Raw genomic sequence first — 72089 nt, 5'->3', positions numbered from 1 at the left:
CTGCAGAAAGGTTGCTAGAGTTTTTATTTTGGTTTCTGGGCATCTAGTGGCTGATCTGAAAAATGCATCTAGAGGATTTTAAGGGAACTCAAATGAGCATTTCAACCCAGAGGAAATTTCTCAAATATGTTGTGAAAAGAGAGCCAATAAAGCACAATTCCTCTTATTAAAAAGAGAGGGGAAGGGGTGGCACTGTGGTGTAGTGGGTAAAGCTGCTGCCTGCAGTGCCAGCACCCCATATGGCCACTGGTTTGAGTCTCAGCTGCTCCACTTCCGATCTCGCTCTCTGCTATGGCCTGGGAAAGCAGTAGAAGATGGCCCAAGTCCTTGGGCCTCTGCACCTGCAACCAATTGGGGAGTGAACCAGCAGATAGAAGACTCTCTCTCTCTCTCTCTCTCTCTCTCTCTGCCTCTCTGTAACTCTGCCCTTCAAAAAAAAATTTTTTTTAAGAGAGGTGAACTGGGACACACTATCAGTGTGACCAGGTTTAGATTTGCACTTGTGACATGTGAGGTAATGTGCTGGGCTTCTCTGTACCCTGTGAGGCACAGCAAACATACAAGTCTGTCACCTCGGCTCCCAAACAGAACAGATGTCACAAATGGAAAAACCTTTACTCTCCATTCCAGCTACATTGGTGAACTTGACCACCCTTCAATATTGGATACTCTAATTCTTGGGTTATTGGGTCTTCCATTTGTTTGGTTATCGCAAACCAACTCTGTCACATACATTCTGGGTGACCTCATGCAAGTTCCCTATCGTTTGTGATTTTTGATTTCTTGACCAGTGAAATGAGAATGCTGCCTGCCATGCTTTGCTCATAAACATTTTGTGTGTTTGTGTGAAGGGAAATGGTATAATGTCTGTGCTCACACTTTTTCATTTGTAAAATTCAATTAAAAATAATGATACCATATGAGCGAATTAGAAGCTTGGATCAGACATGAGAAGCTGTTGCACTGGATCCAAATGTTGACCTGCTTGGAATCTCTGTTAAGATTTCTGAGTGAGAGGTGGTGCAGCAGATTGCTGGGAGAGCAAGACTGAATCTGGAGATCTCATTCTTAGTTGTGCATCTACCACTGATATAGCTCTGTGACTCAATGAGGCACTTAGAGTCTCTGGGCTTAGACTTGCTCATTTACAAAATGTGGCTACACTAGGGGGTCCTCCGTGTGTCATCTGGTGTTTAAGTTCTGTGATTCAGCCACCTTTAATTCAGAGGGAAACACTTGATATCTCAGATTGGACATACAATACCGAGTTTTGTCACGGTGGAGAGATGGTTAAATATAAAATCCTTGACAGCGAAGTCAAATAACACTCAGTAATGAAACTCAATGATTTAATTTTCCTCCCCTGAGCCCTCGGAAATGCTGGCTCTCCTGAGCACAATGCAGACCTGTATCGTCACTCCTTGCCTCGCTGCCTCTTGGAAGTGATGTCCAGACAAGTTGGCCTCTAGACAGCAAGCCCTCCCATGTGCCAGAGTTTGGGGCCACCTGCGGCATGTCTGCCTACCTCTTCTCTCCATTGCACTCACTGGAGCAGAGAAGATTAACTTCCTGAAAATGAAAAGGACAGAGAGAAGACGAGCTGCTTATCAAATATGCACATTTCAGATGGAACTTCACACTCAGTAGAAAGATGTTAGATTGCTGTTAGCTCTCTGGAGCGCGCCTGACAATGTGTTATCGGGTCATGTTTGCATGACAGAGGCAGCCCAGGCAGGAACCATTAAGTCATATGACTTCTAAGACGGAATCAATCAAGTGAGCAGTACAGCTCCTGAAAACTAATTTCACCTTCATAAGGTCTGGTTATCTGTGCGGCAGACATGAGGTTTGTCAGCCCCATTTCAGTCTGACCAGGTTCAGAGCTGCATCAGGAATTTTAATGAACCGACACCGTAATGTGTATGAAAGATGACACTGAGATGAATTCATGAAAAGCCAAGTCCCCGTGAAATGCGAACAATTACTTGTGGGCTCCTTCGCCTACTTAGCTGATTTGAAATGTCCATTTCAAAGGCCTTTGTCTCTTTGTGATTCATTTGCAAGTTTGTGCACAGATTTTCATCATATTTAACTAGTTTAAAAACCAAAGAAGCTACTGGCAATCAAACAGTTCAGTGAGCTCTGGTTTGATGGGGGCAGAGGCAAGGCCAGCCAGAGTTTAAATCTTCATCTGGCTACAGACACACAGATTTCCCTGGGTGGGAGGGAAGGAGATGAAAAGACTGGGTGCTTATGCTGACTAGGTCCTTAACGTTCCATGTGGCTCTTAGGAAAGTTACTCATTTTTTTGTCCTAATGACAGCATCCTCTCTCTAGTGGTACTAACATTTCTTAATTTTACGTTCAGAACAGCATTATCAGTGCTAGCTTTCTTTTGAAAACTTTTACAGTTTGTCAGTTAGATACATGTTGAAATCACAGGCGTCTTTTCTGAAGCGTCTTGGCTGTTTTGTGTCTATGGCAACCCCATCGGCTCTCCAGATGCTGTTCTTTTGTTTTACGAGCATCATTCATAGTATGGATATCACTTTTAGATACAGATTGAGACAGCTTAGGATGTTCCATGAACCATTGCCTACAATTCTTGTTCTTCTCGCCCTGCTTTCACTTCAAGCCCTGTCACTCAGCACATAGTGCCTCCCTGTTTAGGAGATACTGCCCCCACCTGCCTCATCAGCAAGAAAAATCTCTTTCTTGGATTTTTTTTTCCCATGTATTTGAATATTTCAAACATACAGAAAACATAGAGAATGAAGAACATTCATGTACTTACTACTCAGTGGACTTCAACAAATGTTAGTATTTTGACTTACTTGATTTAAATCTTTTATTTAAAGAAGCAAAATTGTCCATGATGTGTGTAGTAGTAGAGATTTAGGTTCACTCCCTTACCTCTTGACTCCCCTGACAAAAGCAATTACTATCCCGAACCTGGCAAATTAAAACCCCCATGCTTATTTTAGTCCAGATAAAATGCATGTATGTTTTCTCAAACAATATGCAGTACTATTTTCATGTTATATAAGTCATATCATGCTGGTTACATCTTTTTGTAAGTTAGTTTTTTTCTTATATCTATACCCATAGTAATCTATGCTATGTAAAGTATTATTTCATTCATTTTTATTGTTGCATATGTGTGAAACACATTCATAATGTGGATGTACTATAATTATTTCATCACTTTATTGGGTGGAGAAAATTAAGGATTTTTACTTCAAATCTCCCATTAGACACAATATTGCAGTGTTCTCCCACATAGGTGGAAAGTTCTTCTGGGGTGTGTAACAGAAGAGGAGGAGCAGGCCTGAGGGGCATGTGTACCTTCCAACAGGATTGGATCACTTTCTAATGTATTTGCATGTCTTAGACCACTTAGAGTAAGTGAGAGATAGTTTTCCCAGTGTTTAGCAGTATGAAGTATTTATTCATTATATGAATGTTTATTGAGTTATTACCATGAGTCACCCACTGCTCAAGGTACTGAAGATACTGCAAGGAAAAATCAAAGATTCATGCTTTCATGGAGTGGTTTTTATTGTATTTCAATTTTTTTTGACATTGTTATGAGTGAAGTGGTAACTTATTTTTCTTCCTTTGTCACACTGGTTAATTTTAAGTTTTTAATTTTTAAGTAATATTTGAAGATTTTAAAGAAGCTTAGATTTTATGCATCATTAATATCACATTCTCCCAAAGGGTAAAGTGATACTTGCACACTCCTATATTTTACTTTTCTCTTTTAGTTACTAATTTTACTCACATAAAGTAAATGGTAGTATAGAATAGTATAACATTTCAAAAGTCTGTGTGATATGTCTAAGGATGAAAATTCAGAATTATTCGTTTTATACCAGATGTGTAATGCTATTAATTCAGTGGGTCTCCTGTTACTAGTGGGATTTTACTTTACCGTATTTTTATTTTTAATTGGTACATTTAACTGTCCACATTTCTGGGACATAGGAGAGTGTGGGAAAGGAAAGGATGGAGAGAGAATGATGAATGGGTACAGTGATACAGTTAGACAGGAAGAAAAATTTCTAATGTTCTATTGCATGACTGGGTAGTTATGGGTGAGGACAATTAATTGAATATTTAAAAATAACTGTTGGGTTTTTGAATGTTCCAATCACAAAGAAATGATAATTATCTAAGGTGATATGCCAATGTAGCTCTTGATTGTTCTACTTGTCTCAGATAAAATATCTTTTCCTATTTTCTTTCATACTGTGAATTGCTCATTTGGAATTTACCCATTTTCAAGCATTGTGAGGATTTTCTTATTCATATGTAAGTTTTCTTTATTCTGTATTCTAAACCTTCATCAGATTATTTATATGCTATGAAAATACTTGCTCCTAGTCAATAATTAATATTAAATTTTGTTTATGGTACAATTATTTAATAAGATATCTTATTATTTATTTAATTGACCATTCCCCACCTTCTGTTCACAAGAGGAGATCTACCACAACCAACATGGTTGCTACCCTGGATACTCTCCCCACCCTGGAGCACTGATGAGAGCTTCCTAGTGTGGACCCACTACACATCCCTTGGTATTCACTGAAAGTGCAGACATTCAACTAAGCCATAGAGGCATAACAGCCAACAGAGGAAAAAAACAGTAATCAAGTCAACAAATGCCTAAAATTAAATGCAGAAATCAAGAAACAAAAAAAGGAATAAACGGTGACCCCCCCCTACCCTGCCAAAGGAAGACAATAGCATTTCAATATTAGAATATGAGTATGAAGAGGTTGAATAAATGCCAGAAATATATTTAAAAAATTAATCATAGGATTACTCAAAAGCAATCAGAAGCAAATCCACAACTAAAGAAAATAATACATAACATGAGTGAAAAAATTTCCCATGTAATTGAGATTTTAAAAAGAAATCAAAATGACATATTAGAAATGAATAATTCAATAGATAAAATAAAAAATGTGATGGAAAGCCTTAACAGCAGACTTGGTGAGGCAGAAGAAAGAATATCTGAGCTGGAATACAAATCTTTGAAAACCTTACATTCAGACCAAAAAAAGCAAGAAGAAATTAGAAAACTTAAAAACAGTGTTGGAGGGCCGGCACCGTGGCTCAACAGGCTAATCCTCCGCCTTGCGGTGCCGGCACACTGGGTTCTAGTCCCGGTCGGGGCACTAGATTCTGTCTCGGTTGCCCCTCTTCCAGCCCAGCTCTCTGCTATGGCTCGGGAGTGCAGTGGAGGACGGCCCAAGTGCTTGGGCCCTGCACCCGCATGGGAGACCAGGAGAAGCACCTGGCTCCTGCCTTTGGATCAGCGCAGTGCGCAGGCCGCAGCGGCCATTGGAGGGTGAACCAACGGCAAAGGAAGACCTTTCTCTCTCTCTCTCTCTCTCTCTCTCTCTCTCTGTCCACTCTGCCTGTCAAACAAACAAACAAAACAACAGTGTTGGAGACTTATGAGATACTATCAAGTGACCCAACATACAGTTCTTAGAAGTTCTTGAAGGTTTAGAAAGAGAGAATGGATTAGAAGACCTATTTAGTGAAATAATTACAGAGAACTTTTCCAATTTAGAGACAGAAAGGGACGCGCAATATCTCACTAATTTTCCCCAATGTTCTCTAGTAATTTGATGGTATTGCATCATAGATGAAGGCATTTTATCCACGTTGAGTGGATTTTTGTGTAAGGTGTAAAGTAGGGGTCTAGTTTCATACTTCTGAATATGGAAACCCAGTTTCTCCAGCACAATTTGTTAAAGAGACTGTCTTTGCTCTAGAGATTGATTTTAGCTCCTTTGTCAAAGATAAGTTGGTGTAGATGTGTGGATTGATTTCTGGAGTTTCTATTCTGTTCCATTGTTCTACATGTCTGTTTTTAGCCAGTACCAGGCTGTTTTGATTATAACTGCACTGTAGTATGTCTTGAAATTAAGCATTGTGATGTCTTTGGCTTTGTTTTTGTTGTATACTTGCTTTAGCTATTCAGGGTCTCTTGTATTTCCATATGAATTTAGCATCATTTGTTTTTCTAGTTCTGTGAAGAATATCATTGGCATCACACTGACTCTGTAAATTGCTTAAATCATCTTATGATTGATTACCTTTTTTTCTATGACATATTCTTTGTAATTTGTTAAAACGTCTTTTATTATCTCACATATGCTAATTTCCAATGCTTTATGTTCAAATGAACATATTTTTATTTGCATTCATTCTTTATAATTCTTGGTATATCTCAAAATCTCATTATTGTGTCCTCCTTCATGAATAAAAGTACGCTTGGTATCTAAGGGGTCATAAATTTTCCTTTGCATTCAGATGCACTTGTTCTTTTGATTTCAGAGATATATTGTGACTGTTAGGTTACTGTTAGTTTGTTAATCCTTCATTGGAAATGAAATTTCATCATAGCATTGAAGATTTTCTCTTTATCCTTAAACTTTATGATACAGTATAAATAGGTGAAAAATTATATTTATCATTTTTTCTTGATTCTCAGGTAGCATTATTGATTTGAAAACACTTTTTGCTCCAAACTGGATATTCCTAAGTTTTTTAATTTTTCAATATGCTTTCTTGGTCATTTTCATTATGTTCTTTTCTAGCAGTTCTATTAGTTATATGCTTGAATCTCTCTATTTCTTCTTCACTGAACTTTTTATATATGTAAAATTTTTGAGTTTCTTTTTTTAACTTCATTATTATTTTTATCTTTTTTATTTTTCTTTTTTTCTCTATTATTTTGGATATGTTAATCATATGCACTAAAAATCTTGTTGGCAACTTGGATTATTTTTGGTTGTTATCAGTAGTTTGTTTATCTCTTGTTATACTTCTGCTTTTATCTCTTGGTAATTAGTCATATGGTCATGTTTTTTTGTATGTCTAGGAATATTTTTATTACATTCTAGATATTATGTATAAAGGAAGCATAATACATATTTTTTGCTTTGCCCGAGAGGACCTGCCTGTCCTCTACAGGTAAATACAGTTCATGCTGGTCACCTCAGTTCAGTCAGGGGTTCATTTTGGTAAGGCTCAGTCTACTACATCTCTTTTTTTTTTAATATATTTTAAGATTTTATTAATATACCAAGCTGTACATCTCCTCCCTCTCTTATTCCCACTCTTATATTTAACAGGAATCACTTTTCAGTTAAATTTAAACACCTAAGAATAATTGTGTGTTAATTAAAGAGTTCAACCAATAGTATTAAGTAGAATAAAAAAAAATTACTAAGATGGATAAAGTACTAAGTTGTTCCTCGACAGTCAGGACAAGGGCTGATCAAGTCATTGTTTCTCATAGTGTACAGTTAGGCACATGCTCAATCAGACTTGCCCCTAATGGTACAGCTAGAAACATGCCAGGGGATTCCAATTCAATCTCATCAAAGTGACATGTACCAATGCCATCTCACTAGTCAAAGTGATCAGTTTCAGTTCATAATTGATCATAATGATAGGATTAAGAGACAAAGGGATCACAAGAATAGTGTCTAATAATACTAACTGATAGAATTAAAAAGGAGAGAATGATCCAACATGGGAAGTGGGATACACAGCAGACTCATAGAAGGGCAGATGTCCTAAACAGCACTCTGGCCTCAGAATCAGCCCTTAAGGCATTTGGATCTGGCTAAAGAGCCCATGAGAGTATTTCAGGCATGGAAAGCCAAGATACTCTGGCAAAAAAACAAAAAGCAAACAAACAAAAAAAAACACACACAAAAACAAAACCTAAATGAAAGATCTCTGTGAGTGAGATCCCAGTAGAAAGAACGAGCCGAAGGCCAGCGCCGCGGCTCACTAGGCTAATCCTCCGCCTTGCGGCGCCGGCACACCGGGTTCCAGTCCCGGTGGGGGCACCGATCCTGTCCCAGTTGCCCCTCTTCCAGGCCAGCTCTCTGCTGTGGCCCGGGAGTGCAGTGGAGGATGGCCCAAGTGCTTGGGCCCTGCACCCCATGGGAGACCAGGATAAGCACCTGGCTCCTGCCATCGGATCAGTGCGGTGCGCTGGCTGCAGTGCGCTACCGCGGCGACCATTGGAGAGTGAACCAACGGCAAAAGGAAGACCTTTCTCTCTGTCTCTCTCACTGTCCACTCTGCCTGTCAAAAAAAATAATAATAATAAAAATAAATAAATAAATAAATAAATAAAAAGAAAGAACGGGCCGTCAAAGAAGGAGGTACCCTTCTCTGAAGAGAGGAGAGAACTTTCACTTTGACTATGACCTTGTCTAAATAAGATCGGAGCCAGCGAACTCAAAAGGCTTCCATAGCCTTGGCAACTCATGACAAGAGCCTAGGGTGATTACTGATGCCATAAACTAAGATTGTCAATTGTTAAATCAACAACAGGAGTCACTGTGCACCTACTCTCCATGTAGGATCTCTGTCCTTAATGTGTTGTACTATGTCAATTAATGGTATAACTAGTACTCAAACAGTACTTTACACTTTGTGTTTCTGTGTGGGTGCAAACTGTTGAAATCTTTACTTAATATATACTAAATTGATCTTCTGTATATAAAGATAATTGAAAATGAATCTTGATGTGAATGGGATGGGAGAGGGAGCGGGAGATGGGGTGGTTGCAGGTGGAGGGAGGTTATGTGGGGAATAAGCCACTGTAATCCAAAAGCTGTACTTTGGAAATTTATATTTATTAAATAAAAGTTAAAAAAAGAATTGCATAACAGAGCTAGTACATGCTATTTTTAATAGTTTTATTTACCAGCCAAAAAATTTTATTAATATAAAGAGAATTGATTTCCTGTATTTAACAGGTATAGTTCTAATAAATTAACAGTACTTCCATCCTTCCCCCCTTTCCCTCCCCTAAACCCCCTGTTGTCCTCTTTCCCTTAATTCCTTCAAAGACTTAATTTCAATTTACTCTTTAATCACAGGCTTGGGGAAAAAATATGAAGATTCAGATCTTCTCTCCAAAAGGTTTCCATTTAGTGCTTTAGTCTCCTACTCCACAGTACTTTTGAGTCAGAAACCCACCCTATGTGAAGACCTTCAAGTTTCTTTTGTCACTCTAGCCCTGCATCCCTCCATTTGCTGTTTTTTTTAATCTCTCAATAGCAGTCTTCTGGTAGGGAGTCACATGTGAATTCTGTTAACTCCCTTAATCCTTCTGAAATGCCTTTCCCCCACATTCGATCAAAACTAATTTTCATCTTTATCAAATAATTATTGATACTTTTAAAGAGCTTAATAGATGTTTTTTCTCATGCTAAACTCTATTTAATTACTTAATCTCCGTTTACTCCTTACAACTGTTTTGGGAATTAAGCAGTATTATTCCCACTTTATACTTGAGGAAAAATGAGTTAAATTACCTTCCTAAATCTCAGCTAGTAAGTCATCCAGCGAGAATTTGAAGAGAAGAATGTCTGATTCTCAAGCATTTGCTTTTACTTGCTATATTGTGTTGTTTTGGTATATCCAGTGCTTATTTTTAAAATAAATACTAGTACAGCTTTGCATCTTATCCTATATTTTTATTGTTTTATTTCAAGCATTTCTTCATAGATTTGCATTTACTATTTGGAATTGATTAGTGCTTCTCTCCTCATGACATGACTTCCATCACTGTCACTCTCAGGAAATGGTCTCAAAAAGGAAGGTTCACCCTTGACCTTTTTGTTGATTTGTACTGTAATTTTATAAAATGATCACCACAGTCAAGATAATGAATGAATTCAACAACAGCGGAAATATTCTAATGGGCTTTTCCAATTCTTTCTTTCCACCCTGCTCTGCCCCATCCCCACATAACTGCTGATGTGATTTCTATCAGTATACTTTGCTTATTTTAAAAAATTGTATAGGGGCCAGCATTGTGGTTTAGTGAGCTAAGCCACTTCCTGTGGTGCTGGCATCCCATATTGGTGCTGGTTTGAGTTCCAGCTGCTCCTCTTCTGATCCAGCTCTCTGCTAATGGCCTGGGAAAGCACCGGAAGATGGCCCAAGTGCTTGGACCCGGCATCTACTTGGAGCATGTAGAAGAAGCTCCTGGCTCCTGGCTGGCCTGGCCTAGCCCCAGCTGCTGTGGACATCTGGGAAATGAATCAGCAGATGGAATCTCTCTCTCTTTCTCTCTCTCTTGCTCTGTTTGTCTCTCCCTCCTTCTGTATAACTCTGACTTTCAAATAAATAAATATATTCCTTTTTATTTCTGGATAATATTCCATTTTATGCATATACCAAGATTTATTTATCCATTCACCTGCTAATGGGCATTTGAGTTATTTCCAGTTTTGTTGGTTATTACAAATACTACTACTATAAACGTTTGTGCACAAGCCTTTGGGAAGTCGCTGAATTTATTTCTCTGGGGGAAATATCTAGGGGAAGAATAGCTAAGTCATATTGTAGGTATGTAGCTAACTGTTTAAGAAAGTGCCAGCATATTTACAATGCTTGAATGATCAATCTTTTTAATTTTAAACATTCTAATAGGTGTACATACTTTGTTCTTATCCAGTTTCTACAGCTGATGGATGGTTGGATTTTAGGAGCATCATTTTATGTGTCAAAACAATAGTGCTTCTGAAAATAATATGTGAGCATTTCTCCATGCCTTCAAGATTTAGAAAATTTCTTAAGTAGAGTACACGATTCACTAAGTATAAAGAAAAATATTGATACATTGGACTACGTTAATAGTAAGAAATTCTGTTCCTGAGAAGAAATTCTATTTATCACAAATTAGCTACATTAAAACTAAGAAATGCTGTTTGTTAAATAATGTCCTTACATAAAGAATTTTTGGGGAGGAATGGAACTGTTCTCTACCCTGACTGTGGGAGTTACAGGGGTATGCAATAGTCAAAATCCATGGAAATGGAACTTCTAGATCCAGATTTTTAAATGAAGATTATCTCTCAATAAAATTAAAGATAAAAATCAATAATGGTACCATTAAGATAATGAAAAGACTATTCAATTGCTTTATTTATCAGTCTTTTCTTCATTTTCATTTTTCTTGCAATCATTGTTTCAACATAGTGTTCACCACTTTTTTTTTCCTTGAGGTTATTTTGGTATGTGTGATGACACTCTGTGATCTCTAAAATATTTCTTATATTTTTCAATTGATCATTTATTTCCAAATACAACTTAGCCCTTGCAAGCTTTTTGGCAATGCACCAGGTGCCGGGGGTAGAAGAAATGAGGGCTTTGGTGTATGAGCTAATTCACAGGTTCTTGACACTGATATGTATTGCCCAAAGTTTGGGGAAGACTATTTTCCTTTTCACTCCCACTCTCCCCAAAAGCCCTGTGGACTTTGAACTCAGATAAACACAGGGATAAAATCTGCCTCTATGATGTATTAGATATGTGATGCTAGATGTTGTTGGCTAACCTATCCAGGACTGAGTTACCTCATCTACAAACTAGAAACAATAATAATGCCTTCCTTAGTGGACTCTTGTGACTGGAAATGTTCATATAGACTGTTTAGTCCTGTGCCCTGCAAAATATACTAAAAAGCTTTAATTGTCCTCTCTTCCTTCTCTTTTCATCCATTCCTTCCCCCTTCATACACTTTTTAAACATTTTTATAGAAGTTACAAAACTTCCGTGTATTTCATATGTACAGATTTAAGAACATGGTGATACTACCCCCCTACACACACCCAACCTCAAACTCTTCCTCCTTCTGCCTCTCACATTCGCACTCTTAATTTTTACAAAGATCTATTTTCAGTTTAGTTGATGATTGTGTAGTTAACCCTACACTGAGTAAAAGAGTTCAACAAATAGTATGAAGGAAAAAAACAAAAAACAAAAAAACTGTTCCTCAACAAAAAAGACAAGGGCTGCAAAAAGTCATTGAATCTCAATATGTGCCTTTCACTCCTGAACATTACATTATATTACTATTTGTTACCTCAGGTCATGGAAACAAATGATATTTGCCTTTTGGGGACTGGCTTATTTCACTAAATATACCAGTTTCCAGTTGTAACCATCTTGTTGCAAAAGACAGGATTTCTTTCTTCCTTTTTTTTTTTTTTTTTTTTTACATTTGATTAGTACTCCTCAATGTATATATACTATGATTTATTTATCCAGTGAACAGTTGATGGACATCTGGGGTGATTCCATATCTTAGCTATTGTGAATTGTGTTGTGATGAACAAAGGGACACAGATAACTTTCAGATACTGATTTCTTTTGGTTTTGGTAAACTCTCAGGAGTAGGATGGCTGGATCATTAGGTGGGTCTATATTCAGATTTCTGAAGTATCTCCATACTGTCTTCCACAGTGGCTTCACCAGTTTACATTACCACCAACAGTGGATTAAGGTACCTTTTTCCCCACATCCTTGCTAGCATGTGTTTTTTGTTGATTTCTGTATAACAGCCATTCTGACTGGAGTGAGGTGAAGCCTCATCATGGTTTTGATTTGTGTTTCCCTGATGGCTAGTGATATTGAGCATTTTTTCAAGTGACTTAGCCATTTGGATTGCCTCTCTTGAAAAATACCTGTTCAAGTCTTTGACCATTTTTTAACTAGATTGTGTGTTGTTGTTGTTGAATTTCTTGAGCTCGTTATACATTCTGGATGTTAACCCTTTATCAGTTGTGTAGCTTGCAAATATTTTCTACCATTCTGTCAGTTGCCTCTTCACTTTTTCTAACTTTCTTTTGCAGTGCAGAGGCTTCTCAGCCTCACATAATCCCATTTGTCAATTTTGGCTTTGTCAGTTCTTCTGGGGTCTTTTCCAAGAAGTCTTTGCCTATGCCAATGTCTTGCAGATTTTCCCCAATGTTCTCTAGTAATTTTATGGTATTGGGTCATAGATTTAGTTTTTTTTTTTTCTTTTTAAAGATTTATTTGTTATTTGAAAGGTAAAATTACAGAGAGGCAGAAGGGGAGGGAGAGAGAGAGAGAGAGAGAAAGATCTTCCATCTGCTGGTTCACTCCCCAAATGGCCACCACAGCCAGAGCTGGGCCAGTCCAAAAGCAGGAGCCAGGAGCTTCTTCCAGGTCTCCAACACCGCTGCAGGGGCCCAAGGACTTGGGCCATCTTCTGTTTTCTCAGGCCATAGCTGAGAGCTGGATCAGAAGTGGAACAGTCGGGACTCAAACTGGTGCCCAAATGGGATGCTGACACTGCAGGCAGCGGTTTTACCTGCTACGCCACAACACTGGCCCCTAGATTTAGGTTTTTGAGTCATTTTGAGTGGATTTTTGTGTAAGGTATGAGGTATGCATCTACTTTCATACTTCTGCATATGGAGATCCAGTTTCTTCAGCACCATTTGTTGAAGAGACTGTCCTTTCTCCAGAGATTGATTTTAACTTCTTTGTCAAAGAAAAGTTGGTGTAGATATGTGGATTGATTTCTAGACTTTCTATTATGTTCCATTGTTCTACATGTCTGTCTTTAGCCATTACCAGGATATTTTGGTTATAATTGCCCTGCAATATGTGTTGGAATCAGGTATTGTGATACCTCTGGCTTTGTTTTTAGTTATATAATATTGCTTTAGCTATTCACGATCTCTTGTGTTTTCATATGAATTCATATGAATTCATTTTTTCTAGATCTGAGAAGAATGTTGTTGATATATTCATTTGGATCGTATTGAATCTGTAAATTACTTTTGGTTGTATGGACATTTTGATGATTTTGATTCTTCCAATCCATAAACATGAAAGATTTTTCCAATTTTTAATGTTGTCATCTATTTCTTTCTTTAGTGTTTTGTATTTTTGTCTTAGAGATCTTTGACATCATGGTTAAATTTATTCCAAGATATTTAATTCTTTTTGGAACTATTGTGATGGACCCCTCAGACACTTTTACTTATCTTTTTCTTTTTTTTCATTTATTAAACTTTTATTTAATGAATATAAATTTCCAAAGTACAGCTTATGGGTTACAATGGCTTCCCCCCTCCCATAACTTCCCTCCCGCCCGCAACCCTCCCCTTTCCCGCTCCCTCTCCCCTTCCATTCACATCAAGATTCATTTTCAATTCTCTTTATATACAGAAGATCAGTTTAGTATATATTAGGTAAAGATTTCAACAGTTTGCCCCATATAGCAACACAAAGTGAAAAAACTACCGTTGGAGTACTAGTTATAGCATTAAATAACAGTGTACAGCACATTAAAGACAGAGATCCTACATAATATTTTTTTAAAATTAATTAATTTTCTATGCCATTTCCAATTTAACACCAGGCTGTTTTTTTTTTTCATTTCCAATTATCTTTTTCTTTTATTGTCCTCTTCTCATTTTTCCAACTTCTACTTATTATCTTTCCTCCTAACTTCTTCCTGTTCATATCAGATTAAATCAGTGTAGATATCAGTTTACATAAGGTCACATGAGTGTGTCTAGAGTTGTGGCAGAGTGAGTTAAACCACTCTTTATGACAATAGAATCCCATATCAGAGTACTGGTTCAAGTCCTGGTTACTCCACTTTTGATCCAGCTCTATTCTAATGTTCCTGTGAAAAGCAGGACATGGCCCAAGGGCTTGGATTCCTGTTATCCATATGAGAGACCTGGATGGAGTTCTGGGCTCCTGGCTTTGGCCTGAAACAGCCCTGGCTCTTGTGAGCCATTTGGGTGTGAACCAGTGGATGGATGATCTCTTTTCTTTCTCTATCACTTTGCCTTTCAAGTAAATAAAATAAATGTTATTTAAAAATATTATATATGAGTGTGTTTCTCTTTTATAATGCAAATCTTATGTAATGTTCAATAATCCACATGTTAATCATATAATCTCAACTTTAATTGGACCACCAGTTTGAATAGATCTGTACATGATTTTTTTATCTCCAAAAATTGTAGGGTGTTTTATGGTGGCTTATCCTATCCTATCTAGGTGTATTAGTGCTAGTTTAAGATGTAAGCCATCTGAGGCAAGGGAAATTTTTTTTTTAAACAGCACTCAGCATAGGTCTTGATACTGTAAATCCTTAGCAAACATAATTAAATGATTAATAAACAAAATGTATGAGTATATTTGTACAACAAATGTATCCATTGCAAATGGCCTTTAGTTTCTTGTCTGTCTCAATCAGATTAAAATATTTTCAAGGAGAAGTTCCTTAATGTAGTAGTAGTTCTGGGCATAAGAATGTGAGCTCAAAGAAAACATGGATCTTTGTCTCATTTTTTTTCCCCTTATGTATCCTGGGTAGCAGAACAGTGCTGGCACATAAGAACTGGTCAATAAATCTTAGTCTGCTAAATAACTAATGCATAAAATATTTTCATATTTATATTTATGAAAATACATATTTTTTAGCCATTAAGAGGTATTTTGTCTGAGAAATAGAGCTAAAAGACACATATCTCTTTGAAAATGTAACACAACTGCTGATATAGTTTGAAGAATGTCTTTTTATTATTTGACAGGTAGAGTTATAGACAGTGAGAGAGAGAGAAACAGAGAAAGGTCCTCCCTCCATTGGTTCACTCCCCAAATGGCCGCCATGGTGCTGTGCCTCTCAGAAGCAAGGAGCCATGTGCCCCCTCCCGGTCTCCCACATGGTTGCAGGGGCCTAAGCACTTGGGCCATCCTCCACTACCCTCCGGAGCCACAGCAGAGAGCTGGACTGGAAGAGGAGCAACTGGGATTAGAACCGGCACCCATATGGGATGCTGGCGCTGCAGGCAGAGGATTAACCAAATGAGCTATGGCTCCAGCTCACTGAAGAATGTCTTTTACATGGATTTAGTGTCCTAGAATTCACCAATTATAGTGTCTTAAAAACACATTACTCTGACTAGTAATGAACAATTAAAAATGAAATTAAGAAATAATTTCACTTATAATAAAAATACAACACTTGAGACAAGTACAAAACGTCATTGAAAAAGGTAAAGATCTAATAAGTGGAAAGACTTCCCATGATCATGGACTGTGAGACTCGCATAAAAATGTCAATAGTATCTAAATTATTCTACACAGTTAATGCACCTCTTATCTAAATCTCAGCTTCCATTTCTGCAGAAGTTGAAAAGTTCATCCTAAACTCATATGAAAATGCAAGGGATTCAGAATAGTCAAAACAATGCTGAACTAGGACAAAGTTGGAGGACTCATATTTCTCTATTTCAAAACTTACTACAAAGATAGTGTAATGAAGATAGTTTGCTACTGGCATAATATTCATCAGTAAAATAGAACTAAGGGTTCACAAAAATAAGCCCATATATTTTTGCTGAATTATTTTCTGATAAGAGGGCCAAAGCAATATAATGGTATAAGGCAATATAAGAAAAAAAATTTTCAAGAAGTTGAGACGTCTCATTTGTTGCTATGACAAATAGATTTCTGAAGAAGAAAACCTAAAATTGGACACATACTTTGAATTACATATGAAAGTTAAAGGAATTACAGACCTAAATGTAAAAGCTAAAATTATAAAATCGTTAGGGGAAAGGTATAAATATTTGTGAACTTCCATTCGTTGAAGTTTTTTTTTTTTTTTTTTTAATTTGACAGAGTTATAGACAGTGAGAAAGAGAGACAGAGACAGAGAGAAAGGTCTCCTTTCGTTGGTTCACTCCCCAAATGGCCGCCTCGGCCGGCGCTGCACTGATTCGAAGCCAGGAGCCAGGTGCTTCTTCTTGGTCTCCCATGCGGGTGCAGACGCCCAAGCACTTGGGCCATCCTCCACTGCCTTTCCAGGCCACAGCAGAGAGCTGGACTGGAAGAAGAGCAACCGGGATTAGAACCGGCGCCCATATGGGATGCCAGCGCTGCAGGCGGAGGATTAACCAAGTGAGCCACGGCGCTGGCCCCGAAGGCTTTTTTTTTTTTTTCTTAAATTATTTATTTGACAGGCAGAGTTACAGACAGAGGGAGAGAGAGAGAGAGTTTTTCATTTGGGTTCACTCCCCGGATGGCTGCAATGGCCAGAGATTGGCCAGTCTGAAGCCAGGAGCCCAAAGCTTCTTCAATGTCTCTCACTTGGGTGCAGGGGCTCAAGCATGTGGTCCATCTTCCACTGCTTTCCCAGGCCATTAGCAGAGGGTTGGATCAGAAGAGCAGAGCCGAGACACAAAGCAGTGCCATATGAAATGCCAGCACCATAGGTGAAGTCTTAACCTACTATGCCACAGTGCTGGGCCCCAGTTGAAGGTGTTTTAGGTACAACAACTAAAGCACTAGCAAAAAATGAAGTAAAGTATATACGTTGTAGATTATCAAAATTAAAACTTTTATCGTTCAAAAGACATTGTCAAGAAAGTAAAAAAGTGATCTACACAGAGGGAGAAAATATTTACAAAGCATATGCAGGGTCTTCAGAATGCTCATGGAAAATTTATATTAAGAAGAAACTAGGGGCTGGCACTGTGCCGTAGTGGGTAAAGCTGCCGCCTGCAGTGCCAACATCCCATATGTGCTCTGGTTTGAGTCCTGCCTGCTCCACTTCTGATCCAGCTCTCTGCTATGGCCTGGGAAAGCAGTATAAGATGGCCCAAGCTCTTGGGCCCCTGCACCAGCATGGGAGACCCGGAAGAAGCTCCTGGCTCCTGGCTTTGAATTGGCACAGCTCCAGTCATTGTAGCCATCAGGGGAGTGAACCAGCACATGGAAGACCTCTTTCTCTCTCTGCCTCTGCCTCTCTGTAACTCTGCCTTTCAAATAAATAAATAAATCTATCTATATATAGATTTATTTATTTATTTGAAAGATATATATGAAGAAACTACATAAATTTCACTTTTTTTACCAAATAAACTTAATTTTAATTCCATCTTTCCACAAACTTTTTAAGTGCCCTCCTAATTTGATAAGAGACTTATATCCTTAATATATAAAGAGCCCTTATACCCAATAACAAAAATATAACTGACCTTGTTTGTAAATGGAGAAAGAATTAGAGTAATCATTTATGCACTTAAGATATACAAACAATAGGGGCCAGCGCCATGGCTCACTTGGTTTATCCTCCGCCTGTGGCGCCAGCATCCCATATGGGCACCAGGTTCTGTCCCGGTTGCTCCTCTTCCAGTCCAGCTCTCTGCTGTGGCCCGGGAAGGCAGTGGAGGATGGCCCAAGTGCTTGGGCCCTGCACCCCATGGAAGACCAGGAGAAGCACCTGGCTCCTGGATTCGGATCGGTGCAGCACGCCAGCCGTAGCAGCCATTTGTGGGGTGATCAACGGAAGGAAGACCTCAGTCTCTCTCTATCACTGTCTAACTCTGCCTGTCAAATAAAAAAAAAGGTTAAAAAAAGATATACAAACAATAACCATATGAATGTGTGCTCAACATCACTTTTTATTAAGGAAATATGAAAGCATAATGTGGTAATACTTAATACCTTCTAGGATGTCTAGACTAAAGAAGATAGACAATAACATGTGTTAGTGAGTATGTGAGTTTTGGGAATATCATACATTGCTGGTCAGATTTGAAATGTTCAGCTACATTGGAAAAAGTTTGGCGGTTTCTGAAAATGTTAAACATACAAAAACTATATGATCCAACAATTCTATTCATAGTATAAACAAAAGCATAAAAAATAAAATCATAAAACTTGTGCATGAGTGCTCTTAGAAATATTATTTATCATAGATGACAACTCAAATATCCACTAACTGATTACTAGATAATCAAAAAGTGGTATATCTATATAATTGAACATCATTTTGCTTTGAAATGGAATGAAATGCAGACTCAAGGCACAATACACATGAAGCTTTAAAATACACCAATAAAGTAGACACAAAAGGCTATATTACATGATTTAATTCATATTTGGAATAGGAAAACCTATAAAGACAGAAAGAGGTTTCTAGGAGCTTGGGGGCCTGGGGAGAGGAGGTGATGGGAGACTGAGGGAATGACTGTTAATGGCCAAAGGCTTTCTTTATGGGATGATGAAATTATTCTAAGATTAGACAGAGATGATGGTTATACAACTTTGTTAGTATACTGAAAGCCACTGAATTTTATACTTTTTTAAAGAAAAGGTTTACTTGAAAAGCAGAGTGAGAGAGAGAAAAAGAGAGATCTTCTATTTGCTGATTCATTTCCCAAATTGTTGCAACAACTGGAGCTGATCCAGGCCAAAAGGAGCCAGAAACTCTATCGGTGTCTAATTACTTGGATCATGTTCCAGTGCCTTCCCAGGTACGCTAGATTGGCATTGGTGTAGCCAGGACTTGAACTGACGCTCCTGTATGGGTTGCTGAAGTCTCAAGTTGTGGCTTAACCTATGGCAACACAGCACCAACCTGTCTTTTGTTCTTTGAAAGGGTGGATTTTATGGCATGTTAATTACTCTGAGAAAAGTGGCATTGAAAACCAATTGCTTTAAAACATACATTATTTATAAAGGCAACACATACTTATTTCACATGTGCTAAAAAAAAATTCACCATAGCAGTGAAGCAAACTTTACTCCAATTCTTCAATGAAGCATAACTTGATGACAAGTGATAGTGCATAAACACTTCAGTGACAACTCTGTTCATGATTCTCTAGTTCTGTAACATGGCTTACCTTTAAGGCCATTTAGTTGTACTTCTAAACGGCAGTCTATCCACGGACTCAGCTTCACAAAGACGGCTGTGACATCTTTATCCACAGTAATACTCATCAAACAAACGTGCCTTTGCGTGTTTGCCAGTATCAGGTTTCCTCTCAGAGTCTCTATGTGGGAGTCTGATGGGATATCCCTCTTAACAAAGCAGCCTCAGCTCTGGGGGTTATCTTACCCCTTTTCTGATTTTCACAAATGTGATATGGAATGATGTGGAGCTGGGTTTTCCTCTCCTTCTCTCTGTCTGTGAATGATACCATCCAAAGGCTCAATCCCCCAGCCTGGTGGATGCTTCATACCAAACAAAATCCTGGAAATACGTAGAATGAGTGCTTATTCTGACTTAGCCAAGCAAAAACCTCGATGATTTGATGAAAAGAAGTTCCTTTCACAGAAAAACTTCCATTAATGGAGCATATGTATATTCTTAGGGTAGTTAGGAGTCTATCAAACAAATTTTGTTGTCACAAAGTCTTTAAATATCTACATTTCCATGCACTGCATTACAACACTTTGGCCAATGACAGACTGCTAGAGCAGAAACTTTTGTTGCCAAATGATGGTGTAATCACTGGGCAACATATTATTTGTGTGTTTGTGATGACACTGATGTAAATAAACCTGTACTGCTAGCAGTATAAAAACATAGCAATACAATTAAGTGGCGAACTATAGAAATGATCCCTAAAAGTGTAGTCTTATAGCAATACAATTATATATAGCACAATATACATTGTATTGATGTCAATCATGTTACAACTTTAGGTATTTACTATATTATAGTTTTGTCATTGTTTTGCTATTTACTTTTTAAAAAAGTTAACTGTAAAACAGCCTCAAGCAGGTCCTTGAGTAGATGGTCCAGAAAAAGGTATCAAAATCATAGCAGAGATGACATCTCCATGTGCATTTCTGTCCCTAATGCCTTCCGGGGGATAACATACAGAGATGGAAGACAGTGATATTGACAATCCTGAATCTGTGCAGGCCTAGACTAATGTGTGTACATGTGTTTTAGTTTTTAACAACAAAAAAGTTCAAAAAGTAAGATATAAATAAAATGAAAGATAAAAACTATTATGAAACAGTCAAAAAGTTGAAAAGTAAGATTTATAAAGTAAAAAATTGTAGTAAGCTGAGACTAATTTGTTATCACTGAAAAGAAATTTTCTTATAAATCTAGTGTAGCCCAAGTGTCCAGAGTGTGTAACAGTCTACAGTATGGACAGTGATATCCTGGGACTTCACATTCTCTCCACACTCACTGACTCACCCAGAGCAACTTGCAGTTGAGTAAACTCCATGATAAGTGCCTAAACAGATTACTGTTTTTGCCTTCTATGCCGTATTTTTATTGTACCTTTTCTATCATTAAATATATTTAGATACACAGATAGCTTCCATTGAGTTGCAGGTGCCTGCAGTATGCAGTAATGCGACATGCTGCACAAGTTTATACCATCAGGACTATGTGACTACGTTTTGTTATGTTCACATAATGACAAAATCCTCTAAGGACACATTTCTCAACACATCCTGTCTTCTTCGTTAAGCAAAACATGACCATGATAAGTATGTCCAGTTAAGATTGAATCTTCTATCTAAAGTTTTAGAAAAAATTAACCCGGTGCCAAAACCTCAACAGCCTATGTCTAAACCATTTGGGATGAAAAGCATGAGACTGAAAAAAATCCCACAGATTCAGAGGTCAGATATTTTCTTTCAAATTGTGTTGCTTTTCTATTGTTGCCCAATAAATTACCAGATATCTTGTGGTTTAAAACACTGTAAATGTTTTATTTCACATCTTCATAGGACAAGTATTTGGTGTGGTGTGCCTGGATGCTCTGCTCAGAATTTCTCTAGGATACAAGTAAGACACCAGGCAAGTCAGCGGTTCTCATTTACACCTGGTGTCTTCCCTCGAGCACACTGATTGTTGGCAGGACTCATTTCTTTGTGGTTGCAGGACTCCAGATATCTGCTTTCCTCCTTGCTGTGGGTCAGGAACAAATCTCAGTCAATAGGGGACATCGGTCCTTCTTACCCATGTCGGGCAGTGCACAGTGTGGGTATTCTATGCTAATGAGAGCACAGTTCTCTGATCTTTTATGTGACTGGTTGGAGAATACGTGTGATATCATCTTTTAAAAGTTAATCATTGAACATAAATTACTACCTTTTAAAGGGCTCATATGATGAGTTTAGTCCCACCCAGATCGTATCCATATTTTAACATAACCTAATTGTGGGAGCCTCCAACATAGGCATAATCCAAAGGATATGCAGGGCCTATACAAGGGTGCTTCAAAAATGTGTATGCAAAATGGAATTAAAAGATGAGCTTATTCTTGTGCAAAAGTTTTTTTTTTTGTGTATATCCATGTATATGAGGTGTTTTCAAGCAGTTCATAGAGAAATGCATCTTTTGAAAAACTATGCATGGATTTCAAAATGTTTTTGTAGCAAAATAAACTTCTCTTTTAATTCCATTTGAAATGAAATTTGTGAATTCCCTTTAAATAACAGGGAGGTGGGAGACATTGAAGGCTGTTTGGAGCTCTGCCAGTCACACCAGTGCTTTTCCTTTGGAAGAAATGGACCTTCCTCTTAATCCTTAAGGACAAACAAAGGCTATGGACTGATACTAAACATTGCTGCATTTTGTCTGTAATAAAAGCCCTGAAAAGTTGGATTCAGAAAGTGGAGGAAGAAAGGTTAAATGAGAACAAAGTGAGATACAACAGTCTGGCTTTACTCACAGGTAAACTTAGATCTAGATATACTTCCATCTGTCTTTATGGAATCTGAAGCTCTTTAAATATAATCCCCCTGCTCTGTACGTTGTGTTCAAGAATTCTGATGTCAACCTGATTTTCTTTACTTTATAATAACTCCAGTCAGAATCTGAATCTCCATGTCATTTCTGTAAAAAACAAGATAAAAGACACATGATTATCTTTTTATCTATTAAATATTTATTTATTTGAAAGGCAGAATTACAGAAAGAGAGAGAGAGAGAGAGGGACGGAGGGAGAGAGAAGAGAGAGAGAGGTCTTCCATCTGCTGGTTCACTAAGTATTTGCAACAGCTGGGGCTGAGCCAGGAAAAGCCAGGAGCCAGGAGCTTCATCTGGTCTCCCATGTGGGTGTCAGGAGCCCAACTATTTGGGCCATATTCTGCTGGTTTCCTAGGTATATTGGCAGGGAACTGTATCAGTAGTGGAGCAACTGGGACTCGAACTGGCTCCCAGATGGGATGCTGGCATACAGGTGGTGACTTTACCCACTGTGCCACAATGCCAACTCCAAGCCTTTATTAAATTGCCTTTAAAGGAATACATATATGTTTTCATGACTGACAGCCATTGAATCAGTTCATTAGGAGTATGAGTAATTCTTTCAGTAATGAAAATTTTCATTAGCTGTCCTCCTTTTAAATAATCTTTAAAAGTAATTGTTAATAGAAAGATTGGAAACTGGTGCTGTATTCAACCTTTGGTCTCCAAAAGTAACACACTAGCTGTGAATTATGGAATCTACATATAAATATAAATGTTGTATAGATAAGGAGAAAAACACAGTTTCTCCCTAGAAATCTTTTTGTCCATTGAAGAGGGTAGCTGGTAAATTATGAATCCTTTAGTGAGTTCAGATGATCCCAGAGACTCTACATTCATGATTAGAATTTAAATTGAAAACAGTCAGGACATGAAGGGATTTTCCTGTGTATAAATGAAAGAGAAGTGAGTTGAATATATTGTTGAAAAAAAAATGGAAAAAGGTTGAGAAAAGGAATATGGTTTGAGTCTTGTCCCAAGAGTATTTTAAAGCTGTTTGTAGAAAAAAAAATGTGAAAATAAATTATATTAATCTATCCATTATTGTCTTAAATTCAGAGCCCATTAAGACAGGCCCCTAAGAAAGCTTTGGATGACCCTGTTCTGCCCAATTAATTTTGAAGTATTAGAAATCAATTAGTTACAATAAACAAAACTGTTCTCATTATTTTAAGGAGTTCACAATTAACTTCGAAGAAAAATGATTGCACACAAGGATGTGCTGGCATTGACAAAGAATACTGTGCATCCCTTTTTTCTAATCCTAAATCTCTTTTGCACTTCCAACACCAACGTCTGATAGTGAAATGAAACTTTTACGAAGTGCTCTTCTTTTTATAGAACGGATTTAAATATTGAAACGTAGGATTTTTCATTCAAAGTACGTGCTATAGAAACTGAAATTCTTCTGTGAATGTACACATAACATGGTACCAGTTTTTGTTTGGTATGCTTTTAGCCTGCACACAATAAAGGATGAAATGTGCTTAATCCTTTTCTCAATCCTTCTAGCCACTGAGGCACTTGGCTTGCCAAGTTACTCCCTTTGTACCAAAAAGGACTCATTGTTCCTATCATTAAATGCAATAGACTTGTTTGATAGAATCTGTTTGCTTGCCTTCCTATCTGGCAGGCTAACTGTTTTGCATCTGCAGTTTCCAAGGTATTCATTTGCTTACCAGAAAAAAAATAAAAGATTAGGAAAAAGCATAATCTGCATATTTCCTACATTACTACATTGATTCATTATGTCATTTCTAAAAGAGGGATAATATTATGACTCATGAGTATGGAGGGAAAATGGAACATTTTAGTTCTTTGTTGGTTTAATAAGTGTACATTTGATGGTGACATTGAACTAATTGCATAGTTACCATGAAATAACATGTTTTATTTTTCTGTAATAATGTAGTAACTACATAGAAAATTCTTAGGAAACAATGGTAATGATATGGTAATATGGTAATGTGATAATAGTGCTGTTTATTTTTCCCAACAACTATGCAATTAACTGTACATAAAGTACAAAACACACCATTTCTGAGCTAATGCATATACTTGCCTGAAGGGGTTTCTTCCTTCATTTTCTGACCCTGATTGCCTCTTTTCCGTATCAAGACCCTTGCACTCTTCAAAGATCCAAATCTATTCCCTTTTCACAGTCTTTCTTCTTGAAGCCTGACAAGCTATTCATCCTTTAGAGTTCTATCAGGAGGTTTAGAACTGAAGCATGAAACTGAAATACTGTGTAGGGCTTTATGTTAAGTAACCCAGTAGTCACTGGAATGGCAAAAATAGCAAGGCCAAAGGATGGCTTCAGCACATCATCTTTGGATAACCTGACTGTGAAGGAGATCTGAGACTCTCCTGGCCGGTTTCACACTGAGCTAAACAGGACTGAGTAGTCGGAAAGAAAGGCACATATTTAGCTCCCAGGGAGAAGCAGAGTAGGAAACACTAGTTGCACTTCCTCTGCTGGACAATCCATACACACACACACACACACACAGTCTTGGAGAGAGAAGAGGAGAAAGGGCTCCTTCATGTCTCAGCAGGCAGAAGGAGTTGTAGGACTATGAAGCTAAATTACTTCTCTATGGAAAGGAAAATATCACAATGGAATTGTTCTAAGACTGGTGTGAGTCTGTGTGTGTGTGGGTGAACAAAGAGACACACAGTAAAAGAGACTAGAGACATGACTAAGAAGACAAGGCAGAGAGGTACAGAGGCATATAGAACAAGTGACAATGAGAGAGTAAGAGGATGAAAAGAATAAAGAGGAATAGAGATCATGAACAGAGAATGCCACAGAGAAGGAGACATGCACAGAACCATGGAAAACAAAATAGATTAATGTAGAAAGCGAGAGAGGGAGAGAAAGGAGAAGAGGGAGAGAGAGAAAGGGCAAGAGTGAGAGCGAGATCAAGATAGAGAGAAAGGAAATAAGAAGCACTACACATAATACCAATTTTTAGAGAAAAACAGAGACTCAAAGAAGGACCAAGACAGTAGGAGAGATACTGGGAGAGATAGAGGTAAGGGTAGAGAAAGTGAGATAGAGATAGAGATTAAAAAATAGATAAATTCATCTCTCTCTCTCTCTCTCTCTCTCTCTCCTTCTCTCTCTCTCTCCTAATGTTAAGATGACTGTGGAGCCAACTACTGAACATGCTTTGGACCCTCCTGACTTTCGGTCAGCCTTATTCTAGCTATTTTTGGAGTGGTACTGAGGGTTGTGGGCAATGCTTCTGTTCATTATAGAATTGCCTTGCATTTTCAACTTCTGGTCTGGTACCAAGTAATGAATCATACAGCCTTAGAGGAGTACCGTCATTTTTCTCTGGTCTAATTTAAATTCTCTATGAAATACCATTGCAATAGTGACTTTTAACATTTTTCATGATTTATACTGTTAATGAGCAAAAAAAAAATAATAATAACTGGAGCAGGTTGGGATGTTCTTTATAAAAGGAACAGAGTAAAATAAAATCCTGCACACAAACCTTACAAAAGTATTCCAATTCAAAAAGGTCCTATCGAAACTGATCACTGTTAGTGCTCTCTTCTACTTAATGCACATTAAATGGCGTTCTTCAATGACTGGGATAGCTGAATAGGTTTCTTGCCCACAGAAGAGAACTGATTGAATGGAGAAGAAACATCACAAAGGCAGAGGAAAGCCATAGCTTCTTCTGATTGAATCCAAAAGATAACTTTAGGTTAAAGGAACACAAGGGATATGTGAAAATCTTCAAATAACAGGGTACACTGAAGCCAAGTACATTGTATTCTGGTTGTCTAGAATCTGAATAATGCACCTCAAATTGAGAATTTTCTAAAATTCCTATCTTTCTAAAATATCCTATCTTTCTAAAATACTCTATATTGTCTGAAAGGGATATTGCCATGTGATGAGTCAACACTTTGCAAACAGATTAAGAAAGCCTCAAGACTCCAAGTCCCCCCTCCTCTTCTTATCAGCAATCTACCATGTGTTTTCCCCCATATAGCAACCCAAAGTGAAAAAAAAATACTGTTGGAGTACTAGTTATAGCATTAAATAATAGTGTACAGCACATTAAAGGCAGAGATCAGATTGTAGGTACTTCTTATATAATGAAAGTTATACTTTATTCAAGATAAACACCTTTAAGAGGATATTTTAGGACATCTTAAAAGTGACATTTAGGACAATAGTTTACTAAAATATACTTGATAGTCTTCTTATTAGACCTCAATTTTCCTTTGCCAATTAAAGGTGAGAAGTCCTTCTGTCTAAAGTCTGCACTACCTATGTGGGGAATATCCAAAATTCCAGATACCCTCTATATTTTGAATGAAATCCAAGCACATATTCACTAAATGAGCAGAGACTGTTATTCTCCTCTGCCTCTGCTTCAGAGGCTTTTTCTCCTGATGATGTCCTTTCCTTTGTCACATCCTTCTATGGAAAGCTATGTATTCTTTCCTGTCTTTCAGACTTTTGTAGACATTCTCTTTTCTTTTGAAATATAGACCAGTTCTACCCAACATGTGACTGCCAAAACTGTTCTTTACTAGTTTTGCTAATATTTCATGAAATGATCAGGAGCTTTCAATAGAGTGCACATTATCACAAAACTCATTCTTTTGTTTGGCTATTCAAATAATAATATTGTTTTTTGAAAAGCAGTAGTAGCAGTAGCAGTTGCAGTAACAAGACCTTCCCAGTGAAGGAAAGAGTATGTTGGTTTGCCTTTTTCTACAAGCTATTTATCTTGCCTAGGTCCAGCACTTTGAATGATACTGCTCTATACATCTCTTCTTTATTCCATGACTTTGCATTACTTTTGAAGACCAGCAATCTTATTTTCTCCTGCTCTGCTTTCTACTCTAGATTCTCCAAATTAGGTATTTATTTGATTTCTTCATTACACTTCTACCCTTTGAGTCCTATTCTATTCTTTTGAATAATTTTCCAACTTAGAGAATTATCCTGCATATCAGTATTTACTTTTGGAACTTTCCTTGGTTGTCCCTTAATTTACACTGGATGCAAATTAAGCTTTTAGCAATTGCAATTCTTATCTGTTCTTAGATAATGCAGCCTATCAAATTTCTCTTTCCTTTCAGCAATTCAATTTTACATTTTACTCTTTGGACATTGCCTGAACTTGTTCACTGCTTTCTCTATATTGATAATTATATTGCACTATGCTACAAAGCAATGCGCCTTTTCATAATGTTTTAACTTCTAAAAAAATTACAGCAACAAATGAAAGTGTGCTCAGGTATTAGTATCTTCAATGGAAAAACCAGATTTCTTTTTTTCCCCTTTTTCCTATTACAGAGTTCTTTCTAGCATACCATATCCAACGTCAACCTATATGTGGATTAGAAAGTAATATTAATCACTTAGGATGCAAGTATTTGAGGAAGAACATTTTGGGGCTCACTTCCAACTCAGACCCGCATCTATTGTAGTCACTTGTTTTTCCCTTGGACTGGTCTTTCAGAGAAATGTTCTGTAAGAAGATGTTTTGCACTTTTCTTTTCCCTTCCTCACCCTCTTGCTCTTTATTCTTTAGTAGATTCCTTTTATCTTGCTTATGTTCCTTAGACTCATCTTGACGATCCCCCTTCTTCTGTTTCTGCAGGCCTCAACTTTCTCCAAGTTCTGTATCATCTGTCAATGGCTTTTACTCTAGAGTTTCTCTTCTGTTTTTTTATTTTAGCAATTGTTCCTGTAATGTTATCTCTATTTAATCATTTTTCTCCTCTGTAAATTCTTGATTTGTCCTAAACATGCTATTCAGTGGGTTTCTGTAGACTCATTATATCCTGTTTGTGATTAGGAACTATTCTTGTAGTTCATATTTAGCCTAAAAAATACTATGGATGTTGTTAAAAACACAGATTTAAGACAAAGGCTGATTTTCCTATGTCCTTACTTTCTATCACGTTTTCTGTAGTTAATCACAAAGACTCCTAATAAATGTGTTGGCTTACTAGGTGAACGTTTCTAAAGAAGAAATACTCTTGGGAGCGAATAGGATGGGATTTAGGCAATTAACTAAACTAATGTATTTCTCAGCCTGAGATATCCCGGATGCTTTATAATATGCTTAAGGTCAACACCTTATGATTTATTCTATTCAACTTAAAGTAGGGTAATGGATCATCAATTTTATATGATAGCAACATTGTTTAGCAATGGTTCTTACCTTGGAGTCTGAGAACTGAGAACTTGGCCTTTAAATTCAGACTAAGTTACATCACAAACCTTCCCTTACTACTTACACAGGGCAAATTATTCAGCTTCTCTGAGCCTTAGCTTTCCACTGTTTCAAGTTGGGGGTAATAATGTTTCCTTTCAACATTATACAGATTCAAACTATACAAGTCAACATAAATTCTTGCAATTCCTGTCACAGAAAAAAATGACTTGTAGATTATACAAGTTACAAAGGAAACTCGGGTTATATGATGGATCCAAAAACCATTTTTGGGAACTTTGGAGAAAATATAGAATTAGCCAGTTCCTTTCCAGAGATACTGTTACTGAGATTCAGTGAACATGCCTATTTGCCTTCTTGAAAAGAGAAATATGTTGTATATGTCAAAATGCTGGGGGTCAATTAAAAAATCAGTAATTAAAAATAAAGGCACTGAAAGTTATGATTACAGGCGCTCCTATCTTCAGGTGCTTATTTGAACTTGAATAACTTGTCATGAGAGCAATTTCACATAACTTTCTCAAGACAGTGTGGTCTACAGTTTTAAATTTAATGATTCTTCTCAGCAGGGCTGAAGAAGTCAGGCTACATAGTGGGATACTATCTCTGATGTATTACAAAATGTCTAGCATGTAAAAATGCTCAAAAATTATAACTATGATTATGTTCAATTAATGAAGAAGGCTTTGATGAATCCACAAATATCTCTTTTTAAGAGTTATTTATTTATTTGTTCTTGAAAGGCAGAATTATAGACAGAGAGAAGAGAGAGCTGGAGATATCTTCCACCCAGTGGTTCTCTTCTCAAATGTCTGCAATGGCCAGAACTAGGTCAGATTGAAGCCAGAAGCTTGGATCTTCATCCAGGTCTCCCATGTGGGTGGCAGGGACCCAAGCACTTGGGCCATGTTCCTCTGCTTTCCCAGGCACATTAGCAGGGGCCTGGATTGGAAGTGGAAGTTGGATCTTAAATTGGCACCCATGCTGGAAGTCCAGGTGACAATTTAATGCACTGCACCACAGGGCCATCCTCCTTGAATATCTTCTAAAATTGCCAGATGGGTATGAATTGGATGCATTTTTCTGAGGGTGGGGCCACATGTTTTATCAGATTATTACTTGGTTCTTAATGATTCAGAGATATTTTAGGTTCTGTCCTAAAAGTGGACTCTAACCAGAGTCTCTGTTGAACTTAAAGATGTTTTGGGACTGATAGTAAACCCATGAGACTTCAGTTTCAGGGTAGAAAAAGACCAGTCACATGCATATGATAAATCAATATTGAAATCTGGAAGCAGGCCTGAATCTGAAGAGATGTTCAGAGGTAACATTATGATAGCTTTGAGTCCAGCTAATACACTTTTCCTTATGAATCTAAGCATTTAGAAACCATTTAGTAGATCTGGGACTGAATAAGTTCCTTCCTTAATTAATGATACTTGAAAGTGAGATGCTGGTAATTGGCAGTGGGTAACAAGCTAGTCAACTTTTCTAGAGGCCTAAAATATCACCATTCATTGCTTTGAGACATTGTACGGTGATTCTAGGAAATAGAATCCTACTTATTTTTGACAGCTCAAATTATAGTTCATCTGTCAGAGGGCATTCCCACATTGCCAGATGGCCCCATTTCATCAAATACTTATCCAGCTATTCCTACTATAATGTTGACTATATCTGTGTAGTGATTATTTTTATAGGAAGTTAAACATGTGTTTTTCCTAAAAATCAGTTAACTTCAGAATTATATTTTCTACTCTAGTGAGCACAGACTTGCTGAACCATCAAACTGGCTGAGTTTTGAGCAATGTTGCGGTCCAGTTTTGTTTTTCACTCTTCTTTTGTGTGTGTGTGTGTGTGTTTTTTTTGTTTTTGTTTTTATTTTTTGCTGTGTGTGTGTGTTTCAGTAGTAATTTTGTGACATGATACATTTGCTGGCACCTTGGCTAGCTATGTTCATGCATTCCTTTACACCTTCGAAAACTGTAAATGTAATCCAACGCACGGCTGTCAGAGGGAGTCCAGGAAGTGGAATACTGCAAATCAGAGGTGTGCTGGGAGAGATGAGTGTGTGCAGCAGATAACTGTAGTTGATTAGCTAGATTTAAATAGTGTCGGATGAGTTTGCCAGGTGAAAATAAAAATTGTCAGTTCAGTTTAATTTCATGGTGAATCAAACAAGGAAATTAGATTCTGCTACTCTGTCAGTTTGACATCCACAGCAAGTGACAATTAGAGATGATGGGAGAACTTATACTTGCTCTGAAACTCTTGATTTTCTGATAGGCATGTAACTTTTATTTACCCCTTGCATTATAGAGGAGTGTGGAATAACAGTAGCATTAGTAGAGGTTGCTGGAACATTCTGGATATAGACTGAACAGCCACAGAAAGGGCAGGTAGAGAAGCTCTGAGCTCACTTTCACAGTGACATTATCAGATTGAGAGCCCCGCTGGAGAGCTAATCCCTGAGCTGTTCATCCAGAGGGATTTAAAACTGAAATGCAGATCATAACACAGTGGTCACACCTCTTGCTTCACCAGACAAGATTACATTAGAGCGAGTCAAGGCTGGAAGGTGAGGAATGAAAGTGACTCTGACTTGAGCTGTGGCAGTCAGGCCATTGCAGTTGATTGTAATTTTCTTCATAAACCCAAGACCAAAGCATTGAGCAACTTGGAGGACTCATATTTAAACACAAACACTTTTCCAGATACTCTCCTTCACCACTTCTAATATAAGCAAATGGAATTTCAATACCAAATTAGGGTTCAAAGAGCACAGAAAATTTAGTAGAACTGAAGCATGAAATGTCCACATGGGAAGTTGCTTCCTTGATTTGCAGCAACAGTTCTTGTCAAGAGGTGGGTTTCAATAACACTATGAAATCCTTGACTTTGCCTCCAAAAAAGGGTTTCAGGGTTGATTGACAACCTTTGGATAGCAAAGGCAGCATTGGGAGCTATATACAGAATAAGAGACAAAGTATGGTTTGATTCAAGGGCAAGACAGAGACTAAGATTTCTCATCTTTTTATTAATCATATTTACAATTTTAAGGCTTCATATATTTTGGGCATATGAAGACAATAATTGGGAATGGAAATGCTAACTCACATCTCTCTTCCAACTTTCTCATGAACCAGGATGGTTTTAGATCTCAGTACCCAGAAGATCTTTCCTATCCATCTGCCTCTCATTGGTTAAAGAGGAAAATTCTAACACTAACTAGATATTTATTTTCTAGCCAAAATAATGTCAGCGTTCCCTACTACTTTCTAATTTGCCTTTTCTCACAACAATATCCAAATTTTTTGTCATAACATAACCAACAAATTCCAAGATAATGGTAGGAGAGTTAATGCAAAAGAATATGACTGGATACTTTTTGATTCTAATATTTTGGAGCCATGAGAACTGCTGGGACATTTACCAAATGAAAACCAAACAACCAAGTGAGAAAAATTTTACTGTTCCATTGAGACTATTTCTATAGTTATTGGTGATTTTGAAGTTATCTCTTTGTGTAATCAAAGGAAAGCCAGGCCAAAGAGGGAAAATAAAGTCCTGCAAAATTTGAAGGTGATGATTTCAAATGGGAATCAGATAGAAGCAAATGAGATTGTATCCTAATCATTCAGACTTGTGATAATTCATGGAGGTTGAAGAGTAAAAAAAAAAAAAAATGAATTAATTACTTCTTATCTATTTCCTACTTTTCCTGGTCCAAATTTAAACCTAGAAATGGGAGCAATGCTTGTTGCTCAACTATGTAAAATTCTAAATGATTTGGTTAGTGTTCATGCCAGATTTCTAGTGTAAAAGTGGACTACTCTCATTCTAGGATACTTGTTCCATCTAAATTCAAAAGCATCTATTTAAAAACTTCTTCAACACTCTAAAAATGAGGTACAATAATGATAAACAACTTGAGCTAGAAATGAATTAGTAGCATACAGCTCAACAGTCTTACATAAACCCTCACATTTCTAAATCTTGTCTTTTATCGGAAGGCTAATTGATGCTTGAGTATATCATATGAATCACGCAGGCAAGATAAATATTTATAAGTGTAAAAATTGTGTAATACTTGAAAAATCTATAGTATTTTTATTCACTGTATTTCTTAACCCCTGAATAGCTACTACCTAGTTAAGTAAAGTATAAATTAATATCTACTTTTTTTGTCTTCTCTTTTCCTTTCACTTCATTTCATTTTCTTTCTTTTTTTATTTGTCAGAAGTTCTTTTAGGGCAATTAAATCTTTAGTAGACTATAACCTGAAGTTCTATTTTATTGATGGTAAATACTTGAAATTAAACTCTAATATATATTCTTCAGTTAATATTTTTGAGGAGTCCTTGCAGGAAAATACAGGCATAAAGCTAAAGAGTTGCTTGCTATAAGATACCAGAGGGCATTTATGTATGCCATTACCCTATCCTCACCTTGAAATCCTAGGTGAAGATCTATATTGGCAAAATATGATATAAATAGGATCTCTCCCTGGTTTATAAAATGTTACAAATTATGATTCTGACTTTTCCTCAAAGAAATATATTTTGCTGCTAGCACATTAATTGCCAATTGGAACATTCTCTAGCTCGGCCATCACACAATGCCATGGTTCATTACCTGCAGATACTTGACTCACCGAGCCAGTGGTTACATGCAGATTTCCAAATGACTTCATAAACACAGGAGCACATACTGTTAAGCAGTGATTAATTCCTACAAGACCATGTGATGCCCTGTAATTCCTTAATGGTGCCAAAGTGATCTATAGTGTGCGTGCAGACTTTGGCTGGCTCAGCAAATGCCCAAGGGAAACATGCGGAACATCTCCCCTTGCAGCATTTGTGGGGATGTTATTCACCTTGGAAAAGGACCTACAGCTTGCGTTGAACACATACTTTAAGAAACTAGCATGTGCAGTGGCTCAGGGGGCATAAAAGCACATCTTTTTCCTCTTACAGATATATTATGATTTTTTATAGTGCTCACATGATCATGATACTTGACAAAGGGAGGTGGGACAGCTGACCTTTCTCCATTTCCTGGAATCTTTGTTAGTGGAGAAGGTAGGTCCCTTTTCTTTTTAAATATATTTTGAGATTCTTTCTTCATTATACAAAAAGATTTGTCTAAGGATACACATCAGTAGCCAGTTCCATCAACAACAGAGAATGAACAGAATGTGTTTAGAAACCAGTGAGGTTACAACAGCAATCAACATTTTCCAGCGAAGCGCTCCAATTTTAAATGAAAATTCTGGTGGCTCTGTGATGTCAGACAGCGTATTTTGATTAAAACATTTCTTTATTGAATTTTTTATGGACCCATTACTGGAGTCCCAGGGTACATATAAATATTTTTTTTTTCAGCACAATGCAATCCAGCAGAGGTGGGACTGGGCCCAGAGTCATAAAATAGGAAACATTAAACTCAATGGCTAGGGAGTCCACAGTGTCCTAAACATCAGTGAATCAAACTCTCCCTAGGGCTCAAGCTGCTCCCTGAACTAAATTAGTGCTTCGGGGAAAACTATGAATAATGGTACTGCAGACATAGTTGGGGCTGGGAGGTCTCATTTCTATACCATTTAGCATTTTAATCTATCAAATATATCCTTGTTTATGTAGAAATTGTGGCCTCCACAAAGCCCTGGTCTGGAGACAGGCATCCCAGGTTCTTGTCTTGATTTGAACGCTTAGTATTTGGGGAATTTTTATAAATCACTGAAAGTATCTCAGGTTCAGAGGCCTCATTGTGGACAAAGAGATAACAATATCTGCTGTGTTGGGACCTCCCTAAGATCAAATGAGGGGAAATAACGTAACTGGAAAACCACCTGAAAATCTTCACGGTGGGTATCAAGTAGAAATTGATGTTATTTAATTGATGATAAAGACATCAAAAGAAGCCCTCAAAATTTTTTTTAAAGAGAGAAATTGAAATCCTAGACTTTAAAGTGATCTCTTTTTAAGCCGAGTCTTTTGTTTTAAGGCCTGACCACCATTTTACCTTAATTGGAATCAATTTTGGAAATGATGAGGTGGACTCTTTAGAAATTCCCACAACATTATGCTCTGCTTGCTGAGCAGGTGCCTATTTGGTCCAGAGTCATAGGTCAGTGGTGAGAACTGAGAGCGTTCTTTGTGCTGATTCTCTAGGCTCTAAATTGAGAAAGTTTCTTGCTACGAACATAGTTGGAAATGAAGAGTTGTATGCAGTCCCCATTTTATTGTAGAGGAAATCATAACTTTCATCTCCTTTTTCTGTTTATTGAGATTATTTACCTGATTTTAAAGATGTAGGGTTGGAGACACTGAAGCCAGATAATTCATATCAATTTTGAAGGCGTCTCAGATGTCTTCCTATTTCTGTGTGATTTGTGTCTGCATCTTTCTCTCTTTTTGTGTGTGTGTATGTGTGTGTGTTTTATAGTATTGACAGAATGGATAATTCTGAAACAGTACTCCATAAATGTCCAAGGTATTGAGAAATCCAAATAATAAAATAGATGTTTTGCCCTAGTCATTTACCATTCAGGTGAATACACTTAGCTGATATTAACTCTTCAGCATTCAAGGGCAGATTCTCATAAATAGTGAAGTGCTAGATGCCATCACAGATTATAAAGCATTGCTTTAAAATCATTGCAATTCTTAAAGTGGTTGTTAAAAATGACAAAGATTGATGTTGATGTGCTTTGTAGTTCTTTATTAAGGAATAGTGGCCACGACGTGGAACTTCTATATACACAGAGCTGCATATATACAAACTGGCATAAACCATTTTTTTTCATCTTCAAATGACTTCTGATTGGAGGAGGTCGTAGACTAATTAATAAGCAACCTCACTGGCTCATAGTCTTTTAACACTCTAAAGGATTAAAATGCTGTATTGGGTTGATTTGAAAGAAGAAAATTCATTCTCTTATAGTATACTCTTACTATTGAGCCAGCAAGAAATTTAGATTTTATTCAATTTACAACCTAAATCATACACACATTCAAATAACAAATTGAGGTAGAATGATTCATTTATTGTCAGGAAACATCCCCCCCCCCCCCCTGAGTTTAATGTCAAAGCCAGCAAGCTTTTAGTCAACATTTACTGTTGGCTAGGTGGTAGGTACCAGGAAAGAAAACTGAATGAAATGTAGTCCTACTTTATGGCTGCGTGGAGAAAGGGAAGGAGACCATTAATTCTACAGTTACCATATTCAGGGATCGGAGCTTGGGAAGATGGAGATTGCCACATTCATATTGAGACTGTTCCGTATCCTATAGATGGAGGTAACAAGTGTTGCCTCGGTAAGATGCACCTCAAGGCTTCTGAGGTAGGCCATTAAAACAAAGAAAGAAAAGCAAAGAATGGGTGGAGATGGAAGAAAAAGGGAGATGGAGGAGGGTGCTGCTGAGGGCACTGGACTTGAAAGTATTTAGGTACCACATATGTGATGAATCACGTGTCTTTAAGCACAGGCAGTTATTGCATCAATGGCCTTGTTAGTTATAGGAATGGTTTATTGCTTCCAATCTTCATTCCTCTGAAATCAGGCAAACAAAAAACAGTTTTGCATCAGTCAAGATTTGCAGTGGTGGGTTTACATAGTATAACATTCTTGCAAACTGAAGACAAGTGGTCATCAAACTTATTTGGGCCATAAGACTACTTTCTTTATTTAGATGTTAAGGTTTATTTGAAAATAAAATGCATGAAACATTCTTCAGTAGTTTTGTTATTTTATGGTCCAGATAAGTACCTTGAAAGCTTTGGATGCTGGCCAATCACTCATTACTACATTAGGTGATACCATTAGGGGTCGAAGCACATTTCAAGAAAAACATTCTTTGTGCTTCTCGTTCAGTCCCAATGAGTTGTAGACTCTGACTCATGTGAGCTAGAAGGACTCTCTGGCCTTTTTACTATAAAACCTAGTGCAGTTGGCTTAGTTTCTGCCTGTTCTCTGAAAGAAACTTTCTGACTTCTGTGGGTACAGTTGCCTCTCATGATACAGTGATTCCTGGTCTATTTTACCTTATTTGACTGCTTAAGACAACAGACAAACAAAAGATATAGATATGTAGGCAATAGATAGACTTAATGATAGAAAAGATAATAGACAGATGTAGAAAGACAAATAGAAAGCATACTCTAAACAAAGTATATCAAATGGTAGAAATATCATATGTTCTCCCTGATCGGTGACAACTAACTGAGCACCTAAAAGGAAACCTGTTGAAGTGAAATGGACACTATGAGAAACAATGACTTGATCAACCCTTGTCCTGACTGTCTGATTTTAATCTAATCTAGATTAATCATGCTTTTAACCTGTATGACTGGGAGTGAAGGAGGGGAGGGGTAGGGGATGTGTTGTTGCAAAGTTCAGTGTGTGAAGGTATTTTGATTTGTCCCCTTCAGAATAACATTGCAAACAGCATTCTTAGGGATACTCTCTAAGAAACAATAGTTCAAGAAGTCACTGGAGCTAGCAGTCAAGTGCCACATTATTTTTAATAAGTTAGACTATTCTGCTTTGAAAAACATTTTTGGTGTTTGTTATTGTACTTTGTTTTTTCCAAAATGGCAAGATTTCTTTCAATATTGAATGTTTTGAAATAACACAGATTGAGCAATATTTGTTTTCTGTGCAAAAAATTAACAGAATAGATCTGCTCTTTTTATTTCTTATGAAGCGTGTCTGTCATAAACTTTAAACATTAGGCAGAATTATTTTCTTGGCAATGTTAATGCATGAATATCTCTGATTTGTAGTGTTCTTTGCATTTTTGGGATGATGAGCTAGGACACTAAAGGAAAGAATGCATTGAGGTAGCTCATCCTAAATCATTGTGCAATTAATTTGTGGGCAAACACTTTTTCTTCATAACTTAATGTCTTTATATGGACGCCCAACAGCAAAGGTAAAACCATTTCTGACAGGTGAAAAATTTCCCAAATATTAAGACACAAGTAACATAGAGGTTCTTCTTTCTTCTTTTGACACAGATATTCAAAATATCCTAATGTTATTCACTATTCCCAATTGCGTAAATTTTGAAGTTAGTGCCTTAGGAGTATCTAATTTCCTTTTCTTATATCAGTGTTAGAAAACTATTTAGCTTGACACAAGAACCTGAAAATTAAATTGTACGCGTCTTCAAGGTTTTAACATGTACAGTAATTCTCATTCCTTAAGAACTGAGATCATTGCAAGAAAGCCCGAGTTTTACAATCATAGATTTTTATTTTTTAAAAGGATACTCATTAGATTTGTGGTGACTTTACTGTCTCAGGTCTTCTACATAAGAAGGAGTGCAAGTACTGTTAATCACTGCTATTCCATCCTAGAACTGGGTGTTTGTTCTAAAAACACACAGTTCCAGTTGTTTGGGTCATGATTTTTTCACTTAACCATACTAACCAAATCCTATAAATGTGAAGAGTATCCTTTATTCACATTTCAGTCTATCTCCTGGGCAATGTCAGTGTCTGGCTACGTCAATTAATGTCTATATGTCCATGTCAATGTCTACACTGTACAGATAGCTAAATATTGACATGAGTATCTACCTGTCACTTTCAAAAATTTAAAAATGGGGCCTGTGCTGTGGCATAGTGGATAAAGCCACCGCCTGCAGTGCCTGCATCCCATGTGGGCCCTGATTTGAGTCCTGGATGCTCCACTTCTGATCTGGTTCTCGCTATGGCCTGGGACAGTGGTAGAAGATGGCCTAAGTCCTTGGGCCCCTGCATCAGTATGGGAAGACCTGGAGGAAGCTCCTGGCTCCTGGCTTTGGATCAGTGCAGCTCCAGTCGTTGCAGCCAATTGGGGAGTGAACCAGCAGGTGGAAGACCTCTCTCTTTTTTTCTCTCTCTGCCTCTCCTCTGTGTAACTCTGACTTTAAAATATATAAATAAATCTTTATTTATATAAATAAATCTTAAAAAAATTAAAAATGAAAATGTTTCTATTTCCTCGGGCCCTTGTACCCACATGGAGACCCAAAAGAAGCTCCTGGCCTCTAGCTTTGGATAGACTCAGCTTTGGCTACTGTGGCCATTTGGGTAGTGAACCAGAGGGTAAAAGAACTCTCTCTCTCTCTCTCTGTAACTCTGCCTCTCAAATAAATAGATAAATATTTTTTAAAAATTCACTCCAAAATGAATTGACTTAAAACATTTTTATTATTAATATATGTGTGTGTTGTGGGTTGACTAGGGTGATTCTTGTTCACAGTGGTTCTTAAATCTGCAGTCATTAGGATATCCTACATGACCACTCAATCAACTGGCAGTTGATACTGGCCTCAGCTAGAGCTCAACTGGACTATTTATCAGAGACCATACCATGTTTCTTCATGGCTTCAAGAGCAAGTATTCTAGGAGGCAGGATCACAAGAGACCCAGGTAGAAGCTACAAGACTTCACATGATTGAACATTAAATCTCCCAAGAACGTAATTTCCTGAGCATTTTCATGGTGAAGTAACTCAGAAAGGTACGCTCATACTTCATAAGAGGTATAGGCAATTAGGAGAAACCAAAACAATAGAAGGGGTGTGTGTGTGTGTATGTGTGTGTGTGTGTGTATAAAGAGTTTTATATTAAGGAATTGGGGGCTGGAAAGTTTGAAATAAGTAGGGCAGATTAGCAGACCATTAACTTAGGCAAGGATTGGCGTTATGGTTTTGAGAACAAAATCTGTAAGGTAGCTAGGTGGGCTGGAAATTCAGGCAAGATTTCTATGTCATTCTTTTTTAAATTTATTTATTTTTAAATTTTTTGACAGGCAGAGTGGACAGTGAGAGAGAGAGACAGAGAGAAAGGTCTTCCTTTTGCCGTTGGTTCACCCTCCCTATGTTATTCTTAAAGCAAGGCTCCTTCTTCCTTTTTTCTTCTTAGGGCCTTCAATTGATTGGGTTAGACTTACAGTGTTGAGGGTACTCTCCTTAAAGTTATCTTATTGTCAACATTAATCACACTACAAAATACCTTTTTCAGCAACATATAGGCTGGTGTTTGACCAAACTACTGGATCCCCTAGCCTGGCAAAGTTGATGCATAAGATTTAAACCTCACAAAAAGTATATCCAATAGTTTCTGTGATCATTTTAATTTTCTCTAGTTTAAATGAAAACTACTTTTAAAAAAGGAAAGTTTTATTTATAAGGCAAAAGAAACTTGAGATGTTGAGAAATTATGTTAATCGTAATTAGGACTAACTGAATTAAGTGCCTTTTTCACCTGTGATAAGAAGACTCTTCCATCAGTCTCCATCTCTATCATAGCCTAAGTCTCACCTCTTGATATTCAAAACTGGTATTTTAATTATGCTTACATTAAGGTTTCAATATAATGTCTATGCCTTTCTCCAACTTTCCTTTGCTTTTTATAATATGGCTACTTTATTTACTTGCTCGTACACTTCTGTTTCATTTCCTTTCTCTTGGAGCTACTTTGTCAGCATTGATATATACTGCCTTTCACCCTTGTGAAAAAAAAACACATACTTAGTTTCAGAATATCTCAACATATATCATTTTAAATCTTGATTTGGTGCCCTTTTTGTGCATTTTCCTCTTTTAATGCACATATTTAGAATTTTTGCTTTCACTTCAAGTGAGATTTGACTTATGTTCCATTTTCCTTTGAATAAACAGACGAGGCTAGTTTATTTAACTTTTGCAGTATAATCATTTTCCTCCCTGCTGGTAGTTTTCACGCGGATATTGGTTCATTGATAATGTAACTTTCTAGGATCTTGTAAAAAGGATAGATTCCTGAACACCATCCTTAATCACTGAGGCAGAAAGGAAATAATTGTAATACGCATTGCATTAACATATCCACTGGGGTCACCATTTCCCTAGTCATAGTTCATCTTTAGTAATATTTACTTGCTGTAGGAGTAAAATCAGTTTCTAAATTTCAGTACAGCCATCAACTTGAGATTATGTCATATGTAGTTATTTAATTTACAGCCTAATTTTCAGGTTGAATCCCTTTTTCTCCAGTATCTGGTAGAAGCTTCCTGTCTTTCAGGGCTGGACAACACTATGAGACCCTTACAACTTGTATCCACTGCCAGTCCATATAATTCATTTTTCTTAATGGCACCATCCATTGGTACCAGTAACTGTTCCAGGTTGATGTGTAGAATTATACAATGTAATAAGGTTTTTTTGTTGTTGTTGGAGGCATTGGACCCTATGTGATTTGAGGCATTGATATTCCAAAGGAGGGCAGGGCCAGTGGATCAGAGAAATGTCACTAACCCGTCCTAGTGTAGGGGAATGAATCAGACTTTCTGGGAAATTGTCAAAGTAGGCATCTCCCATTCCTGAAGTGGGACTGTAAAGGGAGCAGACATGGAAATCTGTGGAAAGTTGGTAGTTCTTTGGGACTACTGACTTTCTTTTCTTTTAAGATTTATTTATTGATTTTAAAGTCAGAGTTACACAGAGAGAGGAGAGGCGGAGAGAGAGAGAGGTCTTCCCTCCGCTGGTTCACTCCCCAGATGTCCGCAATGGCCAGAGCTGCGCCAATCTGAAGCCAGGAGCCAGGAGCTCCCTCCAGGTCTCCCACGCGGGTGCAGGGGCCCAAGGATCTTGGCCATCTTCTGCTGCTTTCCCAGGTTATAGCAGAGAGCTGGATTGGAAGAGGAGCAGCCGGGACTAGAACTGGTGCCTATGTGGGATGCTGGCGCTTCAGGCCAGGGTGTTAACCCACTGCACCACAGCGCCGGCCACAGCGCCAGCCCCGGGACTACTGACTTTTTGAGTCCTTATTTAAATGGTGGTTATAGGCTTGGGGTCCCTATTCGTTATCATGGCCACAACTCATCCATTCCTTGGCCATCTCTATTTACCTCCAACAGACATTGATATCTAAAGTGTAATGGGAGGTGTTTCACTTCTACTTTGCAAACCTCCTGCAACTTCAGTTTACCCAACTCTATGAAACTATACCATGAGGGGAATACTGAGAAACAGTGCTTCCAGTGTAAACAACTTGGCAAAGAAACAATATAGCACATTTAAGCCTTTGTCAGCTTGACATCTTTCCTCACATCTTTTCATCATGTTTGAGTTTTAAATATAGACAGCAAAATCACCCTTTCTAATTTATATGCATTCGTCTCCTTGCCAACTGAAAATGTGCTTTCTTGCCAATAGATATACTGTATTTATTTTATTTATGATTGCAGTTCAGTCCTTACCCAATATTGCATAGAAAAAACCTTCTCCTAAAATTTTATACTAGAAATAATAGCAATAATAAAGAGTATGGACTATAAAGGGAAATTATATCTCACTTTTGAAACAAGTGCTTCATAAATTTGGTATCTCCCTTTCAAAGGATCTCCCAGTGTGATATATTATATAAGTTAATAATAGAGGTATTATGTATTGTTTATCAATTAATTTAATATTGAAGTAAAATCATTTGTTTCAGGATGTTAAATAACCTTCCTAAAATATTTGCATAATATTTTGCACGGTGATTGTGGCATCAATTAATTTGCTTCCATTCTACTGATGCATATTTAGATTGCCTTTAATTTTTCACAGGTATGAATACTCACATAGTAAAATATACAGCATTCCTAGAAGGTCTACGAAAGCAAAATGCATGAGATTTGTACAATATGCTTACATGTTATAAGGAAAAGTCCATTCCCCATGTTTAAACTATTTATGAAATTCATAACTATACATCTTTTAAGACAATGTGTTTCTAACAAGTATTCACAGAGGTTTCATACTTTTACATGCAGTAGAATACTGTCGGCTAGTTTAATTTTAGTGAGTGACTGACTGAAGCAAAGAATTTCCTGATTTCTTCCTATTTGCAGTTGTATTATATTTGAAGGACCAATATTTTTATTTATAATCAATTTTCCCCTTATACTAATTTTTACATTAGTTATAAAATGAGCATTACATTCAATAATATTATATAAAAATAATTATACAAATGCTGCTAAAAAGAAAAATTGCTTGCAATGCCAAATCTGAATGTTTTCAAGAGTGAAGCTATAACTTAAAATGTGCATTTTCCAGCTGATTGCAGAAGTTAAAAATTACAGAATGTAGACAATTTGTGATGGTTGTCTTACAGAAGTTAGAAGTATGAAAAATCAGTTGCTTTCCTATAAAGTTACAGTAGTGTTTCATGCTTATAATCTTTCATATCTATGGAATGATTTGCAATTAGTAAATGATGGGTTACTAGTATAAAAATGTTATGACACTTGATACATTGGAATATGATTGGGGACATATAAATGAGAGTGTGATTAAATGGAAAGAACTGTATTTTCTTGGAAAATGTGATATCTGAGCTGAGTTTGGGGATGAAAATTATATTAGCTATGTAAAGGTAAATGAGATAGAAAACGAATGATATACCAGGCAGTTAGGGAAGCAGAAAGCTCATGACAGGTTTGAAAAGTTGTTAGAAGCTCAATATGGCTGTAGTGAAAGTTGCAAATGGCCAAAGGGTGATGTGGATGGAAGTGTGAGTAGGAAGAAAGGCAATGGCCAGAAGTGAAAATCATGGTTGATCTTGATCCTGAAAGCACTGGCAAGTTCTTCGTGAAGACATGAGATCAACATGCTCATATTTGTTTTCAGAAAGATTTTTTGGCAGCTATAAGTAGTAAAAATTAGAGATACTACATATGAGCCAGTTGAGAAAATATTGTCATGGGCCAAGAAAGATTTTAAAAGGGGATACAGGAAGTTAGTGGTAGTATAGGGAGGGTATAGGGGAACATGACAGACAAAAGTAAAGAGGTTAAATGCTCTAGACCATGGCCTGTGCATCTGGACATGGGGAGAGGACAATTAGTGGGAAGAGTCTGAGATAATTTCCAGACTTTAATCTAATGAAGTGATGTGCATGGTGATTTCTTTCTCTAGGAGAGGATGAATACAGGACAGGATATAGTTTTATTGGTATATATGGTGAGTTAGATATACCCACATGATATCTAGAAATATTCATTGTGTAGCGGCATATGGGAATATTTGAGTGTAATTGGAGAAAGAAATATATGTAGTGTTGATAATAAAGAAATCAACGTTAAAAAGAATATTTGGATGAGATAACTCTAGAAAAAGTTTAGACAAAGAAGAGCACAAGACCTATGGCAAATTTTTGGGGAGCATAGTCATTGCATAACCATGGAAGGAATAGAAAATACCAAAGAAGGCAAAGAGATACCTAAGAAGAAGCTTGGGGAGATATCCAACTCTTTAGTATTTTGTACATACAACGTGAGAAGGTTTTGCAGTCTATGAGTCGGAAAGTGTGTGCTCTTGTGCTGTTTCTAGGCATGTGACCTTGGATTCATCCTTAGTGTCACTGATGTTAACGTTATATATGTGAAAGTGTGTTGAGAACACCCCAAATCACCATTTAATTGGAAGCTTTTACTATTATTTTCTTGATGATTTATCTGGAGTAGTTGCATTTTGCCAGTGCTCTGAAGCATCTGAACTGAATACTTGGCTCCTGCCTCTGGACTGGCCCACACCTAGCCATTATGGGCATTTGGGAGTGAATAAATAAATGAGAGGTGTCTATATCTGTCTATTTGTTTTCATTATTCTCTTCCTCTCTATCTGTTTCTGTTTCTCTGACTCTCAAATAAATAAAAACATTTTAAAAAGAAAATCATTCTATGGAAATTTGATTATATGCTTGACATCATTTTAAACATAACTGTGAAAAAAATGGGACAGCTAATTTGAGATGTATGGATGAGTACAAAGATGGTCTTAAAAATACGCTGAACTTGAGGCCGGGGCTGTGGTGCAGCAGGTTAACACCCTGGCCTGAAGTGCCAGCATCCCATATGGGTACCGGTTCAAGCCCTGGCTGCTCCACTTCCAATCCAGCTCTCTGCTATGGCCTGGGAAAGCAGTAGAAGATGGCCAAGATCCTTGGGCCCCTGCACCCATGTGGGAGATCTGGAAGAAGCTCCTGGCTTCGGATTGGTACAGCTCTGGCCGTTGTGGCCAATTGGGGAGTGAACCAGCGGATGGAAGACCTCTCTCTCTCTCTCTCTTTCTCTCTCTCTCTGTCTTTGCCTCCCCTCTCTCTGTGTAACTCCGACTTACAAATAAATAACTCTTTAAAAAATATGGGGAGGTAAATTATAATCAGTAGTATCAGTCTCATTACCTGTCTCTATGTTTTATTTTTCTATTTTACCTCAATTCTAAATATTTTTAAAATATGAAATATTATTTAATGTATTTATTAAATTAATTCTTAAGGGTAGTGTTTCTTGAAAAGTAGCTTGTGAATCGCGTTGAGTCACCAATTCTGATTATTTTGGTCCCCAAATCCATTGTGGAAGCATTGCTGTAAGAATCTCTCTCTTTAAAAAGTAACACAGGAATACTTTTCTATTATTACAAAAGAAATTAATGAAACATTGCCATGATGTATTGGAAATAGTGCTTGGAATAATTGTCTTCAGTTTTTTCTCTCTCTGCCTAATTGTGTAGTGTTCTTAGCTTAGTAATTTGCTCTCTTTGAAACACTATTTGTTCATTAAAATGGATACAGTAATAATAATAAAACCTATTTAATTTCACAGAGCATTATTAAGCATCAAGGAACAAAAGGTGGTTGGTGAAATTAGTTACAGTTCTGAAATAGTATAGCTGTAAATCATTATCTTTGTTTCAGCTAATGGTGGAGTATATTGGGGAAGGAATATTTTAGGGCTTTTCACATTAAATTATAACTTTATTAATGCTCAAATAACCTGACCTACAAGTAGCTGGAATATGTAAATGCAAATACATCATATAAATTACACATAGCTGAAACTGTTGATAGATTTGGATTTTTACTATTATGGAAATATTTTAAGAAAATCTTTAATATTGTATCAGAATTATTGAGTTGGTACTCAATAAATATTTACTGAATGGTTGAATTCACTTGGAATAGATTTACCTTATATTGTTAGCACAGAACTATTCCTTTTTATTATATTTTCTAAAAATTCTTCATAAGAACAGAAAATATGAAAACTCTGTTAATATCTTATTGATGTGATATCTTCAGAAGTATTAATACCAGTATGACAGCATATCAATAATAAGGTGATTGATGTAGAGAAATTCTGCCTCGGGGTTCATGGAAGAATCCACTTGAGCTTTAATCTTATGAATCAAAGGGTTATTACCTATCAATTAAATTATAATGCTGTCTAAATGAAATGAGCATATGTCTGCCAATAACACTGTTTATTAATTCTTTTAAAGGAACTCATAATATCCTTAAGGTGATTAGATCAATAACCATTGCAGTCCTAAGGAAATAGTTGCTTTTTCATTCCTGTGGTTGTTGTATTATTTACATGCTTTACTTAAAAAATATTTTGAATTAAGAAGTGAGTTTTTGAATGTTTGGTTTACTGTAAGTATTAAATATTAACCAATGAATATTAGAAATTATAGACCACCTTAATTCCCAGTCTCTTCCCTTGTACCTCAGCTGCTTGGCTTTCTTCCTTTTGCATATTTTTCCCATCTTAATTCCTATTATCAATAAAGCATGCTCTGGCTGTCTTCCTTGAGTGTATTAGGTGATAAAAAGAGTGTTCAAACCCATGGTCCTCAACTGAGGGTGCTTTTGCTCCCCAGGGAGTGTTTGGTAATTTCTGTAACATCTTTCTTGCAATTTGAGAGTGATACCAGCATCTTCTCAGTAGATTCAAAGATGCTACTAAAAGAAAAAAGACTACAAAGGAGAGGCATCTCACCCCTGCTCTTCTTCCAACACACAAAAGAATGACCTGCTCCCAAACCTCAGTGACGCTGCTTTGAAAAACTTCTAGCTTTCCTGTGCCCTCAGTGTTGGCATTTTCTCTGCAATATCCCCTTCACTTTCCTCCTGCCTGATCCGTCACAACTTCTAACACGCGATTTTGGATCAGAGTTATACAAATTGCCTTCTACATATGGAAAGTATTGAAGTCTTGGGTTACTGTTCGGAGTTTTCTATTATTTTCATTGTTATATTAGTCATTTTGTCAGAAAATACTTTTTGGTTGTGAATAATTTTTACTGTTTATTAACCACACCATTACCTTTGTATCAAAAATGAACATAAATAAAATGTTTTATATTACTTTTCAATAAGTATGATATGATTGGAGAAAGAAAGGTATGGTTTCTATTCAATAATTTAGTCTGAGCAGCATTACAAATAGTGATCAAAGGCACAAACTTAGGTCAGTGTTGAGGTGCAGCAGGTTCAGCTGCCACTTGCAACACAAGCATCCCATATTCAAGTGCCCAGCTCTGCCTGTTGTGGCTTTTTGGGGAGTGAACCTTGGATGGGCAATCTCTCTTTCTCTCCCTCTCCCTCTATGACACTCTGCCTTTCAAATAATTAAGGAAATAAATCTAAAACAAGCAAGACAAACCTTGAATCCATACTCCTGGGTTTGAATTCTGACTGATGCCTATTAGCTATGTAAAGATAGCCAAGTGTCTAAACTTCTATATAAAATGCAGATTTTATATAGGATTGATGCAAGCATTGAAGGTAATACTTTATTTAATCCACATGAAGATGTTATCAACTAAGAGAAGAGCATTATTTTATATAACACTAACGGAAAATTCTGCCAATTAAATTGTTATGTACCATCATGTATAATGCATATTCCAATTTCAGCGATTGTAAAAATGTGGAAAAAATATGAATCTTAGAACCAATGAAATACAGTTTATAAAGTGTTTAGAAGTGTGCTTGACAATGAGTATGTGCTAAATATCCACTAACACTTTATCAATATATGAATAATAAATAACCATCATGAAAACAGTCAGTACTGTTAAGAACTCACTAACTGCAGCCTTGCCAATATCATTCTTTAAGAAGAGGATTTGGTTTTTTTTTTAACTTTTATTTAATGAATATAAATTTCCAGTGTACAGCTTATGGATTACAATGGTTCCCCCCCCCCATAACTTCCCTCCCACCCGCAACCCTCCCCTCTCCCGCTCCCTCTCCCCTTTCATTTGCATCAAGATTCATTTTCAATTCTCTTTATATACAGAAGATCAATTTATTATAAAGATTTCAACAGTTTGCACCCACATAGAAACACAAAGTGAAACATACTGTTTGAGTACTAGTTATAGCATTAAATCACAATGTACAGCACATTAAGGACAGAGATCCCACATGAGGAGCAAGTGCACAGTGGCTCCTGTTGTTGACCCAACAAATTGACGCTCTAGTTTATGGCGCCAGTAACCACCCTAGGCTGTCGTCATGAGTTGCCAAGGCTATGGAAGCCTTCCAAGTTTGCCAACTCTGATCATATTTAGACAAGGTCATAAAAGACAGAGTGAGGATAGTAACCAATGATCCTAAGAGTGGCATTTACCAGGTTTGAACAATTATACAGCATTAAGTGGGGAAGAGGACCATCAGTACACACATGTTGGGAGTAGAGCCATTGGTGGTAGAGTAGAGGTTATGATTACAAAGGAATGAGGCCCAAGTGCACTAGACAGGGCCTAGAACAAAGGACAGAGTCATTATTAGAGGAGCTAAGAAAGGTGCTGTCTAAGCTACAATTAAGTTTTCTGATTGAGAGGCAAATAGAACCTGATAGAAGGGGCTTGGTAGTAATCTGGTGGGCTTTAGGCCTTGTAAATTCAGAGGCCCAGACCTATCTATCTCTTCACATGGGGTATATCCTAAGGGAGGTGTGAACCTCCTAGGGGAAGGCACTCTGTTGACTTTCATTACTTGGCTGGCCTGGGAGGAGAGCTGGCCAGGTAAAGGCAGGGGGCATCTCTTTTTTAAATTGATAATACTTTTATTCATTTATGTTTTGGAGGCCTATTGAAGATTTGAGCATGCATATTGATTACAGTTTCTTTAATGAAACAATTAAAAAAAATAAGTGCAGCCAACTAAATGGAAACATTTTGTGGGATGGAGATTTTCGTTTTCAATGTCCTTTACCCACTTCTGCTTCTGGTATGGTTCCATATTTGTGTGGAGTCGCCTGCCATATTATCTTGGCTGGCCTCAGTGTCAGTAAATACTTCTCAGGGGTTTTCATACCACTCTCCAGGAACATCTGTTTGTGTTCCTCTCTTTATATTGTATTAATCTTTCTACTTACCTTCTCCATTTTGATATAAAGATCTAGAGGAAAGGTACCAGGTGTTAATGTTTTTTACATACCTGGCATGCACAGACTAGGTATAAATTTCAAGTACAGACTAGTTGTAAGTGTCATATTCAGAGACTGTGGAAAACAGATATGTCAGGACTAGACACTGGACTAAATGAGGGAATTGATGAAATAATATTAAAGACCTATAAGAGATTAGACTTTGCTGTGTGAACATGGAGAATAGAAAGCTTACCAGTACAGAAAGAGCAGGAAGTTTCTGACAACACTATCATCAGTCCTATATCCTAAGAAACTGAGTAATACTGAGAATTTGAACCTCTTTCTTGGGTCCAAGGTTGAGCTGGCTTCCAAGATTGAAGACAATTGAGTGCAAAACTGTTTAGAAATCTACAGGCTTTGTGTGATGATCACATGTGTCAGCTGGCCAGGATGCATTCAACATCACATATGTAATATCTGAGATTATGTCCTGGGATCTAAGCTGGGCAAGGACATTAGTGGAGTTGCAAGATAATGGCTTAGACTCTGTTTCCCCACAATTAAGCCCAGAAGAAAGATCACTGCATTTCAGGAACAGAAAGGTCAACCTGGAGGATAGGATGGAAGCAACACAATGCAAGAAGGAATACACTCCTAAAATTGAGCTTAAACCAATTGCCTATAAAATCTGGTCTCCTTTAACCAATGAAAGGTAAGGCTGCTAATGTCCGCTGGTGCTAGAGTCTTATCAGAGGTGCTGCTTGAGTGCATGAAACTTTACACATAGTGGATCACACATCAAGGACAGTAGCAAATGACAGGCTAGTAGTTGCCATGTAGTATATTGAACCCAATATATCAACGAATATCATCTAGGAATGGAGCTCACATGTCCAGTGTTTTCTAGTTTATGTTAGAAACTTGATCCTCTGTCCAGATTTAAGAGTAAGAAAGCCAAAATATAAGCAGAGTAGATGAAAAGATATTCCTTATCTAGTTATTGAATTTTGGACAAGGACTGAGGAGTTTTACATCCTAATTTATCTCCTTCTTTGAAAGGACACTTATTTTAATACCTCCTAATTCTAGCTTTTAATTTAGGCAGATGGTTGGAGCATTAAGATAATATATTAACAACAGATGCACACCTTTCTCTGGACTTCACAGTGGGGAAGCTGCTGTCTTAAGAAATTATTAATGGAATTTAAAGTCTCTCATTTCCAGTTCATAGGTTTGAGAAATGCTGCCTTTGTTGTATCAAAAAATCATTGCTGTCTAACATGTGTCACGCACTGTGAAGTTAGTCCAGATATCACATTTTGTGTTAACAAGGAGCAATTATTAAAATATAGAAAGTGATTTTTTAAAAAGATGTCAAAATGAATTACTATTCTGGGTATTGACTTAAGTTGCTGGGATTTTGACTGAGGTTACCAAATTGTGCAGGGTCTATAGTATCTTTCATACAACATTTTTTTGTGTGTGAAATTTCACACAATCTTGGGTACTAATTGTTTTCTAAAAGATTAATTCATTTGTAAATTTGCCTTTCAATGTTATTTAACACTGAATAAAATTATTATGGGAAAAATAATTTGAGAAACAGAAGAATTTGAGGCAACCTAAAAGTTCACCTGCCTAGAAAATATTAACAGAAAATTTTGAAGATCTGAGGATAAATATGGTATAAAGCTATTTCTTCTTCTCCTCCTCCTCCTCTCCATCTCTGTCTCCCCTCCTCTCTCTCCCTTCTCCCCCACTCTGCCCCTGCTCTCTTCTCCCTCTACCTCCCTAAAGTTACCTTAGACAGGAGGCAAAGCTGAGGCTTGACTGTGTTGTGAGCACTTCCTCTGTGGAGTGAAGTTTTATTTTCTCAATTTCTTTCATATGTATTTTTCAAATTAACAGAGTAAAATGACTATGGTGGATGGGTCTAGAAATTTTAGTGTGTAGGTAGGGATTATCTCAACCACAATAAGACATTCATTGATCACCTAACCTCCTTGTGCTGCCACTTACTGTCTCCCCTTCCCCAGTCCCTAAATCTGGGCAACTACTAATCTGTTTACTAACACTGCAGTTTTGTATTCTTGTGAAAGTCTCCATACATGGAATCATTCAATATTTAACCACTTGAGAGTGGCTCTCTTCACTCATCATAACAATATTTAAAAAAAAGATTTATTTTTATTTATTTGAAATCCAGAGTTACAGAGAGAGGGAGATTTTCCATCTGATGGTTCATCCACAAATGGCTACAACAAACCAGAAGCCTCTTCCAGGTCTCTCACATGGGTGGCAGGGGCCCAAGCACTTGGGCTATCTGCTGTTTTTCCCAGGCCATCAACAGGAAGCTGTATTAGAAACAGAGAAGCCAGGATGTGAACTGATGCCCATATAGGATGCTGGAGTTGCAGGCAGCAGCTTTACCCTCTATACCACAATGTTAGCCCCAACATAACAACTTTAAAGTTTCTCCAATTGGCTGAGTCTATCAATAGTGTGTCACTTTTTGTTATTGAGTAGCTGCTATGGTTTAGATGTATTTTTTTTTTCTCTAAGTGTACATGAATGCGGAGCATGATCCCTATGTGGCTTCCTATGTTGGGAAGCAGTGAGATATCTAAGGGCAGAGCCTAATGGGCCATTAGGTCATTGAGGGCACTGCCTTGGGAAGGGAGTAAGGTAGTTCTGTGTGACCCCGAGTTTGTTCTTCCAAGAGCAAGTTGTAAGAGCAAGCACAACCCTGGAATCTCTCCCTCTGGCTTCTTGTCTTGGGATGGGATCGGTTCCACCTACATGTGTTTCCTCCATTGTGATGCTATCAAGAGTTCGTTCCCAGAGCAGAGCCCCAGTGCTGTTATACATCCTTGAACCTCCAGAACTATGAGATAGATAAACCTATTTTCCTTATAAAGTTACATGATCTTATATATTTCATCATAGTAGTTTTCCACTTTATGAATGCAGTGCAGGTTGTTTACCCATTCACTCATTGACAAACATTCAGAATTTTAGCTTTTGGTACTTATGCATAATGCTGCTATAAAAATTCACATGCAGGATTTTGTGTGAACATAGGTTTTAATTCCTCTAGGAGAAGTTCCTATGGGCCTTGCCTTCTTGCATTGCCATTATCATATTTTATGGGAGTTCCAGCGGCTGTGCTTTCTCACCAGCACTTGGTATTATTAGGATTTTTATTTGAATTTTTGTAATTGTTTAGGAATATAATATCATGGCTTTATTAGCATTTTCCTAATGAATAATGATGTTTGATAAGTCAGAGTGACAAAGAGGGGGAGAGACAGAGAAAGAAAGAGAGAAAGAGAGAGTTCTCCAACCACTGGTTCATGCCTTTGATGGCGGCACCAGTGAGCGCTAGGCCAACTCAAAGTCAGGAGCCAGGAGGGAGCTTCTTCCAGGTCTCCCATGTGAGTAGCAGGGGCCCAAACACTTGGGCCATCTTCTACTGCTTTTCCCAGGTCATTATCAGGGAACTGGATTGGAAGTGGAGCAGCTGGAACAGGAACTGGTGACTTTCTGGGCTTCTGGCATCACAGGCAGTGACTTTTCTGTTCTACTTATCTGTGTGTCCATACCCTCCCTAATTCCAGAATATTTTGGTCACAGAAGTTGGTGCTAATAGGCATTTTGTTCATGAGTTTGTTGGCCATTTGTACTTGTTCTTTTGAGAAATATCTATTCAGATTCTTTGCCCCCCCCCTTTTTTGCATTTTTAATTGTTATTTTAAACTATTTCAAATAATACATAAAAATTTAAAGTGAGTTTAATGAGTTAATTTTTAAAAGATTTATTTATTTATTTGAAAGTCTGCATTACAGAAAGAGGGAGAGAGACAAACAGAGATCTTCCATCTGCTGGTTCTTCCCCTTTAAATGACCACAATGATGGAGGCTGGGCCAGGCTGAAGCTGAGAGCCTGGAACTCCATGTGGATGGCAGGGGCCCAAGCACTTGGACTATCTGCTATTGCTTTAGGAATTGCTTAGGAAATGGAATAGCTGAGACTTGAACCCTTGCCCATATTTGATGCCAATGTTGCAGGTGACAGCTTCACTAGCTATGCTACAACATTGGTCCCAATGAGTCAGTTCTTAACTGGATTGTTTTGTTTTTGTGGAATTTCTTGTTTATTTAATTCCAACAAGCATTTTACTGAAGAGATATATAATAATAGCTACACTTCATTAAAAAAATTAAAATAGAGGTTTCAAATTACCACCTTCAATTCCACATCTCTGCCTTTTATTTCATAAGAAATAATTATTGTGAGCTTGATTTATGCTAACTTACTACATTGAAAGCAATGTCTTAATCCATGCATATAAACCTGTGAACTAAATATGCTATTTTTTAGTTCTTTTTAAATTTACCTAATCAGTGTGTTTATAACTACAGAGTCTACCTGGATGAACTGGCTAATGAAGATAAGGCAGAGTTACAGAGAATGAAGGAGAGACAGAGATGAAAGATTTTCCATCCACTGCTTCACTCCCCAAATGGCCAGAATGGCTAGAGTTGAGCCAAATCAAAGCCAGGATCCAGGAGCTTCTTCTGGGTCTCCCATGTGAGTGCGTGGGCCCAAGCACTTGGGCCATCTTCTACTGCTCTCACAGGTCATTAGCAGGGAGCTGGATAGGAAGTGGGTAGGAAATGGAGCAGCCGGGACTTGAACCAGTGCCCATATAGGATGCCTGCACTGCAGGCAGAGACTTAACCTACTCTGCCACAGGGCCATTCTAAATGTGCTTTGCTTGTTCAAAATGTGACATACCAATCTGGACTTGACATTGGTTAAAATGTTTAGCTCTATAGCCACTTTGCAATACCTTGGCAAGATGAGAATGTCTGCAGGATCGGGATAGTAAGATATTTATGAGAATGAATAAAACTAGAATATGGTGGTAACTCTCTCTGTGATGAATGAGCCACCTTTCGTGTCCCATTTCTGGTCCTCTGAGTTCCTTGTCTGTATGTGCCTGTGTTATTGTGGGCTCTAACTTCATTTGATCTAACAGTGTCTCATGCACACCATCTCTCTCTCACCTCCACTTCAGGGTTTTCATTTTCACTCAGGGACAAGGGACACTAAGAGTAAGCAAGAGTTAATGTTTTGTATAGCAAAATTTTGATTGATTGGAGATAGGAGCAAATTCTCTTTCAAAGAGTGGTCCTGAGACCTGAGCCTTTTGTATCTGTAGATCCTGGAAATCAAGTAATCAATGTGTTTATTGTCAGCCACCTGATAACAAACCTTTGCATTATCTCCCACTCCACCCCTATTTCCCTTCCTTTGTACCCACTTCTGCTCCCTTCTGCAGTCCCTAATCAGATATTAGTACGTAAAGTTGTGTCTAAGGTTTTATTTTCTGAAGAACCTTTGCCAAAATACAATCATTACTTAATTAGAAGACTTATATGAAGTATAATGAACTATGAGGTTGAATATGCATATTAAATAATTATTGTAGTTTTCTTCATTTTTTAAAGATTTTATTTATTTATTTGAGAGGCAGAGTTACAGACAGAGGGAGAGAGAAAGACAGAGAGAAAGGTCTTGTATCCATTGGTTCACTCCCCAAATGACTGCAACAACTGGAGCTGAGCCTAAGCCTTAGCTGAGTCTTAGATGGAGTTCCTGGCTCCTGGCCTACCCTTGACCATTGTGGTTATATGGAGAATGAACCAGGAGCTTCTTTGAGGTCTCTCACGTGGGTGCAGGGGCCCAAGCACTTGGGCTATCCTCTACTGCTTTCCCAGGCCATAGCAGAGAGCTATATCTGAAGAGGAGCAGTGGGACAGGAACCAGCACCCATAGGGGATGCCAGCACTGAAAGTGGAGGCTTAACCTATTACCACAGCACCTGCCCCTGTGGTTCATTTCTTGCTTCTCATTTTAAATTTAATTCCTATTTCCTCTTTCCACTGCTGCACACTGAAATGCATTCTGACCTTCTGTCTAACAGGAATATGTTCAAGGAAACTGTGCTCAGTAAGTAATTGTTTATCTGGGTTCTTTTAATAAAAACCTAAGTAATTAGGGCTGGTGTGTTGGCACAGTAGGTTAAGTTGCCACCTGTGATGCCAGCATCCCATATGAGTTATGGTTCAAGTCCCATCTGCTCCTCCTCTGATCCAGCTCCCTGCTAGAGCACCAGAGAAAGTAGCAGAAGATGGCCCAAGTGCTTGGAACCCTGCCATGTGGGAGACTTGGAGTTCCTGGCTCCTGGCCTACCCTTAACCATTGTGGTTACTTGGAGAATGAACCAATGGATGAAAGATTTCTCTCTCTCTCTCTCTCTTTCTCTCTCTCTCTAACAAACAAATAAATCTTTAAAAAAGGTATCCTTAAGCAGTACATAATGTGGAGTAAAACTGATTTTTAAGTCTCCTTAGAATCACATACCAACTTAGCATCAAAATTTATAACATCCTTGGGTGTTTAAAATTGTCATGTGGTATAAGCAAGATAGCAGGCCATTTATCTTATGTAGAACAGTAATTGGGACTCAGGGAGACAGTGACTTACCTTAGATTACACAGGAGATAATTATCAGAACCAGAATCATGGGTCTACAAGAATTTTTTATTTTCCCTTAGCCTCTTTCATAACAGAAGTTAGCAATCACTAGGTCTGGTAAATGAGCAGATTTTATTTTGAGCACATCTATGTGCAGTGTCTGTTATACAGTATGATGGTTCAGTTAATGTTGTTAAAGCTTGTTAAAGCTTTCTAGTTATATAATGCTACATATAAAATCAATAAATAATAATATAAATTATATATAATTGTATATATAAATATATAAATGAAATATATAATATTTGATGAAAACTTGAAAAGAATGAATCAGTTGTTCAGAAGAAGCAAGTTTCACTTCACCTAAGCTTTCATCTTGATGCATCCTATGTACCTTTATCAGTGTATATTATTCTAAGTATATATTATTTGCTTATTTATACATCCTCATTTAAAGCTTTCATTGGTACAAACAGTGGGATATATTGTTTCTGCAAGTAAGAGATGTTTCTGGTATTTAGTGAACATTGTCTTATACAACAAAATGGACAAATGTATATCTGTGGTCCAAATTTAAACATAGTCAAGTGTGAAATATAAATATATTGTATGTTATGGTAAATGTGTATTATGCATTATGTATTATAGGTAACCATAGTTTTTAATTTTTGTATTTTTCATTTCTAGAATAATTTTTATCATAAAAGTATATTACCAAATATTTGGTATTAATTTGGTATTATAAAATATCATCAAATGTAAAATACTTTAAAAGGTTTTTGATAATCAAGTTAAGTTAAAACACAGTACTTCTTTACTGTAGTATGTATCACGTGTTTTCCCCTTTTCGGTAATTCGTGTCTGCTTTTTACTATGAGGTTTTTCAACTGATAGTTGAGGTAATAATTAGTTACTGCTTAGTTATCAACAAATCCTATTTCAATACTTTCAGTATGTACAATAAATGGGAAACCGAAATATTTTTTTCTGTGTGTCAACATTCTCACTCCTCGTACTTCATTAAATCAAGATGATATAAATCCCTGAAGACTGAAGAACAAATTTTAGAGCTGTATTGATTTAACCTTCCCTTTGTAAATATTTCATAGTTCTATAATGTGCAAATGCAGTCACACGCAGAACAAAGGATGGCACTTGTGTTAGTATGCAGAGGGGATAACTGACAGCTTTTATTATAGCATTTAGAAAATAATACATATGAAAATGTGTAAGGATATTTTGTCATTATTATGCATGTCAAGAATTGCTGAAATATTGTTTTTAAGAATGATTTTTGTAGAGAGTACTTTAAATCCTTTTGCCTTTAATAGTTTAATTTTTTCTCTTACTACTTTTTCAAATTATTTATTGGTTCTTTTAAAGTAAGAGTCTTTTGTTGCTTTTGTTGGCCTTTAATCTCTCTCTTATTGACACTGTGGAGAAAGTCAGAATTTAAATATGTGATATTCTGGTTGCTTCCATAACATCATGGTTTTTTAGAAAACATTATTTAAATAAATATTTCATTGAGAGTTCCATCAAAGAAGAAATAACTTTTCTCATCTAAAGATTAGACACAAGGCTGTAAAAATGATAGATATGTTAACTCTTGTTTCATATTTTCTTTTTTAAGGCTTTATATAAAGTAAGGCCATAGCCAACATGGAAGATTTTTGTGAATACTGACAGATAAAATATAACAAAATTATTTTTTTGCTGCTATAAAAATGACAGGAAAAGGAAGATGATGGGGTGAGCATTTAGTCTAGCAGCTAATATACTTTATTTATTTATTTTTATTTTTATTTTTGACAGGCAGAGTGGACAGTGTGAGAGAGAGAGCGACAGAGAGAAAGGTCTTCCTTTGCCGTTGGTTCATCCTCCAATGGCCGCCGCGGCCGTTGCGCTGCTGCCAGTGCACAGTGCTGATCCGAAGGAAGGCAGGAGCTAGGTGCTTCTCCTGGTCTCCCATGGGGTGCAGGGCCCAAGCACTTGGGCCATCCTCCACTGCACTTCTGGGCCACAGCAGAGAGCTGGGCTGGAAGAGGGGCAACTGGGACAGAATCCGGTGCTCCTGGCGCCGCTAGGCGAAGGATTAGCCTGTTGAGCCACTTTAAGGTGCGTGATTGGCACACTGGAATGTGATACCTGGCTTTGGCTCCTGGCTCCAGCTTCCTGCCAAGGCAGAACTTGGAAGCCAGTCGTGATGGCTGAGGTGGTTGGGTTCCTGCCACCCATATGGGATACTGGATTGAGTTCTTGGCTCACTCCTGGTTTCGTCTGTAGCTAGGCTGTTGTGGGCATTTGAAGAGTGGATCTGTGGATAGGAGTTCATTCGTTTCTCTCTCTCCCTCTCTCTCTCTCTCTCTCTCGAAGAGTGGATCTGTGGATAGAAGTTCATTCGTTTCTCTCTCTCTGTGTCTCTGTCTCTCTCTCTCTCTCTCTATTTCTCAGAAAAAAGGAAAAGATGATGGTGATTTGTTCTTTCAAAGCTGCTTACTTTGATAAGGAGACAGAGAAAATGAATCTATTGGTGAATGATGACACTGGTATTATGAGATACCTGTGTGACCGACTTTCATTAAACTAAAAATATGTTGTTTGCACCACACACACACACACACACACAAACATATAGCGTAAGATTATTTTAGACTTTTATGGGCCAGCAAGTCACTAGATTGAACCAAATATTCAGTCTATACCCAAGCAATTTACATTTAGAGTTCTAGGAATAAGGCAATAAGGCTCACCTGTAAAGACAATTTCTGTGAACAGGGGCTGAGGCTTTTCACTAGAGGGCAAACTTTAATCAGTTCAGATTCACTTTTCAGTATCTGATCTGTGCTCAGCTTGCTCATAAAATTTTCCCATGAAAACATAATACAGATATGTAAAGAAGGCTAATAATATTTCATTTCTTACTCTCTTACTCTTTTAAGAATGGATAAATTCTATTACTGTATCAGTGGTTTGTGTGTGTGCATGTGTGAATGCAAATGTTCACATATGTGCACTGTGTGATATTGTACCCTGTGATCTCATATAAAATATATTTTATTTTCTTGGAGAAAATTTAAACTTTATTGATATTAATTTTTCTGATTATTCCCTCACAGTGCTTTCTGTATGGAAATGTCTACATTTCTCATCACACTTTCAATTTAAAGCATAGTAAAAGCACAGCTCTCACAAATGACCCCCCAACACTGCCAGTTTCTCAAACATATACCTAGGAAATCTTACTATTTGGGAATCATAGCCACTTTATTAACCCCCCCCCCCAAGAAGATTTTTCCTTGGTTATTTTCCATCTTTTTCCCCATCCATATTTTCAGGGTAACCTCTGGGCATCCATTTTCCTGAGTTCTATAATAACTGAAGTACAATTACTTAATTCAGTCAACAAGATTTATTGATTACATGCAATGTGCCAGATATGTCCTTTCAACATAAGCTTGGGTGTAGGAAAATCTGTGTCCTAAGGACAATCTGCTTCATTTCTGTGCATACCCCACCGACATTTTAAAAAAGTGTCCAGTGTGATGTAATCACTTCTTAGAAGATGCAAGTGTCTTTATCTGGGCACTTGGAAAACAAATATCTACAAAGAGAAGGAGACAAAGTAAAGGAAACATAAAGCTCATGCTCTGTCTGTTTACTCAACATTCAAATGAATGCTAACACCTTCCATGTCCCAGGCAATTTCCTGCCGTTTCAAAACTGAAAAGAGAAACAAAACAGAAAAATATATCTTGTCAGGGGAAATAGTCCACAAACAATAAGCCTATAAATCAGTATGTGATTATGACTGCTATTATTAGATGGTTATAAGTCCTACAGAAATAGATGATTTAAGACCCATGGAAAACAAAAAGAAAAATAAAGCCAAGAGAAACATAATCAGGAGTGCTTGTGAGCTGTGGCAGTTTTCAGTTTTCCATGGGCTGGTCAGGATAAAATTCCCTGGGAAGGGGAGATGGGATCTGACCTGAGATTTCAAGGAGGTCAGAGAATCAGCCTGGAGGAAAGACACTCCAGGCAGCAGATACAGCCAGGGCCACCTGGAAGGGACAAGCACTAAGAAGACCATGTGACTGTGGAGCTGTCAAGTGATCTAAGGGAGGAAATAGATTCTAGGAGGCCATAACTGACAAGATTTGCAATTCAAAGGACTGATCTGCCTGCTGTGCTAAGAACAGACCATCAGGGAGGAAGTACAAAGGAAGTGCATGAGGAGGAAGGCTTCTAGGATACACTTGGGACGTGATGGTGGCTCAGACTTGGGGCAGCCCTGCGAGTGTGGGAAGTGAACAGATTCTGGATATTTGAAACATATCCAACATTCTCAACAGTGGGATCTGGAAGAAAGTGAAGAGTCAGTGATGATGTCTTAGCTTTGGTCTAAATACTGGTAAAGATGGAGTTTCCACCAAAAATAATGTGGAAGACTGCAGGTGGGGCTGGTTTGTGTCAGCGAAGAACACGAGTTCAGTTTCAGACAAATAGTGGAAAAATAAAGAAATTAGCTAGATAGGTGTCTAGACCTCCAGAGAGAGGTATGGGCAAGAGATATCATTGTCAGTCATCACCATATAAGAAGATACTAGTAAACTAAGCCAGGCACAGAAAGAAAAATAGTCTATGATCTCCTTTATCTATGAAATATAAATAAAAAAAGATTAAAAATACAGAGATAGAGCATAAAACAATGTTACCATGGCTGAGAGGTGGTAAAGAAAGTGGGGAGATGTACATCAAAGAATAGAGTAGTAGCAGCTGCCATTATGGCTCAGCACGTTAAGCCACCGCTAGTGACACTGGCACCCCATATCAGAGAACTGATTTGAGTCCTGGCTATTCTCTTTCTGATCTATCATTCCTGCTAATAGACCTGGGAAGGCAGCAGAAGATAATTCAGATGCTTGGGCTCCTGTAACCCATTTGTGGGACCAAGCTGTGGTTTCTGGCTTTTGAGTTCAGATTAGTCCAGACCTGGCTGTTGCGGCCATTTGGGGAGTGAATTCTCTCTGTCTTTCTCTAACCCTCTCTCTATGTCTCTGATGCTCCACCTTTCAGTTAAATAAATAAATAAATAAATCTTTTTTAAAAAAAGAATAGGAAGTAGTAGATATATAGAATAGTGTTACAACATGAGCATTGTTAATAAAATGATAATGTTTTAGGGATTTTTGTTAAATAAGTAGATTCTAGCTACTTTTATCATCAAAAGAATAATTATGTATGATGATTAATATGTTAATCTACTTTAGTATTGTAGTCATTTTATTGTCTACATGCATCATACAGTACCAAGTTGTAAAATTCAAATATATATAGTAAAATATTACTTATTTTATAAATATATAATAAAGTTTATTAAAAAATCTTAGAGCAGGCATTTGGCTCAGCAGTTGAGTGGCTGCTTTGGGATGCCTGTGTTCATATTAGAGTGCCTTGTTCAAGTCCTAGCTACTTTGCTTCCCATCCAGCTTACTGCTAATGTGCACCTGGGGCAGCAGCAGGGGATAGCTCAAGCAGTTGGGTTTCTGCCACTCCTATGGGTCTTCCATGGATCTCCCCATGGGAGATCTGGATTGGATTAAAGGCTCCTGGCTTTGACCTGCCCAGCTCTGGCTGTTGTGGACAGTTGGGCAGTGAACCAATGGATGAATGGTCCCTCTCTCTTTCTCTCTGTCCCACTGCCTTTCCAAATAAAAATTAAAATTAAAATAAAAAAAAAGCATATCGACATGAGGGTAGATGGGACCATCAATTAGGGTAAGTGCCAGTAAAGACAAGAAGTGATAAACAAATGTCAGATCTCCCTAACATTAGCAGGCCTGGAGAAGTGATTTTTCCAGAGATGTTAAAGAAGGTGAAATATGTGGAGTGTATTAAGGTAGAAGGATCCATTAATAGAGGTAAATGCTGCTGATAGGTCAAGAGAGAATGAGGCTAAGGGTTAATATTGCAGAAAATTTGAAAGGTTCAAACACAAGTCCTACAGTAAATTATTCTGCTTTGCAAGATAAACATCAAAAGCTTTAAGAGGCAGTAGCATTCTCAAGTCAGGGGCTCATAACAGGAGATGGTACTTTGGAGTGCTGAGTACCTTGAACTAAAGGAGATTGGGAAGCCCCAGAAGCAGCCACAGAAGCATGTTCTCTGTCACCTTCTTCTGCCCTCCTATCTCTTGCCATTCTCGCCCCCTAAAATAAACCAGAATTTCTCTTTCCTAAGGCAGGTAATAGAAACTAGAATCCCTTTCCCCCAAGACAAGTCATGAAACCTAGAAGGATCACTTCTCCGTTTTGGAAAACCCTCATTCTATAAGGTATCCTGCTTCATCCCCGGGAGGAAAAAATTGCCATATAGAGAGGCTGAGAACAATCTGACAGAGCGGCTCTGTCCTCAATCCATTACCACTAGGTCTCACTCTTTCCTGTCACATTTTTACATGACTGACTGGTCTTCATTGGACCCAACCATAAAAAATGCAGTTTCTCTTGGGTCTTGAATATGCCAATGTTACATAAAACTTTTGATTTGGGGGCCAGCGCTATGGTGCAGCAGGTTAACGCCCTAACCTGAAGTGCCAGCATCCCATATGGGTGCCGGTTCTAGTCCCAGCTGCTCCTCTTCAGATCCAGCTCTCTACTGTGGCCTGGTATAGCAGTAGAAGCTGGCCTAAGTCCTTGGGCACCTGCACCTGCATGGGAGACCCGGAGGAAGGTTCTGGCTCCTGACTTCAGATCGGCACAGCTCTGGCCATTGTGGCCAATTGGGGAGTGAACCATCAGATGGAAGACCTCTCTCTCTCTCTGCCTCTTCTCCCTATATGTATAATTATGACTTTCAAATAAATAAATCTTTTAAAAAAAACTTTTGATTGAACAAATTCTCTGTATTTTTCTCTTGTTAACTTGTCTTTTCTTATTGAAGTATTGGCTGTGATTCTTAATTATGGGTGATGAAATGAATCACACACCTTCTGACACTCTGTGGTCATGAAAACCCCGTCTTCGGAATCATTTAGAGCTGTGTTTGGGTCTTAGCTCTGTTACCCAATATTTTATGACTTTGGGGGAGTCACTTAACTTTCCTGAACCTCAATTTCCTGTCTGTAAGAAGTAGATAATAATACCTACTTCAAAAGGTGGCTGGGAAGATGAAATATTTAAGTTGTGATAAGTGCTGATAAATGTTAGTTGCTGTAATTATTATAATTATTATTAATTTTAAACCTTATTGGGCTACTTCAAATGTGGCCCCATCCCACTATCCAGCCTAGTTGTTTACTACGTTTCAAAAAAGCCTTTCATGTCCAAGTTTATTGCTCATTATCCCTCCGGTATTTTGTGCATTCTCTCTTCCACTTCTAGTCTTCTTTTTGTTAGTCTTTAGCTGTTAGTCTGTTTTCCCCAGGTTAGAAAATTGTCCACTTACATTTGACTACCATGATTCTACCAATTCTTCAAACTCTTGATCAAGTCCTACTTTTTTCTGGACACTTCCTTTATCATCCCTGTCAGATGTAGCTTCACTCTCCTTTGAACCAATGCAGCGATAGTAACTACACTGTCAATCTGTCTTCAATACATACTGCATCAGGACAAGTCTGCATGCATACTTTATTTTGTCAAACTACAGAGCAAGTTCTAAGAGCTTAGAGTTACAAGTAACTCCAGGAAGGCACTATCATGGCAATCCCCACATCATTCCTTCTGTGTTAATTGACAGGGGATTCTCATAAAACAAAATATGAGACTTTAGCCAAGTACTGTACCTTTCAGGACTAATAGGGATAAAAAAGAAGTTGATTTCTTAGGACTAAATGAGAAAACAGATGAAAAATGCCTAGAAGACACCTAACACACACACACACACACACACAAACACTAAGCCTAATAATTTTCAGTTATCATTAGTTAAAACACATTTATGCATAAAACTTTGTTTTTCTGCTGTATGAGTGTTTCAAACACAGAGTCAAGTGAAGTTTATTAGAGTCCTTGGATGTGCCAGACACTGTGCTAGGACTTTTCTTACATATTGCCACATTTAATATTAAACAATCCTTTTAAAAGTTTTAAAGATTTATTTGAGACAGTGATAGATGAGGTGGGGGAGATAGATAGATAGATAGATAGATAGATAGATAGATAATAGATAGATAGAGATAGAGAGAGAAATAAGTCACTTCCATCTGCTAGTTCATTCCCCAAATACCTGTAATAGCCAGGGCTTAGAAGTCAGGTGCCAGGAAATCAATCCAGGTCTCCCACTTGGGTGGCAGTGACCCATATACTTGATCCATCACCGGCTACCTTTCTGTGCTTGATCCAAAGTGGATTTGGAACTTGAACCTGGGCACTCCAATATGGGATGTGGTGTCCCAAGTGGTGGTTTAATCTGCTGTGCCACAAAGCCCACACCATAAATCCTAAAAGATTCTTATAGATATGAAAATTATCATTTGTTAAATAAATGAGCAATATGAGCTTCGGAGTGGCTAAGCAACTTACCTAATATATATTCAATATCACAAGATTCTAAGTTTAATATTCTTTCATATGCATTAACGATAATTCTAACATCAATACTTAATAAGCACTGAATATGTGTAGGGCATTATCCTGACTTAAACATATATTACATCATTTAATTACCACCTAAGGAGTAGCTGTCAATGTCCTTCTTGGGATTCACTAAATCAAGCCATTGCCCTACTTCACACAGGTAGGAATTGTACAGCAAGGATTTAAATTCAAATTGGTATGATTCCGTAGTCAGTACTTGCCCTACTCCTTTAAACATCCATTAGTTCAAGTGCTTATTTGTGTCAAACAAGAGTCAATTTGAGTGGCGGGAACACACACATTTTGCTTCAGTGTGACAACACTGCACATTGGTCCTAAAATGTCACTGGTTAGGAGACACTGATCTTAGATCTCCAGTTTTCATTTTACAATTGAGCTGCTCATGGAACCCTTGAAATACCTTCAGAGTCTTAAACTCCATGTCCTTCCTCTCCTCTTTTGCTCGAGTAACTCCTGTCCATTCTTCAAGTCTTAGAATAATTGAAATCTCTTCTTGGGAAATTTTCCGCCTACCTCCAGGCTCAGGAGGGGCAGTTGTACTTCAGGCATGTGACCTGGATCAATCTGTATAATCCAACAACCACATTTTCCTATTTTTATCTCCACTAAATTATTTTTAAATTTATTTTACTTGAATCAAAGAAAGAGGGAGGGGAGAGACAGTGAGAGAGAGAGAGAGAGAGAGAAATCTTCCATTTACTGGGTCATTACCCAGATGGCTGCATCGACCAGGGCTGGACCAGGCTAGAGCTAGGAGTCAGGAGCTTCTTCCAGGTCTCCCTTGAGGGTGCAGGGGCCCAAGCACTTGGGCCATCTTCCACTGATTTTCCCACACCATTAGCAGGGAGCTGAATCAGAAGTGGAGAAGCTGGGACACAAAGCAGAACCCATATGGGAAACTGGTGCCTGTTTGGGATGCTTTCCTCACTACACCACACTGCAAGCCCCCCCCCCCCCCCAATTCTTTAACTTTCTTAATCACCCCAAAGCCTAGAACATGGAAGGTGCTCAAACAGGTTGGTTGAATGAACAATTAAATAAAAATTACTTCTTACCATTACATTTCACTATTTCCCTATAGTCTGTGATTTATTCTAAAGGAAAAACAGTTTCTTTTCTCTACTATTCTCATCAAGCTTCTCCTCTGCTTCCTATTCCTTTAAAATGGGAACAAGAACTTTATTTTGTTTATGGAGGTTTTATCAGATCATTCTGGGTTTCATATGTTACTTTGTTTGGAGCCACCATTAACTCTTCTTGAAATTTCCAGCTGTGGCAAAGGACAGTTTATCCGAAATTTTTGCCTCTTTTTGTTTTTATCTGGATTCCTGGTTCTTTTTGTCTTCAGGAGATTTATATATTAAAAACAAAAATTAGTGTCTATCAAAGCTAAAAATCCCTGTTCCTAACTCTCATGAATAGAGTATTACATAAATAGAAAATCACGAACATCAACTTGTGACAGCCCAGTGTCTTTTGGTCCTGAGAATGAAGGAATGGGATTATGATAAGAATGATTTATGCTGGATGGTGTTTGCCCTAGCAAAATGACTGCTTTAGATGCCTTTTCTCACATTGGAGCTCTTAGATTCAAGTCTTTACTCTGAATCTTGACTCCAACTTCTTGATAATGTGCACACTTGGAGGTAACAGGTGATGGCTCTAGTGGTTAAGTCCCTGCTACCCACAAAGGAGACCTGAACTGAATTTCTAGCTCCCAACTTAGTCCTGGCCCAACCCTAGCCATTGTGAGCATTTGAGGAGTCATGAGAGGTTTGTCTGTTTCTGTTTCTCTACCCTTGAGATAAATAATTTAGAAATATAAAGACTTCTACAACTATATATCCCTAGAATGTGATCTATTTTTACTGATGATAAGATAGACTGGCACAAAAGCCAAGTTCTGGATGAGTATGGAATGACTCTTACTGGTATAATTTCAATAGTCTTATGACAATCTTTCCTCCCTAATTAGATGCTTTAAAAATGAGGGTTAGAATTGACTGCTGGAGGTAGTCAGCATAATGAAGTGCATTGTACAGAATTGAGCTAGGGCACATTTCTTTACAGAAGACCACTATTACTAAAAGCAAACAAGGGGCATTGTGGAATATTTACAGGCAACTAGACCTTGCATCCACTAGACCCATTTTCAAACTCTATTTCTGAAATTTCTTAGAAACTATCATTTTGAACAAGACATTTAATTTCTCAAAAGTCCAATTTATGTATCTTTTTTTTTCCTTCATGTTTTCATTGTTTGAAAGACAGTGTCACAGGGAATGAAGGAGAGGCAGAGAGAAAGAGGTTTCCATCTGCTGGCTCATGCCTCAAATGGCCTCAATGGCCAGGATTGGACCAGGCTAAAATGAAGGAGGGAGAAGTTGGAAACTCCATTGAGGTCTCCTATATGGGTGGCAGGAGCCCAAGTTCTTGGGCCATTATCCACTGCTTTCCCAGGCTCATTAGCAGAGTTAGATCAGAAATGGATCAGCAGGGACTTGAATTGACACTCTAATATGGATGTCAGCATTGTATGTGACAGCTTAATCCACTATGCCACAACACTAAACCCCCAATTTAACTTATGTTTAAGTAGATAACTGTACTTAATTAAATTTGATATGTGAGTTGTGATCTGAATGAAGTAAGTGCTCAGTAAATTTGTGTATAGTTCAAGTAGATGTTGTATAGGAGTTTTTGACTCACACTTACATAAATGAAGCTAACTTAAGAAAGATGTTTCCTATTTCCACTGTGTATGTACACTAGGGCACTGGTTGCTTTGTATCTCTGTCATATTTTTAGCTGCGTGCTATCCATGGCAAGGGATAATTTTGTACTCAAATTGTTATCACAGTATCTTGTAGAGTCCATAGAACACAGTTTATTATGAATAACATTTTAAAAATTGAACTTCTGAGAGATTCAGTGATTTCTTCAAGTTTCCTGAGCAAGAAAGTTGTCAGCTCAGTCTGGGGTACACATAGTCATCAAGCCCAATTAACAATCCCTCCCCCTTCCTTAAAGACAATGACCCAACTCTGGTTATTTTTTGCTAGATAAAGCCAGCCAGATGTCCTTGCAGGTGAATGTGAGTCACAGCTGATTGGATGAAGACAGTCCCAGGCGTGAACTCCCTCTGGGAAGAAACCTTGAGCCCCAACTTGGCTAAAGCCAGTTTAAGGATTCTGTGTGTAAGCAGCAGACACACCTTCAATTTCACCTTTGAGACATAGGAAGTCAAAATCCTCTCATTATAATGCTGAATCTCCACCCCTAACTGAGCATGAGGTGACTGTCACATACAGGACATCTTTGTTAGGTCTGCAACCACCCCTTTGGAATATGCATGACCCTTCCTGGAACTTCCCTGAAAACATAACAGAAATGAATGACTTTCTGGAAGGCAAATTCTACAAAACTTGTAACTCTTCATAACTCTGGAAGCCAGGCTTTCTATCACAAGGCTGTCTTGCTCCTTGCCTGCACAACCCACTGAAACTCCTTTCTGGGTATACCTCAAGCCACTGACTTCATGTTTCCACCGGCATACAGTTAGATAAGGGTCCTTGGAAATTTACCTAATTAGATAGTTTCTCATTTGAATTTTCCAGTGGTTACGTATTAGAGTAGCAATTTTATGTCCATTGGTAGTCCAAAGCTTTAAACAAATTCACTTTTCATATATAATTGTATTTTGACTGAAAATTTCCATTATTTTATTAAATACAAGGTCCCAATATTAGAGGTCTGACTTAAGAGAAACTCACTAAAAAATGCAAAATGTGACTTCACAGAAACATTTTACTGTACCTTTACAGAGGCAGCTCCTTTTTCAGAGTGAACTTTATAGGTTAAGTGGCACTGAACTTAGGGTCTTGGTAGGTCATTGTCTGGATCTGTGCAATGATTGAGTTGAGCACTCTTCATACATTGTATATTGGGAATAATGCTTGCAAGCCTTTCATTTATGAGGTTTGATGTCAGAATGAATTGTTGCAGATTTCATTTGGATGTTTCTTATCTTCAGACAGATCTTTTCAAGTAATTGATAGATGCTTTCCCTCAGTATATATTAATTGAGAAACAAAAATGTTAAATGGCTCTTTTTAATCCCAGAGAAGCCCTCTCACATTTCAGAATGAAACACCTTAGAAGATCAACAATCTTCTTTCTTTTGTTCCTAATGGACAAAGCCAGGCAGTAAGTAACCTGACCTTTCTGAAAACCCCCACATTATGTGATAAGTCTATTTCTCGAACTTGCCAATTGACATGAAGGCACGAAAAGGATTTAAACAGTATGTTGTGGCTCAAAATGAGAGAATCTGAGTCACAAAATAGGGTAAAATCTAAATTATGTTAAAAGCTCTTAACTTCTTGAAAAGTATAATATACAAACTGTCATGAGCTACCAAAAGATGCTGTGTTTAATATAGGGCTTGTGTGCAGCTAAGGGAAGATCCATGGATAATTCTGAAAGCAAGCTTTAGTCAAATTATAGCAGTAGGTTCTCACTTGTGGGTTAACTCAGTGATTGGAGGGGCTTCTAGGAGGAAAGCCTTGACTTTGTCTTTCTGTTGGCATACCATTAAATGAGACCCTTGGAAATTTTAACAGCTTAGATAGTTTCTCATTCAGTTTTTTCCTAGTGGTTATGTGCTTTAGTAGTATTCTTATGTACACTGGTGGTTCATTGGGGTTAAGATGTTGGTAGTTCATTTTCTGGCTCTACAGCATAAGTTTTTTTGACTCTTAATTGTTGGATTCATTATTGGTCCTATCATTGACTTAGTGTCAGAAACTTAACCACCTCTATTTCCCTTCTCTTCTATCTTCTCCATTTTTTAAAAATGTTATTTAAGTTATACAAGTTTCGCATATCTCATTTATACAGATTTAGGAACATAGTGACACTTCCCCCTAACCTCATTCCTGCCCATGCTCCATCCCTTCCTCCTCTTCCTTCTCACATACCGACTCTTAATTTTTACAAAGATCTATTTTAAGTTTACTTAATGATTGTATAGTTAACCCTACACTAAGTAAAAGAGTTCAACAAATAGTATGAAAACAAAAACAAAAACAAAAACAAAAACAAAATACTATTCCTCAATGGAAGAGACAAAGGCTATAAACAATCATCAAATCTCATTTCACTCCTATACATTGCATTTCAGGTACTCTATTAGTTACCTTGGATCAGGAAATATACATGGATATCTGTCTTCTGGGGACTGGCTTATTTCACTAAGTATAATGTTTGCCAGTTGCATCCATTTTGTTGCAAAATATAGGATTTCATTCTGTATTTACCTATTTACTTATTTATTTATTTACTTACTTATTTATTTATTTATTTTTACAGCTAAGTAGTACTCCATAGTATATATACATTCCATATTTCTTTATCCAGTCAACAGTTGATGGACATCTGAGTTGATTCTATATCTTAGCTATTGTGAATTGTGCCGCATGAACATGGGGATACAGATAACTCTTTCATATACTGTTTTCTTTTGGTTTGGGTAAATTACCAGGAGTGGGATAGCTTGGTCACATGGTAGATCTATATTCAGATTTATGAGGTATTTCCATACTGACTTCTACATTGGCTATAACAGTTTACATTCCCACCAACAGTGGACCAGGGTACATTTTTCCCCATATCCTTGCCAGCATATGTTGCTTGTTTATTTCTGTAAGAGAGCCATTCTAACTAGAGTGAAGTGAAGCCTCACCATGGTTTTGATTTGCATTTCCCTGCAGTATAATTTTTTAAAAAGATCTTAAAACTGTTGTGGGGAAGCAGTCACATGCATACAGCAGGTGCAGTAAACAGAGAATGATAACTAATATTCTACTACTTTGCTACTGTGAACTTGCACAAAGTCCCAGGTTTCCTCTAGAGAAAGGAGGGATCCATTTCATTAATTTCAGAATTTATCTAAATATATTCTGGGTGTTTCCTTAGCAATTCCTAGATAATTTATCTAAATTCTCTCTTTCAGATTAAACTGGGGGAGATAAATGTAATATCACAACTGAGTGGGGAATAGATCATAGGTACTTCAAGTACTTGAGCTATCTATCTCTTCTAGGATTTGCTGATAATAGGAGCAAACTTGGGCAGCCTTTTTACATCTGACCTCAGAGGATCCCTTCGGCAGTAGGTGAAGCATATACTGATGTGAAGTGCCTGGTAATAGCAGTAAGCTGCTCTTCGTACTAAAATGAAATAATTTCATTTAAAGCACGGTTTTCCTCAGGTCACGTTTAACTATAACTTTAATCTAGAGGGTATATAGTAGATACACTGCCTTGCAGTGCTCTTACTGTGGCCACTCTGAAGAAGAGTTTGTCTATTTAATTATTTTACATAGTTGCTTCAGGGAACCATTCCAGAGCCTGCTCCCAAATTTAATGACTGGCACAAGGCAAAACATTTAACTTAGAAAACTGAATCCCCAAAGGTTGTCAGTATTTGCCTTTCTAATTTCCCTTAGCTACCTATAGTGATTCCCCAAAATTCTCCCCTCCATCCCAACCTTCCTTTCTTCCTTCCTTCCTTCCTTCCTATCACCCATCTTTCACTTTCTCCTTCCTTCCATCCTTTTTTCTTATCCTTCCTTTCCTGAGTCAATCAGTTAATCAAGAATGAAAAAATATACATCACCTTCCTTCTATGAACTTCCACCCCATGTGAGGTGTCTTTGATATAATAAAACATTGGGAGTACAATGCACTATTTAAAAACGGTGAGCATGAAGCCAGTCACCGATCTTGAACACGGGCCCTCAGTTCAGATTTCAGAAAGGCATCCATGACCCATTTGGCTTATTGTTTGGTTTTTGCATTTACAGCTAATGATATGGAAAAAAAAATACAGCTAATGACATGGGAAAAAAAAAGCAGCATATGAATGCCAGGAAATAAACATTCTTTTCTTCCATGTGTTTGCAAAAATTCTGTCCCTCTTCTGTTCATTTTGATTCAACAAGTTAATCTCAAAATCCTTGCAAGGATCAGTTCCAAACAAAGATCTGTTGACATTCGACATACACAATGACAAGAGGGGGTCAACTGAACCACCTCTCAGAGTGGGGAGGGTCATTTAAAACACACCCTTTGCCATCCCTTCCTGCCACACCTGTGTTTGAAAATGAACTCAACTGAATGTGCTAGACAGAGAGATATCCACTGCCCCTGCCCTTTTCCAGGATTAAAGTATTGGTTTTCACAAGAACTTCAGAATTAATCTTTCTGTGCTTCCTTATCTTTTCTTGCTCCACTGAGCTGTTTAAACACAAATGCCCTGCAGCAGCACACACTCATTTTAAAACACTGGAGACTCAGAGCAAGACGATTGCAAGGTTCTCTTTACTACCAACCATTAGAGACAAGTCACAGGCCCTTGTCTCTTTCTTGCTCTCAGCATGGAAAAATCACCTGCTTATAACACATCCCCTGACTCCAAACTCAGAGCTGCCCTGACTGAATCTTCACATCTTCCTGAACATGACCAGGTTGTAACACCTGGTGGTAACAAAGAAAAGCCTGACCTATTTTAGTGGTGGGGAGAAAAATAAACAAATAAAAATAAAACAAAACTTTCTACAAAACAGAACTCAGAAGTGGACCTATTATTAGCTTTTTGTATCAGGAATACAAAAGCCCAGAGAAGATGCTCAAAGGAAGTAATCATGCCTGTTCTGTGCCCTGCAGTAGGAAGCAATGATGTTATTTTGTATGCTTCTTTTACACGATTCTAAGAAATGAAGAGTGAGATCTGTTAAAAGAAAAGCTTCAAACAATGTAGATTTAGCAGGGTTTATGTAAGCAAAGAATGAGTCATGAACCGGGCAATACTCAGAAATGCAAGAGGTTCCAAGAGCTTGGTAACGTGGGCTGCATTTCCATGCAGAACAGGGAAGTAAAGTGAGAAGAAGCTTCCGAAGCTAGGCTTTTGCCTTTTTTTGGTTGTGGACTGCTCAGTTGGGCAGACTGTGATTGGCTGAGACTCAGATCTCTGCTATCAAATACGTACTCCTAAATTAGGTTTCAGTTTGTTTATGTACCAAGTAGGTTGCAGTTTCTTACTTAGGGACTAAACTTTTGGAGACAGCTTTAGGCAAA

The sequence above is a fragment of the Lepus europaeus genome, chromosome 12 (genome assembly GCF_033115175.1).
Source record: "Lepus europaeus isolate LE1 chromosome 12, mLepTim1.pri, whole genome shotgun sequence".
Lineage (NCBI taxonomy): Eukaryota > Metazoa > Chordata > Mammalia > Lagomorpha > Leporidae > Lepus > Lepus europaeus.
The sequence above is the reverse complement of the archived record's forward strand: the minus strand, read 5'-3'. Positions refer to the sequence as shown.